Here is a 72,089-nt window from a genome sequence, read left to right on the forward strand (position 1 = left end):
CGGGTGTCACTCAAGCCATGTACCCCGTACCCTCGTAAGGCCCAGGCCAGGCCTAGAGTCAAGCTGCCTCTGACCAACTGAAGGTCTACCTGGAAATAGGAATCATTGTTCCTCGCAAATCGCCTTGCAATACCCCGCTTTTCCCCGTCAAGAAAAAGACTGTAAAAGGAGCGCCAGCCAAGTTCAGAATGGTATATAACCTGAGAGCTGTGAATGACGCCACAGTGTTTGAAACTGCAATTATGCCGAATCCGCACACTCTGCTCTCAAATGTGCCTGCCACAGCAAAAGTGTTCACAGTGAACAACCTGGCTAATGTTTTCTTCAGTGTTCCCCCTCATCCGGAAGACCAGTTCCTGTTTGCCTTAATGCACCAGGGGGGACACCACACATGGACAGTGATGCCACAGTGGGCCCAGAACAGCCCTTCACAGTTCACCAAAGCAATGTCCACAGTTCTCACCAACTGAGTCACAGAACAAGCAGAAGTAACCCTGCTACAATACATGGACAATCTACTCCTTTGTGCAGTTGACTTTGACACGTGTAAAGCCCATTCCTTGTATCTCCTACTCTACCTGGCGAAGCAGCACTGCAAGATCTCAAAGAACAAAGTCCAGTGGTGTCTGAAGCAAGTTACGTTCCAGAGACACTGTATTGCTCACCAGGCGAAACACCTGACAGATGACCGGAGGACCACAGTGGAGAAGATGGTCCCTCCGACAACTCCAAAGGTGCTACAGGCCTTCCTTGGTCAAGTTTCATATTGCAGAGCCTGGACCCCTGATGCTTCCGTCCTAATGCAGCCTCTGTGTGAATACGTCAGTGTGACCCCGTTCCTCCAGACAGATGTGGTCTTCAGTTCGTTCAAGAAGTTAAAAGGCTCTGTAGTCCCAGCGCCAGCACTAGGCCTATCCGACTACAAGAAGCCATTCCATCTCTACTTGATGAGAAAAGAAGGCCTTGCTACTGGAGTCCTGACACAGCTTCAGGGGGGAAAGCAGAGACTTTCGGACTACTTTTCAGCTTGCCTGGATCCAGTTGCAAGGGAAGCCTCTTCCTCCCGCATGAAGGCAGCAGTTGCAGCACACGCCCTCCTGGACAGGACTACTGACATCAGTGGAAAAACCATTGGAAATCCTGGCTCTGCATGACATCTCAGCAATCCTCAACCAAACCCAGCCAAAACATCTCTCCACCGCCAGGCATCTTCGCCTCCAGTGCTCTCTACTCCTGCCCAACAATGTCACCATCTCCAGATGCACAGTCCTCAATCCGCCCACTCTACTCCCACTCCCAAGGGGGGATACAGATACGGATCCTCAGATAAAAAGTCTGATCAAAATCTGCATGATACCTTCTGCAGGGATCTGAATTTGCTCCGGACGGATGACCATGATTGCTTCAGCATCATGCAACAGGAAACAGCAGGACTACCCAAGGTGGCAGAAGAGCCACTGACCAACCCAGAGTTGATCCTCTATGTGGATGGCTCCAGATTTGCAGATGATGAAGGAAGATTCCACACGGGAGGTGCAGCGACCAGCAATCAAGAGATCCTGTGGTCCAGAAGTCTGCCGCCCAGTCTGTCAGCCCAGGAAGCAGAACTGATAGCGCTGATGAAGGCCTACCAGATGGCAGAAGACAAGACTGAGAAAATGTTTACCGATTCAAGGTACTTGCATGGCATAGCACACGACTTCGGACCCATCTGGGCTGCAAGGGACTTCCTCACAGCAAGCGGAACAACCGTGAAGCATCAATGGAGCCATTAAGGACCTGCTGAACACACCTCAACTTCCAAAAGTGGTGACAATGCTAAAAGTCAAAGCGCATGGAAAACTGAACACAGTAGGGGCACGAGGCAACAGCATGGCGGATATGGCAGCCAAAGAAACAGTCAAGGGAAGACAATATGGACAAGTGGAAGAGGTCGTAGAGCCGGACGGCTACTACAGGACGGCTGAAGACAGGAAGCCTGACAAGATGACGTCCTGTGATCTGCTCAAAAGGTTGCAAGAGCAAGCCCCAAAGGACAAGAAGGAATGCTGGATGCAGAAGTGAGCAACACATGAAGAAGGAAGGGTATACTAAATGGACTACAAACCCTGTTTACCCCGAAGCATGTACCCTATGGTGGTCCAGTGGGCACATGGGCCCACACACAGATTAAAGACACAGATGAATGATCCGATTGGTGCTTACTGGTTCACTCCAGAAATCTCCACCCTAACAGCCAAGTTCATAAACAGCTGTCTGACCTGTGGCAAATGCAACCCTGGGAGAATGAAGAAAGTTCCCACACATCGTCTTGCCAGACCACTGTACCCCCTTCCAGAGGATCCAGATAGACCACATCCAGATGCCGCCAAGTGGAGAATTCGAATATGCCCTTGTGGCCGTGGACATGTTCTCAAGATGACAGCCAGAAGCTTTCCCAGTGAGGAACCAGTCAGCAAAGACTACTGCAAAGAAGCTACTCTCAGAGACGAGATATGCAGCTATGGGGTCCCAGAAGTGAGAGAGTGACCAGGGACCCGCATTCACAGCAAATCTCACACGAGAGATCTAGTCAGCAGTAGGATCAGACTTAGGCCTACACACTCCCAATCACACTACTCAGTGTTAGGCACACTCCCAGAGGCCCAGAAAAGCTGTCACCATATGAAATTTTGTTTGTGTCTAGTCCCAGGTTAGGGGTATCCTTTCCTTTAGCAGCTGATTATGCAATATGATACTTTGTCTGCTTATGTAATTGAAATCACCAAGAAACTTGCTAACATCCATTCTCGAGTTTTTTTCTTCATTGCCAGATCCAGATTCAGTGTCCGGTATGCACTCCTAGAAGCCAGGAGACTGGGTGTTGGTGAAAAAGCTTGTAAGGAGAACACCACTCGATCCCAGATTTGATGGTCCTGCTCAAGTGCTGCTGATGACACCAAACTCTGTGAAACTGGATGGAAGACCCACTTGGATCCACTCATCGCATGGCAAGAAAGCTCCCCTACCAGAAGATGACACCCAAGCCAGAATGATGTCGTGGATGCCCTGCCTGACCGAACAGATGACCTACCTGATAAAGACTACACATCGCTCACTACACATGCTATTGACTAAGAGACTGATTGCAACGAACCCCCGTTAGGGACAGATCTCCTGACCGCCCATTTGCGAAAAGTCTGTATGGAGTGGGGCACAGGCGTTAGGCTTGTGTCAGTTCGCCAACAGCACAAAAGAGTTGCAGCGCTTTGGGACAGGAGGCTAGGATTAGGGCAAGTGATATCTAAGGGGGGCTTGTGATAGAAATATATATATCATGTAGATCTCACTTGCATGTATACTCCTCTATAATCAAATATATACATTATAATCAATGGTTTAAAATGGCTGACACAAACTAATATAACCTAGACAGATCATAAAATGGCTGACATGAACTAATATAAACCAGACAGATCGTATGGGGTTTTCCATCCTTAAAAGCAGAAGAATGTCAGATGTTTGACTGCTGATCGAATGTCTCAGCTTAATCAGCAGTCATATGAGCATTAATCACCATATTCCATATATGTTTAGATAACCAATGACAGACGAGCTAGACAATATGGTAATTAACTAACCACCCCTGACAACCCCTAACCACTCCTTTCTATGTGAAAATATAAAACTATGTATGTACAATAAAGTATCAGTATTGATGGAATGTTGTTCTGTCACAGTTGTGTACAGTCCATTCTTGATGAGCGCTCAAAATACTCAGTCTAATTGGGAGCGGCCACAGCACACACAGGGATATATTTATCCAACCCTAATATTTCCATAACAGAGCCTCATCCACATCAACCCCCCCAGATTCCTCTCATTTCATCAGAAGGAAACTCTTGGCAGAGGAGTGAATGGAGCACGATGAAACTTCAGTTCTAGCTAAGTGGGGACATGGAGCGGACGGAACCAGGAGACGTGGCCCCAACCGGGTGGCATGTCCGTATCCCAGGACCAGTCACTGCTCCAGAAGGTAGAGCAAAGGGAGAAGAGCAGCTGCCCACCATGTGGAAGAGCAGTAGACGGAGGGGCATCAAGGCTGTGAGTAGGTTCTCCATACTAGATACATTATATGTGCTCTCATCTTTACATACACTGTGTATAACAGACCTCATAATAAGTTACATCCATAATGTCTTCTCCTCAGATCTTCTAAATACTCATCAGTTTGGGACCCTTAGTCCTTTCTCCTGCACATTTCAGATGTCTATGATCATTTTTGTCTTTTCCAGGTTCCAAATGTCGACAAAACCAACAAATTGATCCAAGGAAAAGAGTCCCCAGAGAACAATGCTCGAGAGAGGAACCGTGTCCGGACCCTAAGACAAGCCTTCCTGTCCCTACAGGCAGCGCTGCCCTCCGTTCCCCCTGGCACCAAATTATCCAAGTTAGATGTCCTTGTCCTGGCCACCAGTTACATCGCCCACCTCACCCAAACCCTGCACCAAGAGAGACCCCCACCCGTGGGCCATCAGACTGGAAGAGGCCCGGGGTACCTGCACCCTATGAAGGTACTTGGTATCAGGGGGCTCAGCCTGGGGGCCTGTTTGAAATGGAATATTTTTGTATGTTCTTCGACTTTTTACTGTTATGACATTAGACTGGGAGACTAAAGAGAATATGTCAGCTGATACGTGGTGTATCACAGTGTATCTGGCGATACGTGGTGTATCACAGTGTATCTGCCGATACGTGGTGTATCACAGTGTATCTGCCGATACGTGGTGTATCACAGTGTATCTGCCGATACGTGGTGTATCACAGTGTATCTGCCGATACGTGGTGTATCACAGTGTATCTGCTGATACGTGGTGTATCACAGTGTATCTGCTGATACGTGGTGTATCACGGTGTATCGGCTGACATGTGGTGTATCATGTTGTATCGGCTGACATGTGGTGTATCACGGTATATCGGCTGACACATGGTGAATCATGGAGTATCGGCTGATAAGTGGTGTATCATGGTGTATCGGCTGAAACGTGGTGTATCATTGTGCATTGGCTGATATGTGGTGTATCATGGTGTATTGACTTACACATGGTGTATCGGCTGATACGTGGTGTATCATGGTGTATCGGCTGACACGTGGCGTATCATGGTGTATCGGCTGATACGTGGTGTATCATTATGCATTGGCTGATGTGGTGTATCATGGTGTATTGACTTAGACATGGTGTATCGGCTGATACGTTGTGTATCATGATGTATCGGCTGACACGTGGCGTATCATGGTGTATCGGCTGATACGTGGTGTATCGTGGTGTATCGGCTGATACGTGGTGTATCGTGGTGTATCGGCTGATACGTGGTGTATCGTGGTGTATCGGCTGATACGTGGTGTATCGTGGTGTATCGGCTGATACGTGGTGTATCATTGTGCATTGGCTGATGTGGTGTATCATGGTGTATTGACTTACACATGGTGTATCGGCTGATACGTTGTGTATCATGATGTATCGGCTGACACGTGGCGTATCATGGTGTATCGGCTGATACGTGGTGTATCGGCTGATACGTGGTGTATCGTGGTGTATCGGCTGATACGTGGTGTATCGGCTGATACGTGGTGTATCATGGTGTATCGGCTGATACGTGGTGTATCATGGTGGATCGGTTGATACATGGTACCCAAACCGCCGCATCATCTGTTTGATCACACCCACTTGCTGCGTTTCAGAAACAAACATACTGTTAATAGCCGCCAGGGACCGAGGTGCACGGGTGACTAGTCGTACAGGCGGGTCCCCGGGGGCTTCTCCCCTGCCGATGATAGGGACTGATAAGTCTCTACCTATACGCACACACAGGCAGGCACATGCCAGTCACTGTCAGCGGCCAGGGAGAAGCCACGGGGGACCCGCCTGTACTAGTCACCCGCTCATCTCAGTCCCCGGCAGCCATTAAAAGCATTTTCTTCTGTGAAACGCCAGTGTTTCAGACAAGCATATATCGCTGTTAGTACAGGCAGTGGCTGATACATGCTGTGCACGGTTTGGGCAGCACATCGTATCAGCTGACAGGTTCCCTTCAGCCGGGGAATCCATATTGACCCCAGAATAGAACACTGCACCCATGCCCATTCCCTGAGGTCCAACACACCCAAAAATTAAAATTACGCATGTACTAGTCATCTGCATTGTGATGAGAATGAAAAGTGCAAATCTCCCTAACCTGCCTGCAGTGAAGAGCCCACACTCACATGAATAGTCAGCAGAATCAGCTCATTATCAGTAGAGGGCAGGGTCAGCAGAGTCATCTCAGAGGGCGGAGTCAGCAGAGTAGCCTCACTATCAGTAGAGGGCTGAGTCAGCAGGGTCATCACATTATCAGAGGGCGGGATCAGCAGTCATCTCATTATTACAGGGCAGGGTCAGCAGAGTCATCTCGTTATCTTAAGAGGGTGGGGTCAGCAGAGGAATTTCATTATCATTAGAGGAGGGGTCAGCAGAGTCATCTCATCAGAGGGCGGGGTCAGCCAATTCATCTCGTTAGAGGGCAGGGTCAGTAGTAATCTCAATATCAGTGGACGGCGGGGTCAGCAGTCATCTCATTATCATTAGAGGGTGGAGTCATCAGTCATCTCATCATCATTAGAGGGCGGGGTCAGCAGAGTCATCTTATCCTCAGAGTGCTGTGTCAACAGAGTCATCTGATCATTAGTTGGCGGGGTTTGCAGTTCTCATCATTAGAGGGCGAGGTCAGCAGAGTTATCTCCATTAGAGGGTGGAGTCAGCAATCATCTCATTACCATTAGAGAGTGGGATCTGCAGAGTCATCTCATCAGAGGGTGTGGTCAGCAGAGTCATCTCATCATCAGAGGGTGGGGGTCAGCAGAGTAATTTCATTATCCTTAGAGGGCGAGATCATCAGAGTAATTTCATTATCATTAAAGGGTGGGGTGAGTAGTCATTTCATTATCCTTAGAAGGCGGGGTCAGCAGAGTCATCTCATTACCATTAGAGAACAGGGTCAGCAGAGTCATATCATCATTGAAGGTTGGAGTAAGCAGAGTCATCTCATCATTAGAGAACAGGGTCAGCAGTGTCATCTCATCAACACAGAGTGGGGTCAGCAGAGCCATCTCATCATCATTAGAGGGCAGGGTCAGCAGAGCCATCTCATTATCATTAGAGGGCAGGGTTAGCAGGGTCATCTCATCATCATTAGAGGGAGGGGTTAGTAGTCATTTCAATATCCTAGAGAGCGGGGGCAGCAGAGTCATCTCATCATTGGAGGACGGGGTCAAATGAGTCATCTCATTATCCTTAGAGGGAGGGGTCAGCAGAGTCATATCATCATTAGAGGGCCTGGTCAGCTGAGTCATCTCATTATCCTTAGAGGGTGGGGTCAGATGAGTCATCTCATTATCCATAGAGGGAGGGGTCAGCAGAGTCATCTCATTATCCTTAGAGGACGAGGTCAGTCAAGTCATCTCATCATCATTAGAGGGAGGGGTCAGTAGTCATTTCAATATCCTAGAGAGCGGGGGCAGCAGAGTCATCTCATCATTGGAGGGTGGGGTTAACAGAGTCATCTCATTATCCTTAGAGGACGGGGTCAGATGAGTCATCTCATTATCCTTAGAGGGAGGGGTTAGCAGAGTCATATCATCATTAGAGGGCCTGGTCAGTGAGTCATCTCATTATCCTTAGAGGGAGGGGTCAGCAGAGTCATCTCATTATCCTTAGAGGACGAGGTCAGTCGAGTCATCTCATCATCATTAGAGAGTGGGGTAAGTAGTGTCATATCATCATGATTAGATGGTGGGGTCTGCAAAGTCATCTCATTATCCTTAGAGGGCGGGGTGAGATGAGTCATCATTATCCATAGAGGGTGGGGTCAGTAGTCATCTCGTTATCCTTAGAGGGCGGGGCTCAGCAGAATCATCTCATTATCATTAGAGGGCATGGTCAGCAGAGTCACCTCATCCTTGCAGGGATTGGTCAGATGAGTCATCTTATTATCCTTAGAGGGCAGGGTCAGCAGTCATCTCATCATCATTAGAGGGTGGGGTTCAGCAGAGTCATTTCTTTATCCTTAGAGGGCAGGGATGACAGAATCATATTATTATTATTTATATAGCACCATTAATTCCATGGTGCTGTACATGAGAAAAGGGGTTACGTACAGGGTTATAGATATCATTAACAGTAAACAAATTTACAATGACCGACCGGTACAGAGGGGAGAGGACCCTGTCCCGGATTTACATTCTACATCTTATGATTGTTAGCGGGCAGGGACGACAGAGACATTTCATCATTAGAGGGAAGGGTCAGCAGTGTCATCTCACTGTCATTAGATTCCTCTCATTATTGCTGGAGAGATCTAGAAGGCAGAGTGACATTATACACAGAGATAAGAGTCTGTATGCATCTCACATCTATGCAATACAGCAGGTAAAGGTCTCTGTGCTTAATTCTTCTGATAGCCACTAGGTGGCTTATTATCCAACTAGATAGTAGCCCGATTCTAACGCATCGGGTATTCTAGAATATGTATGTAGTTTATTTATGAAGATTTTAGAATAATACATTGAATACACAGGATTCGGCCAACCGCGACCAATTAGCGAAGCATGGTTCAAATCCCGCACCAATTCGTGGCCGGACTGCGCCTGTCGCTCATTGTTTGCGGCCGGCCTCGTAGTATATAGCACAGCCACGTAGTACATAGCACAGCCCACGGAGTATATAACACAGACACATAGTTTATAACAGCCCACGTAGGATATAACACAGCCCACGCACGCAGTGCATAACACAGCCCACGCACGCAGTGCATAACACAGCCCATGCAGTGCCTAACACAGCCCACGTAGAATATAACAGCCCATGTAGTGTATAACAGCCACGTAGTATATTACACAGCCCATGTAGTATATTGCACAGCCCACGTAGTATATCGCACAGCCCACGTAGTATATCGCACAGCCCATGCAGTATATTGCACAGCCACATAGTATATTGCACAGCCCACATATTATATTGCACAGCCCAAGTAGTATATTGCGCTGCCCACGTAGTATATAACACAGCCCAAGCAGTATATAACACAGCCCAAGCAGTATATCACACAGCCCACGTAGTATATTGCACAGCCCACGTAGTATATAACACAGCCCAAGCAGTATATAACACAGCCCACGTAGTATATTGCACAGCCCACGTAGTATATAACACAGCCCAAGCAGTATATAACACAGCCCACGTAGTATATTGCACAGCCCACGTAGTATATAACACAGCCCAAGCAGTATATAACACAGCCCACGTAGTATATAGCAATGTGGGCATCATATCCCTGTTAAATAAAAAGAATTAAAATAAAAAATAGTTATATCCTCACCTTCCGTTGGCCCCCGGATCCAGGCGAAGCGGTTACCGACGCTCCTTGCGCGCTCCGGTCCCAAGAGTGCATTGCGGTCTCGCAATATGATGACGTAGCGGTCCCGCGAGACCACTACGTCATCATCTCGCGAGATCGCAATGCATGGAGGCGTCACCGGAGCGTCGCGAGGAGCAGGAAAGGCCTGTTCTGGATCCGAGGGGCCGACGGACGGTGAGTATATAGCTATTTTTTTTTTATTATTTTTAACATTAGATGTTTTTACTATTGACGCTGCATAGGCAGCATCAATAGTAAAAAGTTGGTCACACAGGGTTAATAGCAGCGTTAACGGACTGCGTTACCAGCGGCATAACGCGGTCCGTTACCGCTGCCATTAACCCTGTGTGAGGGCTGACTGGAGGGGAGTACGGAGCGGGCACTGACTGCGGGGAGTAAGGAGCGGCCATTTTGCCACTGGACTGTGCCCGTCGCTGATTGGTCGTGGCTCTTTTGCCGCGACCAATCAGGGACTTGGGATTTCCTTGACAAGACAGACAGAAAGACGGAAGTGACCCTTAGACAATTATATAGTAGAAGATCTTCATACTTGTCCCTCTCTCCTATAGAAGTGGCCGATGAGGTCTCGGCTGTACGCTGAAGCCCTGGAGTATGAGGCGTCCGGCAGATCCACGGCCATTGAGGACTAAAGAGACAGCGGATCTCCCTACAGACTGAACTCAATGAGAGCGACGTCAGACTCCGTGCTCTCCACCTACAAGTCTTCCCTGTTACAGTGATTATGGTTCTAGAATCTAGATAACAGTAACTCCAGCTGTGGACAGAAAGGTTATATTAATTATCTTGTTAAGGGGGTATTCATAACTCAAAAACTGAAGCCAGAGCACTTTATGATTGAGGGGATGCCAGGTGAGTACACTGCATGGTGGCCAGAGCTAAGTACAATCAGATTTTTTGCATACAGATTTATACAGCCGCCACTAGAGGGAGCTCACTACATACAGATTTATACAGCCACCACTAGAGGGATCTCACTGCATACAGATTTATACAGCCACCACTAGAGAGATCTTACTACATACAGATTTATACAGCCGCCACTAGAGGGAGCTCACTGCATACAGATTTATACAGCCACCACTAGAGAGATCTTACTACATACAGATTTATACAGCCATTAGAGGGATCTCCCTGCATACAGATTTATACAGCCACCACTAGAGAGATCTTACTACATACAGATTTATACAGCCGCCACTAGAGAGATCTTACTACATACAGATTTATACAGCCGCCACTAGAGGGAGCTCACTGCATACAGATTTATACAGCCACCACTAGAGAGATCTTACTACATACAGATTTATACAGCCGCCACTAGAGGGAGCTCACTGCATACAGATTTATACAGCCACCACTAGAGGGAGCTCACTGCATACAGATTTATACAGTCACCACTAGAGGGAGCTCACTGCATACAGATTTATACAGACACCACTAAGGGGAGCTCACTACACACAGAGATAAAGGAAAGGTCAGTCTATCAATAAATTTACTTTAAGAATAATTTCAACATATAAAAGTAGTTATACACAAAAACAAGGTCACACTATCCAGCCCCAGTGTCCTGCTGTGGGATTGTTTGATGCCCCTCAACTCAATGGACACACCATCAGCAGGCACCACGCCACAATCTGATTCCTTCTGCGTGGAAGTGACGTCTTCGACAACCCTAGAAATCCCTTTAACGTGGAGAATCACCTAGCAATGAATGGAGCTGGATCACATCACATGGTTTGTCTTCAACTTTGAGGAATGAAATCAAAAGAAATGAAGAAACAAAACAACTCCCCTACATGGATGGAGGAGGTCAGGACGAGCATCTGCTCTTCATCATGGCAGCTCCAGGATTGCCCGAACACAAGACGCCTCGTGAGGAGGAGGAGCACAAGCGATAACCTCGGCCTCCAGCCATGAAACCCCCGACCTGAGTTACATCATGCTCCGACCAGGGGTATTTTATTTTTTCCGCTTTCGTTTTTTGCTCCCCTCCTTCCCAGAGCCAGAACTTTTTTTATTTTTCCATCAATATGGCCATGGGAGGGCTTGCTTTTTGCGTTGTACTTTTGAACACCATTGGTTTTAACATATCATGTACTGGAAAACAGGGGAAAAAAATGGTGAAATTGCAAAAAAAAAAAAAAAAGTGAAATCCCAGTTTTTTTGTTTTTACCCTGTTCACTAAATGCTAAAACTGAGCTGCCATTATGATTCTCCAGGTCATTACGAGTTCATAGACACCAGACATGTCTAGGTTCTTTTTTTATCTAAGTGGTGAAAAAAAAAAATCCAAATGTTAAAAATAAAAAAAAAATTGCTCCATTTTCCGATACCCGTAGCGTCTCCATTTTTTGTGATCTCGGGTTGAGTGAGGGCTTATGTTTTGCTCGCCGAGCTGATGTTTTTAATGATACCATTTTGGTGCAGATACGTTCTTTTGTTCGCCCGTTATTGCATTTTAATACAATGTTACGGTGACCAAAAAACACAATTCTGGCATTTTTACTTTTTATTCTTTTTTTATTGATAGATCGGGCGATTCTGAATGCGGTCATACCAAATATGTGTGTCTGATTTTTTTTATTGTTTTATTTTGAATGGGGCGAAAGGGGGGTGATATGAACTTTTATTTTTGTTTTTTAAAAAAGGAAGTTTTCCAAGAATAATAGTAAAATGGAAGAAAAGAATGAAAAATTGTTTTTTTCCCCTCAAAAATACTGTTTTAGCCTCACATTTTTCTTTTTTGCAATTCTAACGGGGGAAATTAGACCTCATAAGTAGTTGTGTAACTTCTCCCGAGTACACCGATACCAGTTATGTGGTAGAAAACTATTGTTCTGGCTCACAGCCGGGCTCCAACACAAAGGAAGGAGTGCCGTTGTGGAAGGCAGACTGTGCTACCACCATGCCACATTTGTGGAGTCCGTGTAGTGCCGGAAAAGCAGTAACCCCACCGTAAGTGACCACATTGAGGAGCTGATCTAGGGGCACATTCAGACAGGGGTTTACTGGTATTTGTAATCTGGGGGCACATGGAGTTGTGCAGAGTACATCAGGGTGTAATAAAGGGGTTAATCGTGTAATATTCATTTATGCACAGGGTGTCACACTGAATAATGGGATTCTGGCACGCTGGTGTAGAAGTTCTCCACAGAGATCGTAACCCTGATCTTCCCACCTACTCTCAGGACAGGAGGAGAGAGGGGCATTCAAGGGAGTGACACCCGGATTATGTCAGTGTACCAAGGGTTTATTTCACACATATATTGTCTTCGTACTGGGCAGATATTGCCAGAATTTAAGCATACTCCACTTTGGGAAACATAGACTGGCAGAAGTTTTTAAAGTCAAAGTTGGGCTCACCTCGTGGTGGACACTGCACGTTACCGTTACGACATACGGACTACACTCTGATGACGTCCGATAAAACATCACATATAGTGCTCGGCGGGCGTCACAGCAGTGTGAACTAATGCAAACACTGAAGAACAGCCTTAAAGCCTGGCATCACAAGTCAAAGCAGGTCAGCATAAGGACCACCTGCCTAAACCGGAATAAAGTGGTGCAGAGCAGTCATCAAGAGGTTAAATTGATCTCTTGGACAGTGATTGGTTGGGAGGCAGTCACAGTTTTGGGAAATTGTATTTGCAAATGTATTGAAATTGCTGTGATTGGCAGATAGCGACGGGGTCCTGTAAAGCCCTCTGCTCATCTCTACTTCATCGGGGATCCATAAAGCCTTCTGCTCCTCTCTACTGGACCGGTGCCCTGTAAAAGCCTTCTATTCATTTCTACTGCATCGGGGTCCCGTAAAGCTCTCTGCTCATCTCTATTTCACTGGGGTCCCATAAAGCCCTCTATTCATTTCTACTGGACCGTGGTCCCGTAAAGCCCTCTGCTCAGCTCTACTTCACCAAGGTCACGCAAAGCCCTCTGCACACTTCTACTGGACTGGGGTCCTGTAAAGCCCTTTTGCTCAGCTCTACTGGACCGGTGTCCCATAAAGCCCTCTGCTCTGCTGGACAAGGGTCCCGTAAAGCCCACTGCTCACTTCTACTGCACCAGGGTCCCGTAAAGCCCTCTGCTCATTTCTACTGGACCGGTGCCCCGTAAAAGCACTTTGCTCATCCCTACTGCACCAGGGTCCTGTAAAGCCCTCTGCTCTACTGGACTAGGGTCCCATAAAGCCCTCTGCTCACCTCAACTGGACCTGTATCCCGTAAAGCCCTCTGCTCATCTTTACTGGACCAGCGTCCCATAAAGCCCTCTGCTCATCTTTACTGGACCAGCGTCCCATAAAGCCCTCTGCTCACCTCTACTGGTCCAGTGTCCCATAAAGCCCTCTGCTCATCTCTACTACACCAGGATCCCGTAAAGCCCTCTGCTCATCTCTACTGGACCAGGGTCCTGTAAAGCGCTCAGCTCATCTCTACTACACCAGGGTTCCATAATGCCCTCTGCTCATCTCTACTACACCGGTGTCCCGTAAAGCACTCTGCTCATCTCTACTACACCAGGGTCCCGTAAAGCCCTCAGCTCATCTCTACTGGACCAGGGTCCCGTAAAGCCCTCAGCTCATCTCTACTGGACCAGCGTCCCATAAAGCCCTGTGCTCATCTCTACTGGTCCAGTGTCCCATAAAGCGCTCAGCTCTACTACACCAGTGTCCCGTAAAGCCCTCTGCTCATCTCTACTGGACCAGCGTCCCATAAAGCCCTGTACTCATCTCTACTGGTCCAGTGTCCCATAAAGCGCTCAGCTCAGCTCTACTACACCAGTGTCCCGTAAAGCCCTGTGCTCATCTCTACTGGTCCAGTGTCCCATAAAGCGCTCAGCTCTACTACACCAGGGTCCCGTAAAGCCCTCAGCTCATCTCTACTACACCAGGGTCCTGTAAAGCCCTCTGCTCATCTCTACTACACCGGTGTCCCGTAAAGCACTCTGCTCATCTCTACTACACCAGGGTCCTGTAAAGCCCTCTGCTCATCTCTACTACACCAGGGTCCCGTAAAGCACTCTGCTCATCTCTACTACACCAGGGTCCTGTAAAGCCTTCTGCTCATCTTTACTGGACCAGGGTCCCGTAAAGCCCTCTGCTCTGCTGGACCGGTACAGATTCTCCGGACACATAAGGCGCTACACAGCACGGACTGTAAATACTTTTATTACATCATCAGATCCTGGAATGACATCACAGACTGAGAATTTACATAATTTACAAAAAAAATAATCATAAAGTTACAAAAATACGATGACGGCATCTGTAGAATTCAGTGCAACAATCGCCCCGAAGACCCAGCAGGCGTCACTTTGGCACAGTCAGGGGGTCGAGGTTGAGACGCCGGGGTGGACAGGTGGGTTCCAGTCAGAACAATCAGCATATAGCACACAGTAATTATAGAAGCAAGATGAAACGCACTGGTGTACGGGAATATACTGTATTCACGGGATCAATGGGGTCGGCACGCACATGTTGGTCTCGGGGTCATGAGGTCTCTGGACTTTGGCCTTACAATCCATCGAGAAGAGCTGCGGCTGTGACATGACGACCCGCCCGTTACTGATCATATCTTTATCATTTCCCATAATATAATTTATTGGTAGAGGAAACATTTGTAAATCCTTCGTCGTCCTTCACTACCACCAGCTCAGCACTGGATTAATGTCCCTTTACCCTCACATGATCTCCTACTTACTGTGGGTGGAACCTGAAACAAGTCTGTGCTGGATAAACAGGCAGTCCCATATAAAACTTCCCGTCACCAAGACACAAGATTAGAGCTGGCTTGAAAATTCCAGCAGCCTCGCGTCGAGCAAACTTTTTGCGACTTTTCAAAACTTCATACGGAGGACTCTGGAGTGAAAAAGAGTAATCGTCCAATGATCCAACGACCGCTGAGCGGAGGAAGGCATCGGTGTAGGTGGACGCCGCGGCCTCAGACACCAAATTTGACTCCCAAATTTTGGTGGTCCAAGTTTGTTTCCCCGACTTTACGGAAAGGAGTTTCGTAAATTTAAAGTCATTTCACTTTTATTATAGAACAATTCCACGTAATTTACAGACAGGAAAGTGATCTGTCGGCGTATTATCCAGTCACATCCAAAACTGCATATAAAAAACAGCCATGTAGAAGCTCTACATAGACAGTCATCTTAGCTGTGATCCCAACACCTCGACGCGCACCATTGTGGTAGATGCACACTACGAGCCGGCATCGTACCAGTCACAGGAAAGCCAGAGCAAATGGGTAAGCGCTCCTGCGTCCTAACGGGAAGACAGCAGAACTTTCTCTGCAGCTTTGAGTGTGACTGGAGCAGAAGATAAAAAGCAACAAAAAAATAATTGGTTTAGCATGAATTTTTCACTTTTCCTGGACCATAATTTCAACATCCCTCCCTGAGACGACATCTGTTATATTATAGAACGAGCACACAATTGTTCCTCAAACTTCCACTGGAAGAGAAAAACTTTCCAAATATACACTAGAAAAAAAAATAATCCAAATTCTGACATTAAACCTCAAATAAATTACATTTTCATTGGTCGAGGTTTTACAGAAATCACACAGGATGCGGAACAAAACCTCCAGACGACTTTGCGTCACTTTAGGTCTTCTCCAGCCACAGCCAGAGCTGCATTCATAGCTATGCAGGAACCTGCTGAAGAGGGTCAGCTCTTGGGTCACTGCCATCCGGGCAGTGGATACGCTACGGTCAGATGCCCAGAAGCGGCCAGCAGACATGTCGCTCTCAGTTTGGACGTGACTGGAGAAGACTTGATTACAAGTCGAGGAAAGATCACCAACCGAGATCAGTAGATGAAATGTAAAGACGCTGCACTATTATCAGGAGGGAAACTTTTTGGCTGATAATGGATTTTTCAGCTCTCGGCCAAGTTCTTTTGGTTAGAAGATTCAGACAAAGGAGTCTTCAGAGATTTGTGCTGGATGTCTACTGACTTGTATTCAGCTGGAAAGGAGTTCTCGTAGCCGAGCATCCGACTGAAACGGACTCATCAGCCCTTTACCGAAACTCAAGACCAAGAGCTACGCTCTTGAAATCTTGCAGCTGGTCCAAAGATGGCGATTCCTCGGGGAACCATTGCCATTTTCAGAACTTGACCAAAGTCCTTGGAAAGAGAAAAATTGGGCCACAACTCGACCTTGTAGACCACACGAGGTGGAGAATTTTAAAGGGGCACCTGTAAGGGAGCTAAGAAGTGGCAGAAGTCTTGCCCCCTCCCCCCACTGAAGCTTATTGCATAAGGCAAAGGGCAGAGCTGGAAATCCTCACAGGTTCGGGTTCTGATCCGCTCATATTTGGCACCGAAGATCTGACCCAAAAAAATAAGACAAATCAGGAGATCCTGCCACGTCGCAGCTCGACCGTAACGGAAGGCCACGAGGAGATACGCGATTCCAGGGATCTCACGTGCTGCTCCAGGCACTTCCACAGCTGAACTCCTAGTTCTGTTCATCTCTGGGGTCCAGAACGTTCACCCTCTGCTGCCTGCATTTAGAGGTAGTGACGACAACAGAATAGGGAAGACGCTTTAGTTATATCCAAAGCTGCAAGACGTGGTCGTATACAAACCTGAAATACTTCCCTGCAAGAAAGTGAGAAGACCGGGAAACCATTTTGGAACGTTGACCAGAGAGTCCCGAGATACGGGAAGATGGGGTCGCAAATCCCTCCTCGGCTTCCACCTTACAAGGAGGTTTTTCAAGTCTTCATTCTATAAAGAGGTTTTTTTACGGCTCCAATCCTCAGCACTGCCAAGAGCTCTGCTTGCAGTCAATTAATGGAAACGTATCAGTCCTGATCGGTCCCCGCTCGTTGCGGTGGAGGAGTTCCCCCCCTCAATTTTGAACCGTTACAACAAACCCTCAGCTGAGAACAGATTTTGCCCAGCACTACAACGTCGAACAATGAGTGTTCATCCACTGACGGCGAGCAGAGATCTTGGGAATGGGGAGAAGCCTGAACACAAAGATTATTAGAAAGTTAATCAACTACACAAAAGTTGAGCAGAACAGTCCAACTTCTTAAGAGGACTGTCTCCGAATCTTAAGATCTCTGCTTGCTGTCAGTCTATGGGAATGTGTTTTACACAGGATCTGGATGCTGTGCCGACTTCTCGCAGCTGAGGGTTTGGTTCCATGGATTGGCAACGAAGCAAAGCCTGAATTTGGGACATTTCACTAATAAAAACGGGTGGAGTTAAGGGCGGGCCTTAAAAGCAGTTATGTAACCATTGCTTTGTATTTCGCCCAATCAGTGACGACTTCCCCCAGATCACAGGCCGTACCACATGCAACTGTGCAGGAAAGATCTGATCCAGACAGAGGGTGACAGATCGAGAAACCAGATCTTCCAAGCCTTCTGCTCCTCATGGGAGGGTCTTATAAAACGAGTCACTAAGTGGGCGGGACCAAAACTAATCAACATAGAAGTGGGAGTTGCCTGGACAGTCAGAGCAAGGCATGAGGGTCCCACAAAGGCAAATGTGGGGAAGTATGGGGAAAAACCAGCAGGCACATGAGCCAGTAATGCCAACCCATTGCAGACTGGAGAGCCCCTTTAAGGAGGAATCATGGCACCGTCCAGAAAAACAGTAGAAAGTCAGAAGACAAAATCCCGAGTCCAGCCCGAGACCACGATCACAACATGATCGATCGAGGGGATCAGACATTATTCCTTTAAAAGGGAACATGACACCAGGATGACCCATTAACCTCAGAACATGGGAGTGGAGGACACAACTATACCGACCCCCTACTGCTGCAAGAAAAGGGGCATATCCAAAGTGGAGAAGCCCTTTAATAGGTCAGATCTGGTGACATGTCCCCTTTAAGGCGATGCCGCAATCTGTACGACCATCTCTAAACACCTGATCACTAGCAGCAAGGCCAAGGTCGGACCGACTCAAGAAGTCTCTCCATCACGGCCCAAAGTCTTAAAGATTCAGGATGAGGACCACAAGAAGGACACGGGTCATTGTAACACCCAACAATGTCCACAGCGAGGTCCTGGAAGGCCGCACATCAGGGTAGGACAAGGAGCTCCTCGGGGGACGGGCCGGCCGCTCCCAGACGTCTCATGTTCTGTCACAGGGAGGTCTCCTGGACCACGTATGAATGGCCGCCGTCCAGACGGGAGAAGCCGGACAAGCTCTCTGCCATGTCGTCTTTATCCACACCATTGGACTTTCCGTTCAGGAAACCGTTGCAGGGTTTTTCCTCTGCGATGGGGTTCAGCGTATCCTGGTGAGGAAAGACACAGTGTGAGGAGCAGAAGAACATCGGGCGGAGACCTCACAGGCATGAAGGGTGTGCAGCTCTGGGTGCGACTAGAGGACAGGACAGAATACAGGCTCCAGCATTATAACTAATGCTTTAAAAGGGTTTGTCCACTTCTGGACATTGGTGCAATACTAGAGAAATTATCTCCCCGTGAGGCATCGCCTGTCCTACAGCCAGCCCCACCTCCTCACCGTGAGGCATTGCCAGTCCTACAGCCAGCCCCACCTCCTCCTCCTCACCGTGAGGCATTGCCAGTCCTACAGCCAGCCCCGCCTCCTCCTCCTCACCGTGAGGCATTGCCAGTCCTACAGCCAGCCCCGCCTCCTCCTCCTCACCGTGAGGCATTGCCAGTCCTACAGCCAGCCCCGCCTCCTCCTCCTCACCGTGAGTCATTGCCAGCCCGACAGCCAGCCCCGCCTCCTCCTCCTCACCGTGAGGCATTGCCAGTCCTACAGCCGGCCCCACCTCCTCCTCCTCACCGTGAGGCATTGCCAGTCCTACAGCCGGCCCCGCCTCCTCCTCCTCTTCACCGTGAGGCATTGCCAGTCCTACAGCCGGCCCCGCCTCCTCCTCCTCACCGTGAGGCATCGCTGGTCCTACAGCTGGCCCCGCCTCCTAACTGTGTGACATCACCAGTACTATACAGCATCCCATCCCCTACTGGGGGAGGACTAATGATGTCACAGTGTGGAGGAAAAGACTCTTGGGGAAGACTGGTTATGACACAAAGTGAGTTGGCATAACTAACTGTATGACTGGTGAAATCATAGTAAGGCAGTGGAACTGTTACACCACCAGTCGTCCCCCATATTCCCATCCCCTCATTGTGACATCACCAGTCCTTTCTCATAGCCCCACCCCTGCACTATGACACCACCAGTCCTCCATATAGCCCCACCCCTGCACTGACACCACCAGTCCTCCATATATTCCCACCCCTTCACTGACACCACCAGTCCTCCATATAGCCACACCCCTGCACTGTGACACCACCAGTCCTCCATATAGCCACACCCCTGCACTATGTGACACCAGTCCTCCGTATAGCCGCACCCCTGCACTATGACACCACCAGTCCTCCATATAGCCGCACCCCTGCACTGTGACACCAGTCCTCCATATAGCCCCACCCCTGCACTATGACACCACCAGTCCTCCGTATAGCCGCACCCCTGCACTGTGTGACACGAGTCCTCCATATAGCCCCACCCCTGCACTGTGTGACACCACCAGTCCTCCATATAGCCCCACCCCTGCACTATGACACCACCAGTCCTCCATATAGCCCCACCCCTGCAGTGTGACACCACCAGTCCTCCATATAGCCCCACCCCTGCACTGTGTGACACCACCAGTCCTCCACATAGCCCCACCCCTGCACTGGGTGGCACCACCAGTCCTCCATATAGCCACACCCAATTTGGAGGTCAGGCCTCAAACAGGGCGGCCTGTATGACTCTAGATGGCAGCACTATTCTTACAATTAAGCTTGTTTTACACAAATATTTTTTAGTAAATAAGAGAAATGACGGTATACAGAGGGCATGGGGCAGGGTCAGGAGTAGACGACCCCTCCGCTCCCCAGGACCTGGAAAAGGGAAAAAGAAGAAACCAAAGAATGCAGTGTACCTTTAGGAGCTTGGTGGAGTGACGCTCCCCTACCTCAGCAATGTGCGGCACCCCGAACCTCAGCCGCTCCTTGTATCTGTCTGGCAGGAAGAACAGCAGCCGGGGCAGGACGAGGTACACGGTGCGGGGGTCCACGTCACTCCCCTTCATCGGGCCTGAAACATGGATATGTGGGGGTCAGCGCGGCAGATGGTGTACAGATACGGACCGAGAACAGGGCTGAGGGAGGGATCCATTGTGCGGTACATAGATGGATCGTCAGCTCCTGGGAACATGGCCTATATACAGTTGTGCTCAAAAGTTTATACACCCCGGCAGAATTTTTGCTTTCTTGGCCTTTTTTCAGAGAATATGAATGATAACACGAAACTTTTCCTCCTCTCATGGTCAGTGGTTGGGTGAAGCCATTTATTGTCAAACTACTGTGTTTTCGCTTTTTAAATCATAATGGACAACCCAAAACATCCAAATGACCCTGATCAGAAGTTCACATACCCCATTTCTTAATTCCGTGTATTTCCCCCTCTAATATCAATGACAGCTTGAAGTCTTTTGTGGTAGTTGTGGATGAGGTTCTTTATTTCCTCAGATGATAAAGCTGCCCACTCTTCTTGGCAAAAAGCCTCCAGTTCCTGTAAATTCCTGGGCTGTGTATCATGAACTGCGCACATGAGATCTCCCCAGAGTGGCTCAATGATACTGAGGTCAGGAGACTGAGATGGCCACTCCAGAACCTTCACTTTGTTCTGCTGTAGCCAATGACAGGTCGACTTGGCCTTGTGTTTTGTATCATTGTCATATTGGAACGTCCAAGTACGTCCCATGTGCAGCTTCCGGGCTGATTATTGTAATTTTGCCTCCAGGATTTGCTGATAACGTGCTGTATTCATCTTTCTTTTAACTCTGACCAAGTTTCCTGTGCCTTTGTAGCTCACACATCCCCAAAACATCAGCGATCCACCTCCGTGCTTTACAGTAGGAATGGTGTTATTTTCATCATAGGCCTTGTTGACCTCTCTCCAAATGTAACATTTATGGTTGTGGCCAAAAAGTTCAGTTTTGGTCTCATCACTCCAAATTACCTTGTTCCAGAAGTTTTGAGGCTTGTCTCTGTGCTGTTTTGTGTATTGTAGGCGAGATACTTTGTGCCATTTGCGCAGTAATGGGTTTCTTCTGGCGACTCAACCATGCATCCCATTTTTCTTCAAGTGCCTCCTTATTGTGCATCTTGAAACAGCCACACCGCTAGTTTTCAGAGAGCCCTGTATTTCAGCTGATCTTATTTGTGGGTTTTTCTTTGCATCCAGAACAATTTTCCTGGCAGTTGTGGACGACATTTTTGTTGCTCTACCTGACCGTGGTTTTTGTTTTTACAGAGCCCCTGATTTTCCATTTTTCAATCACAGTGTGAACGCTGCTGACTGGCATTATCAATTCCTTGGATATCTTTTTGTATCCCTTTCCTGTTTTATACAGTTCAACTACCTTTTCCCGTAGATCCGTTGACAATTCTTTTGCTTTCCCCATGACTCAGAATCCTGAAACGTCAGTGGCTGGATGAAAGATGCAAGAGTCTGTCTGGATCCCAGAAACTCACTCAGCTTTTATGCACACAATGATTACAAGCAAACAGGTCACAGGTGAGGATGTTACCTTTAGTAGCCATTCACACCCATTTATGTCAACTTCTGTGCATGTTATCAGGCCAAAATCACCAGGGGATGTGAACTTTTGATCAGGGACATTTGGATGTTTTGGGTTGTCATTATGATTTAAGAAGAGAAAACACAGTAGTCTGACAATAAATGGCTTCACCCAACCACTAATCATGAGTGGAGGAAAAGTTTTGGTGTTATAATTTATATTCTCTGAAAAAGGCCAAGAAAGCAAAAATTCTGCTGGGGTATGAAAACTTTAGAGCACAACTGTAGATTTATTCACTGACAGCAAGCGGTCGAATTAGTCTGCTCGGTCCAACGGCAGGCAAACACATATGCAGCATAAAGCCCCATCTCCTGCCCCATTTGTTACAATGTATCAGATGGTTGTGTGGACTGGCTACATTGTGACAAACCCCCAGCTGTGGTGACACCTATCCGGTTACAACAGTGTTGTCAGGGAATTGACTGGCGTATTCTAGCACAGGACTGGAGCGTGACACTGACCGGTGAGCAGGCTGACGATGATGCCCACGATGACCACGGTGGTGGAGTTGTGGGCACTGTACCACATGTAGGACAGGGCGTGGAACTTCTTCAGACCGGTCAGGCTGGAAGGAGAGAGAAGCAGAGTTACATCACCAGGCTCTGCTGCCCCACATCTGCCTGCTGTAGAACTACAACTCCCAGCAGGCCACGGCTGACAAAAGCTGTCATTCTGCCACAGCAGAGTCTCATACTCTAGAGACCACTTATAAAGAATGGAGGTTCTCCTCCATCAATGTAAGCCACCACAATAAGCCGTACACTCCACAGATGTGGCCTTTATGGAAGAGTGGGCAGCAAAATAAGCCTTTACTTATACACAAAAATTGTAAGGCTCATTTTGAGTTTGCCAGAAGACACCAGGGAGACTTCCCAAATGTATGGAGGAAGGTGCGGTCATCAGTGGAGACCAAAATTTCACTTTTTGGTCACCAAACCTACATAGCTCATCACCCCAAGAACAACATACCCACAGTGAAGCATGGTGGTGGCAGGATCATGCTGTGGAGTAGACAGGGAAAATGGTCTGAGTCGAGGAGAAGATGGATGTTGCAAAATACAAATTCTTGAGCAAAACCTGTTTCAGTCCGTCAGTGACCCAGAGCATACTGCTAAAGTAACACTCGAGTGGTGTAAGGGGAAACGTGTGACTGTCCTGGAGCGGCCGAGTCACAGCCCAGACCTTAATCTAATGGAGAATCTGTGGTCAGACGTGAAGATGGCTGTTCACCAAAGGAAACATCTGACGTGAAGGAGAGGGAGCAGTTTTGCCTTGAGTAATGGGCAAAAATCCCAGCGACCAGAAGTGTAAATCTCAGAGACTTATCCAAAGCGACTGTAGCTGTAATTGCTGGAAAAGGAGGCTCCACAAAGTACTGACTTTAGGGGGGTGAATAGTTAGGACAAAACAACTGAAAGCTTCATTGTGCATATTTGTTGCTTGCTAAAAGAAAACCAAGTGTTCACAGTGGTCACCATGTTCTTAACTTGAACTGATGGAAATCCAAAAATAAAAACAGTGAAATTCCAGGTTGTGAGGTGTGAAAACAGAAAATGCCAAGGGGGTGAATACTTTCACAAGCCACTGTAGTCACATGGTATATAAAGAAATATAGCCGGTCACGGGCAGGATGGTCACGTTTACTCCTGGTTCTCTCACCTCTTGGCGGCAGTAGCTGACGTCAGCAGTGTGGTCACGACAGCCGTGGTGACGTTCCCCACATCCGGGGAACTGGTGACGTTCATTATTGGGGAGGAGGTGACCGCCATTCTGTCCACAAAACTGCCGATGCCGATCCAGAAAGCCATGACCAGCCCAGCCAACAGCCCAGTGACGGCGCCCTGCGGAGGCAGGAATGTGGTGAAACGATGGGAAGTGGCGCACAGGCAGCAGACAGTGTGTGCTCACATGTGTGTGCTGCGCCCCTGTGCCTCCTGCCCAACGAGCGCCTGCCGGGCCCCCTTCTGTGTGCCTGCCTGCCGGACCCCCCACGTGTGCCTGCCAGGCCCCCCACCCCCCCGTGACATGCCTGGCCCGGCCCATAATCCCCTCCCCCGTGTGCCTGCCGGGCCCCACCCACATGTGCCGCCCCCCCACGTGTCTGCCTGCACAACTCACAATGGAATTGGTGAAGGGAAAGAAGAATCCCAGACTGAAGATGCCGAGCAGCGGTCCTCCGACAATGCCGAAAATACTCAGGGCAGCCTGCGGGGGAGAAAGGAGCGAAAAGGGAGTAGTCCCATCATCTGCGCCTCTGTCACCACAATGCACCATCATGGAGGGAAGATACAACTGTTACAAAGCCTCAGATGCGAGAAGTCAGATTAACAAGGGTCTTCAGCACTATAACCCACCCTCACTTACTGAAATACTCTGTACTGCTGGTGACTCAAAATAATCTATGTAACCCCCACAAGATTACACTAATGTCACAGCCTACAAGCTCCTCCTGCTCTCCTGAAGTACTCTGTGCTGCTGGGTCCTGCTCCTTACTAATATCACACCTTACAAGCTCCTCCTGCTCTCCTGAAGTACTCTGTGCTGCTGGCCCTGCTCCTTACTAATGTCACACCCCTACAAGCTCCTCCTGCTCTCCTGAAGTACTCTGTGCTGCTGGCCCTGCTCCTTACTAATGTCACACCCCTACAAGCTCCTCCTGCTCTCCTGAAGTACTCTGTGCTGCTGGCCCTGCTCCTTACTAACGTCACACCCTACAAGATCCTCCTGCTCTCCTGAAGTACTCTGCGCTGCTGCCATCACCGGGGGAGGAGTGGGCACTCACCTGCAGGACGGAGCCCATCAGGGAGGAGAGGTAGGCCATGCCCAGACAGACGAGGCCGTACAGGAGGGCTGTAATGAGAGAGGCTGTCAGTCCCGGCAGAGGTGACGCCGTCAGCAGAACACAGGGGGGATGGATAACGGGATGGACACGGCTGAGGATGGAGAGGCCGGGGGATGGACAGGAGCACTACAACAGCCATCATCCCACCAGCAGGATGGCCCGATGACATATGTAGGGGAGACACTGGTCTGAGGGTGCAGTGATGGAGACTATGAAGAGTGGAAACGTAACAGTGACATCAGGCCCCACGTGGAGCTCTCATACCCAGAATCCAGTGGGGCGTCAGTCAGGATACCTCAAACTGTGCGTGGAGGCCATGTTCCCGGTAGGCGGGCACCTGCGCAGGACATGAGCGTTTACCGCACAGTTGTAAAGTATGCGCTGTACGTTACATCACGCGGGATGGGCAGAGCGACACACAGGGGATGATCACATGACGCACGGGGGCCTCAGCAACTACTCCTGGCACGACCGCCGCCGCCAAAATACAAGAAGAGCGCCACCGAGTGGTGAGATAACACCCCCTACTACAGGCCCCTCAGTGACGGACCACCTCACACTGCTATGTGGGGACCGGCGTCTTCTCTCCCTAGTTTCCCTTTTCAGTAAAAATAATTTTACAACCTGGAAACCACCAACAAGCAGGAGAGACGCCGGTCACCGATCTGGATAACTCGCCGTAATGCAGGAGCCAGTGATGAGCACTGACCACGTAATGATGAGCACGGACCACGTAATGATGAGCACTGACCACGTAATGATGAGCACTGACAACGTACAGCTGACTGACCGCACTCCGCCTGCTTGCTGATGGTTTCCAGGAATCTGTATTTGCTTTTAGCTCTTCACAGTAAGTAACCAATAGCTAAGGTTTGTTATCTCTGACACGATGGTCCGGCCGCCGTCACACGCCGTACTCACCCAGACCCTTGGAGAGCAGCGTTGCCCGTGACTCGGTGATATTGGGCATGTGCGGCTTTATCAGGTCCTCCATCGTCACCGTCGCCAGAGAGTTAAAGGCGGAGGAGATGGTGCTGAGGAGGAGAGCAGAGCGGGCCCCAAGTCACAGGGAGGGTGGGAGCACGGAAAACACACAGCACGAAAATATAATAAATATACCATCACACCCAGCACCCGCAATATACCGCCATACCCAGCGCAAAAATATACCTCCACGTCATCCAGCACCCGCAATATACCGCCACACCCAGCGGAGCAATACATCGCCACACCCAGCGAGGCAATATACCGCCACACTGATCACCTGCAATATACCGCCACACCCAGCGAGGCAATATACCGCCACACCCAGTGCAAAAATATAACGCCACACTGAGCGCCCGCAATATACTGCCACACCAAGCGCGGCAATATACATCCACACCCAGCAATATACCGCCACACCCAGCGCCAGCAATATACCGCCACACCCAGCGCCAGCAATATACCGCCACACCCAGCGAGGCAATATACCGCCACACCCAGCCGTACTCACCTGAGGGCTCCGCTGAACAGACAGGCCACAAACAGTCCTGGAAGACCGGGGAAGTCGTGCAGGATGTCCATGACGAAGTACAGCACCATCTACAGCGGGGGAGCACAGGACCAGTCACCACCCGACAATAACTCTGCCCCTCCCTCACAATAGGGATCACTACCCCAACATTCACTGCACAGCTTCCTCACCACGCAGAGAACTAGGGATTAGAGATGGGTGAACTCGAACAGTAAAGTTCGGCATCTGTACTGAACACCTACTGTTTGGGCACGGACACAGGACATGGACTCCACCAGGAAGTCCGTGTTACTGTTCGGGTGTTAGTCATGTGCATGGCAGCGCGGCAGTGAAATCATCCCCGACGGTCACAGAGCCACAGTTCCCACACTGTCAAAGGACAGCATAAGCCAGCAGCTGTGATCAGAGGTATAAAGTTCATCTCCGGTCACTGGTGTCAGCTGATGGGACTACTGCTCCCATCAGCCTACACCTGCCAATAAGTGGGAGCAGGAGCGGCAGATGGGTGTATTCATCAAACAGGCACCTGCGCTGTAAATAATTTTTTAAAATAGCGTGGGTTCCCCCCATTTTTGATAACCAGCCAGGCAAAACTCACAGCTGGGGGTTGCAACCCTCAGCTGTCAGCAAGGCTAGTTATCAAGAATAGAGGAGTCCCCACGCCGAATTTAAATATTTCAATAAATAATTTAAATAAAAAAAATGGTGTGGGGTCCCAATCCCTCCCCATTTTTGACAACCAGCCTTGCTAAAGCAGACAGCTGGGGGGCTGGTATTCTCACGCTGGTAAAGGCCATAGATATTGCCCCCCCCCCAAGCCTAAAAATAGCAACCCGCAGCTGCCCAGAAAAGGTACATCAATTAGCTGCACCATTTCTGTAGCTTTGCCCGGCTCTTCCAACTTGCCCTGTAGCGGTGGCAAGTGGGGTTCATATTTGTGGGGTTGATGTCACCTTTGTATTGTCCGGTGACATCAAGCCCAGTGGTCAGTAATGGAGAGGCATCTATAAGACGCCCCCATTGTTAACCCTATAGTTACATTGTATGAAAACAGACACCAAGAATAAAGTCCTTTAACTGAAAAAATGACACAGACTCCTTTAATAATCTCAATTAAACCATACTTACGACCTTGCCTAATTCCACTAATGCCCTCGATCTCCTGTAATAAACCAAAAACAATAAAACAACAATATACAATACCTGTCCATCATTCTGTCCCATGCCGTAATCCGGGATGGTGCCAAGATGCGACCGTCCAGGCTGAGAACCACTGGTGAATGAACTGCTACGAGCGCAGCCTCAGTGACGTCATCGAGGTTACCCAGTCACTGAGGCTCCGTCCAGCCGGGCTGAACTGCCGTGACCTCGATAAGATTCCCGCTATCACAGTGACCGGACGGAACCTCGATGGCATCACCGCCAGTCACTGAGGCTGCGCTCACAGCATCTCATTCACTTGTGGTTCTGAGCCTGGACGGTCGCATCTTGGCACCGTCCAGGTTGAAAACGGTTTTTCCCCCCAGACATGGATTACGGCGTGGGACAGAACGACTGACCGGTGAGGAATATTGTTGTTTTTTTATTTTATTTTTATTACTGGAGATCGAGGGCTTCGGGGGAATTAGGTGAGGTTGTAAGTATGGTTTAATTTAGAAGATTAATGGTGTCTGTCTCATTTTTTCAATAAAAGCATTTTATTCTTGGTGTCTGTGTTTTCTTACAATGTGACTGTGAAGTTAGTAATGGATAGGTGTCTTATAGACGATTCTGCATTACTAACCTCGGGGCTTGATGTCACCAGCAATACAAAGGTGACATCAACCCCACTTGCCTCTGCCACAGGGCAAGAGGGAAGAGCGAGGCTAAGTGCCAGAATTGGTGCATCTAATAGATGAGCCTTTGCTGGGCAGCTGCGAGCTGCTGTTTTATAGGCTGGGGGGGAGGGGGTCAATATCCATGGCCCCTTACCAGCCGGAGAATAGCAGCCCCCAGCTGTCTGCTTTAGCAAGGCTGGTTGTCAAAAATGGGGAGACCCTACATAATTTTAAAAAATATGGCATGGGGACCCCTCTATTCTTGATAACCAGCCTTGCTGAAGCTGACAGCTGAGGGTTTTGCCTGGATGGTTATAGAAAATAAAGGGGAACCCACGCAGAATTTTTTTATTTATTTATTGCGCAGCAGCGGCTGATGAATGCTCCCATCCGCCGCAGGATACATGCAGCATACAGAGACCACCATAGTGGAGAGGCAGGGGGGGGCTCACCTGGTCAGAGACGGCGATCATCTCTGGGTTCTGGATCTCGTGCTTCTGGTAATAGGCAAACATCACCAGTCCGGTGAGACACCCCAGAGCCAGGACCAACTGCTGGCAGGGGAACACCGCGTAACAGGACCTGCAGGGAGGAGGCCAGAGATCAGGGGGCCGGGACCCTACATGACCAGCAGAATAGCGAGTGCAGCTCTGGGGTATAATACAGGATGTAACTCAGGATCAGTAATGTAATGTATGTACCCAGTGACTGCACCAGCAGAATAGTGAGTGCAGCTCTGGGGTATAATACAGGATGTAACTCAGGATCAGTAATGTAATGTATGTACACAGTGACTGCACCAGCAGAATAGTGAGTGCAGCTCTGGGGTATAATACAGGATGTAACTCAGGATCAGTAATGTAATGTATGTACACAGTGACTGCACCAGCAGAATAGTGAGTGCAGCTCTGGGGTATAATACAGGAGGTAACTCAGGATCAGTAATGTAATGTATGTACACAGTGACTGCACCAGCAGAATAGTGAGTGCAGCTCTGGGGTATAATACAGGAGGTAACTCAGGATCAGTAATGTAATGTATGTACACAGTGACTGCACCAGCAGAATAGTGAGTGCAGCTCTGGGGTATAATACAGGAGGTAACTCAGGATCAGTAATGTAATGTATGTACACAGTGACTGCACCAGCAGAATAGTGAGTGCAGCTCTGGAGTTTGTGCAGAGCCATTTCTACTTACAGTATGGCCTCCTTCTCTGTTCTGGAGCTGAGGTATCGTTGCACTTGCGCCTGGTTCACCCCGTACAAGGATAACATTAGGAAAACACCTCCGATGCCCAGAGACCAGATAGAATGGCGCTCAAATGGGTCCGGGTTAAAGCTACAATAACAACGGTACAAATCAGTGAGCGTCGGCTCGGATGAACGTCTCCATTCTAAACCCAGTGGATCTGCTGACTACTCAGGTCCATGTGGGTTGTCAGAGCCCCCGATGGGATGGACCTTCCTCACCAGATTGGGGTGTGACGTCACACAGCGCCCCCATTAGTCAGTACTCCGCAGTCCTGACCGCAGCCTGAAGGGGGCGCTATGCCACCATCCCCATACACACCTCTATGTGACGGTCGGCAGTCTCGTCCATCTACCTCGTCCCTCCTGACAGCAGCACGCACACCCTCCCATCAGTGACCGCCGGGCGTGTCGTTACAGTGTGTCAGTGCAGATGACAGAACTCACTTGATGCCGGAGATCTTGTTATGCTGCAGGGCGATGTCCCACACCTCCTGGATGCTGCCCACCTTGACCGTGCCGATGATGATGACCGCCAGCTGCCCCGCGAACATCACCAGGGTCTGGATGACGTCTGTCCATATGACCGCCTTCAGCCCACCCTGTATGGAGAGGAGGTGATGGTCACTGGCTGACGGGGGCGCTGCCAGAGGAGAGGCGCAGGGACAGAGCGGGGTCCTCTAGGACCCTGTCGCTGTTACGCCGTGCAGACACCATGGGATCGGCGGCTCCAGTAGATGCAGTGTCTCATCTGACAGCCGAGGACCCCACCAGCTCAGCAGGACTAATACCAAACTATCCCGGCACAGGCGAGCCGTGACAGCGCACCGGTGCATGCCAGAAACCGCAGCGGAGGCGCAGGGAGCTTACCAGGGTGGTGTACAGGGTGCAGACCAGGCCCATGGTCAGTACCACCCCCCAGAGGTTGAAGCCGGTCACTGCAACCACAAGAAGAGAACACAAAGTGTTATAATGGAGGACACACGGGGCAGGGATGAGAACCATAGCCAAACTGCAGCCTGACCATGAGGGGCCGCGCACCATCCCCCACCGCATCCTGTCCCCCCATCTCCCCTGTGGCCACCCCATCCCCCGGTGTCTGGGCCTCACATGGTGGATAGGAAGCTGTTTCGGCTGATGGGACTGTAGATTGGAGAACGGTTACCTGCACTGAAGGCCAGAGCCGGCGCGTACAGGGCCACCCCCATGTAGATCACCTGCGGAGAGCGGAGGAGCACAGGTCAGTCATGTCTGGGTTAGTGGTAACGCAGAGCTCAGCGTGCATCATCAGCACAAAGTCTACAGCACGTAACAGGTTAATGTTTTCTAGGAGACAGCAATGACTCCTCCGTTTAGTGTACTGAAGGTCACGTGCAACGGAGCATTAAGCAGACTACAATGCAACATTGGAAGCAGAAACCATGTGACGCTAGAGCCCCAGTGTGCGCCACCTACACCCCCGCAGCCGTCCCGGCTATAAACGGAATACATCACTGGACCCTGGTTAACCGCTCAGGAGCCGTCAGTGTTGTCATAGGGACATGTGCCCCCACGTCTCAGAGTAGCCGAAATAGTGTCATAATTCACTCAGATGACGTGGCCACGGGGCGGAGTCAGCGCGGCCATGGGGCGGAGTCAGCGCGGCCATGGGGCGGAGTCACCACGGCGGACAGCTTCTTTCTTGGACCTCTTACTACACATTAGACAATCGTTGACCTCGGCATAAAAACCTGCAGACAATCTGCTCCATAATTCCTCCCCATGGTCTCAATGAAAACTGAGCAGGAAGTGTTGTCATGATGTCACCACAACCTGGACCTTACACAATAGCCCTCAGTGATGATGTTACCGAGGTTGTCCAGGATGTTTAATTATGTGTCATACGGACTTATAACAGAGATTACAAATTCTGCCACCATCTAAAATCCCGTGAGCTTCTCCTGGAGCCACGACATCACTCTGGATATACAGCTCACGTGGTGTCCAGACCCGAGTGCACGGCCCAAAATATGCAACGACGTTACTGCTGAAGATTCTTGATCGCACATGTGCATTCCCCAATACGTCCCCCGCTCCAGCACTCAGCAGTGCAGAAGATGCTCGATAAGTGGTGGTGTACTGCAGGATGGGGCTGTGTATATAGAGGGGCTGAGAGGAGCGGTGTACTGCAGGATGGGGCTGTGTATATAGAGGGGCTGAGAGGAGCGGTGTACTGCAGGTAGGGCTGTGTATATAGAGGGGCTGAGAGGAGCAGTGTACAGCAGGATGGGGCTGTGTATATAGAGGAGCTGAGAGGAGCGGTGTACTGCAGGATGGGGCTGTGTATATAGAGGGGCTGAGAGGAGTGCTGTACTGCAGGTAGGGCTGTGTATATAGAGGGGCTGAGAGGAGCAGTGTACAGCAGGATGGGGCTGTGTATATAGAGGGGCTGAGAGGAGCAGTGTACTGCAGGATGGGGCTGTGTATATAGAGGGGCTGAGAGGAGCGGTGTACTGCAGGATGGGGCTGTGTATATAGAGGGGCTGAGAGGAGCGGTGTACTGCAGGATGGGGCTGTGTATATAGAGGGGCTGAGAGGAGCGGTGTACTGCAGGTAGGGCTGTGTATATAGAGGGGCTGAGAGGAGCACTACTGCAGAATGGGGCTGTGTATATAGAGGGGCTGAGAGGAGCAGTGTACTGCAGGTAGGGCTGTGTATATAGAGGGGCTGAGAGGAGCAGTGTACAGCAGGATGGGGCTGTGTACATAGAGGGGCTGAGAGGAGCGGTGTACTGCAGGATGGGGCTGTGTATATAGAGGGGCTGAGAGGAGCGGTGTACTGCAGGATGGGGCTGTGTATATAGAGGGGCTGAGAGGAGCGGTGTACTGCAGGATGGGGCTGTGTATATAGAGGGGCTGAGAGGAGCGGTGTACTGCAGGATGGGGCTCTATATAGAGGGGCTGAGAGGAGCGGTGTACTGCAGGTAGGGCTGTGTATATAGAGGGGCTGAGAGGAGCGGTGTACTGCAGGTAGGGCTGTGTAGATAGAGGGGCTGAGAGGAGCGGTGTACTGCAGGTAGGGCTGTGTATATAGAGGGGCTGAGAGGAGCGGTGTACTGCAGGATGGGGCTGAGAGGAGCAGTGTACTGCAGGATGGGGCTCTATATATAGAGGGGCTGAGAGGAGCGGTGTACTGCAGGTAGGGCTGTGTATATAGAGGGGCTGAGAGGAGCGGTGTACTGCAGGTAGGGCTGTGTATATAGAGGGGCTGAGAGGAGCGGTGTACTGCAGGTAGGGCTGTGTATATAGAGGGGCTGAGAGGAGCGGTGTACTGCAGGTAGGGCTGTGTATACAGAGGGGCTGAGAGGAGCGGTGTACTGCAGGTAGGGCTGTGTATATAGAGGGGCTGAGAGGAGCGGTGTACTGCAGGTAGGGCTGTGTATATAGAGGGGCTGAGAGGAGCGGTGTACTGCAGGTAGGGCTGTGTATACAGAGGGGCTGAGAGGAGCGGTGTACTGCAGGTAGGGCTGTGTATACAGAGGGGCTGAGAGGAGCGGTGTACTGCAGGTAGGGCTGTGTATACAGAGGGGCTGAGAGGAGCGGTGTACTGCAGGTAGGGCTGTGTATACAGAGGGGCTGAGAGGAGCGGTGTACTGCAGGTAGGGCTGTGTATACAGAGGGGCTGAGAGGAGCGGTGTACTGCAGGTAGGGCTGTGTATACAGAGGGGCTGAGAGGAGCGGTGTACTGCAGGTAGGGCTGTGTATACAGAGGGGCTGAGAGGAGGGGTGTACTGCAGGTAGGGCTGTGTATACAGAGGGGCTGAGAGGAGGGGTGTACTGCAGGTAGGGCTGTGTATACAGAGGGGCTGAGAGGAGCGGTGTACTGCAGGTAGGGCTGTGTATATAGAGGGGCTGAGAGGAGCGGTGTACTGCAGGTAGGGCTGTGTATATAGAGGGGCTGAGAGGAGCGGTGTACTGCAGGTAGGGCTGTGTATATAGAGGGGCTGAGAGGAGCGGTGTACTGCAGGTAGGGCTGTGTATATAGAGGGGCTGAGAGGAGCGGTGTACTGCAGGTAGGGCTGTGTATATAGAGGGGCTGAGAGGAGCGGTGTACTGCAGGTAGGGCTGTGTATATAGAGGGGCTGAGAGGAGCGGTGTACTGCAGGTAGGGCTGTGTATATAGAGGGGCTGAGAGGAGCGGTGTACTGCAGGTAGGGCTGTGTATATAGAGGGGCTGAGAGGAGCGGTGTACTGCAGGTAGGGCTGTGTATATACAGGGGCTGAGAGGAGCACTACTGCAGGATAGGGCTGTGTATATAGAGGGGCTGAGAGGAGTGGTGTACTGCAGGTAGGGCTGTGTATATAGAGGGGCTGAGAGGAGCGGTGTACTGCAGGTAGGGCTGTGTATATAGAGGGGCTGAGAGGAGCAGTGTACTGCAGGTAGGGCTGTGTATATAGAGGGGCTGAGAGGAGCGGTGTACTGCAGGTAGGGCTGTGTATATAGAGGGGCTGAGAGGAGCAGTGTACTGCAGGTAGGGCTGTGTATATACAGGGGCTGAGAGGAGCACTACTGCAGGATAGGGCTGTGTATATAGAGGGGCTGAGAGGAGTGGTGTACTGCAGGTAGGGCTGTGTATATAGAGGGGCTGAGAGGAGCGGTGTACTGCAGGTAGGGCTGTGTATATACAGGGGCTGAGAGGAGCGGTGTACTGCAGGTAGGGCTGTGTATATAGAGGGGCTGAGAGGAGCGGTGTACTGCAGGTAGGGCTGTGTATATAGAGGGGCTGAGAGGAGCACTACTGCAGGTAGGGCTGTGTATATAGAGGGGCTGAGAGGAGCGGTGTACTGCAGGTAGGGCTGTGTATATAGAGGGGCTGAGAGGAGCGGTGTACTGCAGGTAGGGCTGTGTATATAGAGGGGCTGAGAGGAGCGGTGTACTGCAGGTAGGGCTGTGTATATAGAGGGGCTGAGAGGAGCGGTGTACTGCAGGTAGGGCTGTGTATATAGAGGGGCTGAGAGGAGCGGTGTACTGCAGGTAGGGCTGTGTATATAGAGGGGCGGTGTACTGCAGGTAGGGCTGTGTATATAGAGGGGCTGAGAGGAGCGGTGTACTGCAGGTAGGGCTGTGTATATAGAGGGGCTGAGAGGAGCGGTGTACTGCAGGTAGGGCTGTGTATATAGAGGGGCGGTGTACTGCAGGTAGGGCTGTGTATATAGAGGGGCTGAGAGGAGCGGTGTACTGCAGGTAGGGCTGTGTATATAGAGGGGCTGAGAGGAGCGGTGTACTGCAGGTAGGGCTGTGTATATAGAGGGGCTGAGAGGAGCGGTGTACTGCAGGATGGGGCTGTGTATATAGAGGGGCTGAGAGGAGCGGTGTACTGCAGGTAGGGCTGTGTATATACAGGGGCTGAGAGGAGCGGTGTACTACAGGTAGGGCTGTGTATATAGAGGGGCTGAGAGGAGCGGTGTACTGCAGGTAGGGCTGTGTATATAGAGGGGCTGAGAGGAGCGGTGTACTGCAGGTAGGGCTGTGTATATAGAGGGGCTGAGAGGAGCGGTGTACTGCAGGTAGGGCTGTGTATATAGAGGGGCTGAGAGGAGCGGTGTACTGCAGGTAGGGCTGTGTATATAGAGGGGCTGAGAGGAGCGGTGTACTGCAGGTAGGGCTGTGTATATACAGGGGCTGAGAGGAGCACTACTGCAGGATGGGGCTGTGTATATAGAGGGACACTGAACTGAAAGATCACATCTTTGAACCAAACCGTGGATGAAATCCAAAGTCAAGAAGTGTGTATGAAAATGGGTAATAAACAATTATTTATTAATCACAGAATAACGATTAAAGCAAGAGGCCTCGTGTCACAAAAAGGGGACGCAGTAAAATACATAATGTAATATGAAAAAAAAACAACAAATAAATGATATCAATGAGTCATTGAAACCAACTGTATCATGATCCTGTGGTAACAGATGTTAAACCTCAAAGAAAAATGTGAGATAGATTGGCCGAGTGCTATCCATCAAGTAACGGGGTATGAGATCTATCTCCGCAGGTCACAGTCACTGCCAGAAAGTGCCGCAGTCTACAGGAAGCAAAGGCTGATATCTATCCCCACGCAGGCAAAAGAAATGATATGTAGATGTTAGTGAACCATCGCCAGGAAACAATAGTGTCACCATTTTAGGGACTCTATAGCGACGGGGTCTGTTCCGCAGGACTGGCGCATAGCAAATGTGGTGCCAATATTCAAAAAGGGCTCTAAAAGTGAACCTGGAAATTATAGGCCAGTAAGTCTAACCTCTACTGTGGTAAAATATTTGAAGGGTTTCTGAAGGATGTTATTCTGGATTATCTCAATGAGAATAACTGTGTAACTCCATATCAGCATGGGTTTATGAGAAATCGCTCATGTCAAACCAATCTAATCAGTTTTTATGAAGAGGTAAGCTATAGGCTGGACCACGGTGAGTCATTGGACGTGGTATATCTCGATTTTTCCAAAGTGTTTGATACCGTGCCGCACAAGAGGTTGGTACACAAAATGAGAATGCTTGGTCTGGGGGAAAATGTGTGTAAATGGGTTAGTAACTGGCTTAGTGATAGAAAGCAGAGGGTGGTTATAAATGGTATAGTCTCTAACTGGGTCGCTGTGACCAGCGGGGTACCGCAGGGGTCGGTATTGGGACCTGTTCTCTTCAACATATTCATTAATGATCTGGTAGAAGGTTTACACAGTAAAATATTGATATTTGCAGATGATACAAAACTATGTAAAGCAGTTAATACAAGAGAAGATAGTATTCTGCTACAGATGGATCTGGATAAGTTGGAAACTTGGGCTGAAAGGTGGCAGATGAGGTTTAACAATGATAAATGTAAGGTTATACACATGGGAAGAAGGAATCAATATCACCATTACACACTGAACGGGAAACCACTGGGTAAATCTGACAGGGAGAAGGACTTGGGGATCCTAGTTAATGATAAACTTACCTGGAGCAGCCAGTGCCAGGCAGCAGCTGCCAAGGCAAACAGGATCATGGGGTGCATTAAAAGAGGTCTGGATACACATGATGAGAGCATTATACTGCCTCTGTACAAATCCCTAGTTAGACCGCACATGGAGTACTGTGTCCAGTTTTGGGCACCGGTGCTCAGGAAGGATATAATGGAACTAGAGAGAGTACAAAGGAGGGCAACAAAATTAATAAAGGGGATGGGAGAACTACAATACCCAGAGAGATTAGCGAAATTAGGATTATTTAGTCTAGAAAAAAGATGACTGAGGGGCGATCTAATAACCATGTATAAGTATATAAGGGGACAATACAAATATCTCGCTGAGGATCTGTTTATACCAAGGAAGGTGACGGTCACAAGGGGCATTCTCTGCGTCTGGAGGAGAGAAGGTTTTTCCACCAACATAGAAGAGGATTCTTTACTGTTAGGGCAGTGAGAATCTGGAATTGCTTGCCTGAGGAGGTGGTGATGGCGAACTCAGTCGAGGGGTTCAAGAGAGGCCTGGATGTCTTCCTGGAGCAGAACAATATTGTATCTTACAGTTATTAGGTTCTGTAGAAGGACGTAGATCTGGGGATTTATTATGATGGAATATAGGCTGAACTGGACGGACAAATGTCTTTTTTCGGCCTTACTATGTTACTATGAATAAACGACACATTCTAGCGATAAGCTGCAGCACATAGCGTTAATACCATATTACGATTTCTGCCGCTGCATATATTCATGTAGATAGAAAGAAAAAGAGGCTAAATGCTTAACATCATTTACATAATGTATGGGAGAAGATCCACTCATAGAAACCAGCATATGCGAGTAGTAAACCACCGAGAAAATGGTCAGGATTTACCATAGGAGCCGGAATATCCGCTGCGTGTCTCTCCCCCGACGCGCGTTTCTTCTATGTTCTTCCGGGGAAGTGAATATATGCAGCGGCATAAAGACACTTAGTTACTTACCAATAACTGTATTTCTCAGAGCCCATGACAGCACTACGGAGAGGGGATCCGCCCTTCAGGGACAGGAAACCTACAGATAAAAGGGCGGTACCTCTCCTTCGCATCAGTTGGTTGGTTTACAGAGCATCAGAGGGCCTCCAGATTAACGACAAAAAAAAAAAAAAAAAAAAAAATATCTTCAATCGTACAGCTCATCAGAAAAAAAAACGTGAGTATACATGAACGCACTACTAACTGAAAAAACGTGCTCACAACACACGTGATGGGAGGGAATAAACAGGTGCTGTCATGGGCTCTGAGAAATCCCGTTACCGGTAAGTAACTACTTCTTTCTCTATCCCTCATGACAGCACCACAGAGAGAATTACAGAGATTGGTAACTTAGGGAGGGACCACAGCCTGAAGAACCCCACTTCCGAAGGTTAAGTCAGACGAAGAGGCTAGGTCCAGTAGATAGTGTTTGAAAAAGATGGAAGGTGATGACCAAGTGGCCGCCTTATAGATCTGTTCTATTGATACCTCCAACCTTTCCGCCCAGGAGGTTGCCATTGCTCTCGTAGAATGAGCTTTCAGTCCCTCTGGGATGACAATGAAGAGAGGCCAAGGCTACAGCATCTTTTTTCCATCTCACCAGGGTACTCTTTGAAGCCTTGAGTCCCTTCCTACGACCCTGAAAACACACAAAAAGAGGGCCTTCCTTCCTACACTTCTGGGTGGACTCTAGGTACGGATCCAGACATCTCCTAACATCTAAGGTGTGGAATCTTTCTTCTCCCCTATTCTTGAGGGTTAGAACAAAAGGAAGGAAGGACTACCTTTTGGGATCTATGGAGGTGAGATGCTACCTTTGGTAAATAGGCCGGGTCAGGTTTTAGAATAATCCTATCATCTAGAATCTTGGTGAAGGGAGGACCTGCAGATAAGGCAAGGAGAACAGTTTTAAATGATTGGACCTTGAGAGGGACTGAGTCTACAGGCTCAAAGGAGGACCTGTGAGTGCTGATAGGACAAGATTTAAGTCCCAAGGTGGTAGCTTCTGGCTGATTATTGGTCTATATCTTGCAGAGGCTTTGATAAGACGTGCCACCCATGGATTACCCGCTATATCCTGGTTATATAATGCTCCTAAGGCTGCTACCTGAACCTTTAAAAGGTGCTGTGACTGCCAGGCCTCGTACTAGTCCCTTCAGGAGAAACTCCAAGATGGCAGAGATTGGAACCCCACCCTGGACCCTTACCCCTGAAGTGGACAGGAATTTTCCAGGTCTTACCGTAAGCTCTAAAATCCTTTTCCTCAACAGCACCCCATCAAACTCCACGATGTTAAATGAAGGTTCACAGCCTGAGGGTGTTACACCGGTCCCCTAGACAGAAGGTCCGGGAGTTTCGGTAAGACCCAAGGATCGGTTATCGACAACATCCTCAGCCAGGAGAATTAAGGCTTTTTTGACCAGAAGAGAGCTATTAGTATTAGTTTCGACTTGTCCTCCTTGACCATTCATAGAACAACTGGAACGAGGACAATTTGGGGGGGGGGGGGGGTGAAGGCATATGCTAGGCTCCTGGGATCCCCTGGGATCTAGATAACAAAAAGTTTCCAAGTTTCCACATGTCCACAATCTTCTCGAAAATGGGCTGCTTCAGAATCCATTCGCCCTGTCTCAGCTGACTGCAACTCAAAGAAAAAATCTGCCTTCTGGTTCTCTACCCCCCAAATGTTAAATGCAGAAAGGGACAGAAGATTGGTCTCTGCTAATCCAAAAATCTGGGATGCTGTGTCCATTAGGGTCTGGGACCTGGTTCCCCCCGATGGTTCAGATAGGCGACTACCACCCGGTTGTCTGAAAACACCCGAACATGATATCCCCGTAAAATATCCTGGAAATGTGTCAGCGAGTGACCTACTGCCAATAGCTCTTTGTGGTTTGATGACACCACTAGCTCTTGGCTTCTCCACACCCCGAGTAATCATGTCATCCAGGTGAGCCACCCTCCCCTTGGTCTTGTGTTGGTGGTAACCACCCGAGACACCTTTGTTACCCGGGGAACCCCCATGGATAGATTGCTCACATCTCTCCACCAATCTACGGAAAGAATAGCGGTTAAAGACAGAGTCATGTGGCCCTCTAAGTGACATTTTCACAAGGCCTGGTTTCTCAGTATGTCCTACTGGAGATCCCTGGTGTGCATCTGTACCCACTGAACTGCTGGTAAACAAGCAGAGAGGGAGCCCAGCAGGGACATGAACCTCCTTAAGGTCATGGAAGGGCGCCTTGAAGCTTTTGATACCAGGTCTATAATCTTCCTTTTTTCTGTACTGGGAGACAGCATTCTTGCTTTAAAGAGTCCAAAATCAATCCCAGGAATTCCTGTGCCATGCTTGGCTCTAGTCTTGACTTTTTCAGGTTCAGAAGCCAGCCCAGATCTACTAGAGTAGATATTACTCTGCCCAGCTGCTTTCTGCAGTCTTGAGAAGAGTCGGCCGCTATCAAAAAGTCGTCTAGATATGGGACTATCAAATTGTCCTGTTCCCTCAGATGTGCCATCATTTCTGCCACTAGTATGGTAAACACCCGAGGGGCTGTTGATAATCCGGAGGGGAGGGCTTTGTACTGAAAATCCCTTATTTCCCCTTTTATGGAGACTGCTAGCGTAAGAAATCTGTGGGACTCTGTGAATGGGGACATGATAGTAAGCATCGCTTAAATCCAGAACCGTCATGAAACAATTCGGAAACAGCATTTTGATGGTCGATTTTATTGATTCCATCTTGAATTTCCGATTTCTTATATAGCCGTTTAATTTCCACAAGTTTAGGATTGTCCGGTAAGACCCGTCTGGTTTGGACACCAGAAACAGTGGGGAGAAGAACCCTTTTCCCGAGAGACTTCCTGAAGAACGGCTTTGTTTCCGAGTTCCATAACCTCGTACTCCAGGGCTGCTTGTTCTTGTGGAGTTATTACAAAGTTCTGGGGAGGGAATGGAAGTCTATCTGAAGGCCTGCCCCGACCAGGTTCTGTATCCAGGGGCTGTTTGAGATATTCTCCCAGGCTGGAAGGAAACTGGATAATCTTCCCCCCAATCCAGGAAAAACTGTCACTTAGAGGATCTATTATCTATTAGAGGGATTTCCAAAAAGGAACCCCTTGTCTGTCTTTTTTTCCTTCCTCCGATCCCTTCTGCTCCCTCGGGGGCCTTCTACGGAAAAATTTCCTGCTCTGAAATGACCGCTTAAGTGAGGGAGGGCCAGATTAGGGAATCCTTTCCTTTTTGTCCCCTGCCTTCTGGAGGATATCATCTAGTGTCTACCCCCCAAAAAAAATTCTACCTCACATGGGATTGAGCACAATTTCAGTTTAGTCTGTAAATCTCCCAACCAGCACTTGGACTAGAGCGCTCTACCGGCTGCATTCAAGAGAGACGCAGATTTAGAAGTTAATCTAACTGAACCAGCTGATGGGTCAGCCAGAAAGGTCGCCGCACTCCGAATTAAAGGAATGGATTCCAGGACCTTACCTCTGGGTACCCCATCTCGCAGTTGCTTCTCTAAGGGTACTGTCACACTCTACAACTTTCTAACGATCACGACCAGCGATACGACCTGGCCGTGATCGTTGGAAAGTCGTTGTGTGGTCGCTGGGGAGCTGTCACACAGACCGCTCTCCAGCGACCAACGATGCCGAGGTCCCGGGTAACCAGGGTAAACATCGGGTTACTAAGCGCAGGGCCGCGCTTTCCGGCCGGCAGTCAGTCAGAGCGGGAAGCAGACTGCGAGGGACCTGGCGGACACCGGAATGTGAGTATGTATGTTTTTTTTTTTTTTTACTTTTACGCTGGTAACCAGGGTAAACATCGGGTTACTAAGCGTGGCCCTGCGCTTAGTAACCCGATGTTTACCCTGGTTACAAGCGAACGCATCGCTGGATCGCTGTCACACACAACGATCCAGCGACGACAGCGGGAGATCCAGCGACGAAATAAAGTTCCAAATGATCTGCTACGACGTACGATTCTCAGCAGGGTCCCTGATCGCTGCTGCGGGTCAGACACTGCGAGATCGTATAGATATCGCTGGAACGTCACGGATCGTACCGTCGTAGCGACCAAAGTGCCACTGTGTGACAGTACCCTAACTGATCCACCCATATCATAAGGGATCTTGAGGAACAGGTGGCTGCTATGGTGGGCCTAAGATTACCCCCTGCTGATTCCCATGCCCCTTTAAGTGTCGGCTATTTTATCTAAGGGATCTTTCAATGTACCATGTCCTCAAAGGGGAGGGCACATTTTTTAGAAGCTTTGGCCACTGCAACATCTAATTTCGGGGCCTTATCCCATGATGTGGATGCCTCATCCTCAAAGGGGTATTTTCTCTTAAGGGGGGGGAAGGTACCGGCGAGCATTTCCTATTGGGCCTCTCCCATTTCTTTTTAATTAGGACCCAGATGTCTTTTGTTCAGGGGAAAAACGTTACGCCTCTTCTGGCCTAACACCCCAAACATTATGTCCTGCACCGTTTTGTGAGGGTCAATCACCCCCCATGGTAGATCTCACCACTTTTACTAAGGTGTCCACTTTTCATCATCAGAGGATGAGGAGGAGTCTGAAACATCTGAGCCTAAGCCTCCGAAGCTAGAGGAATCTGGGAGTCCATTGTGATCTCGCTCCTCCTAACCTCACCCGTTTGAGGGACTTAAAGGCACTTTCAACCTCTGTTTTGATTACGGATCTCAGTTCGGAGGCGAAGTCTGGGGTATCCTCGCATGGCACCTGTTCTATCCAAGAATGACAAAGCTTCTTATCCCAGGCCACAGGTAACGCTTTGTCGCACATGGGGCAACATATGTGCTTCGTCTTTCCCAATCTCTTCCTTCCCTAATTAAAAAAAAAAAAAAAAAAAGAGAAGGGAACCCCAATTACAATGGTGAACCTTCACGAAGATCACTCACCCATCAGCGCAGGTACCGTTCCGGAGGAGGGCGAGGATCCAGCAAAAATGCTCTTTGGAGACGGTGCACAGTGGGTCCTTGATCGTCCACATCACTTGCTTGAAGGATGTCTCTTGGCTTGTGTCTTTGGTTGCTGGTGGTGCTGCTGCTAGTCGCTGTCCTCCATTATCCACAGGGACTGCATGCAGCAGGGAGTGTCTGCACACTTTCTCTTTTGAGTTTACCGCCCAGCGTTCAATTCAGGTCCATCCCCCCCTCTTGCGGCTGAGTCACTGGGGAGTGCCTCAGCTGCGCATGCGCCGGCCAGGAACCCGGAAGCCTCACGTTATTTCCAGAGCAGCGGCCATCTTTCTCCACCTTCAGGGTGCACACTGCCCGCATGTGCGCCCCCCGAAGCCACTGCCTCCTCTCCGGAGCGGCGACCGCGCTACCCCCACTCGCCCTGCAAAACCTTCGGTCCCAACGGTGGTGGCTTCAGGCACCGCACCAGCCGTGGCAGGGGCCTCCGCTGCCAGAACCCAGACTAGGCGGCCCTGGAATCTTTTCATCCCAACGTCCTTATTCAGGTACCGCAAAACTGCATGTTCCACATCAGGGACAAGGAAACCAACTGATGCGAGGGAGAGCTACTGCCATTTTATCTGTAGGTTTCCTGTCCCTGAAGGGCGGATCCCCTCTCCTCCGTGGTGCTGTCATGGGCTCTGAGAAATACCGTTACCGGTAAGTAACTACATCTTTATTCCGCTGCATATATTTACGTCCCCGGAAAAACATAGGAGAAACGCGCGTCGGGGGAGAGAGACGCGCGTCGGGGGAGAGAGACGCAGCAGATCTTCCGGATCCTATGGTTCTTACTAGCTTGCTCGGTGGTTTACTACACTCGCATACGCTGGCACGCTGGTTTCTATGGGTGGATCTCCTCCATACATTATGTACATGATGTTCAGCATTTAGCCCTTTTCCTTTCTATCTATGTGAATATATTATGCAGCGGCACAAATCGTAATATGGTATTAACCCTATGCGCTGCAACTTAGTGCTAGAATGTGGTGTTTATTCATGCCAATGTATTATTTCATGCCGATGGTTCACTGACATCTGTATAGAATGTATTTCGCCTCCATGGGGCTGTACACAGATCAGCCGGATTCCTGTAGACTGCGGCACTTTCTGGCAGTGACTGTGACCTGCGGAGACAGATCTCCTATGTTATTACTTACCGGACAGCACTTGGCCAATCTCTCTCACATTTTTCTCTGTGGTTTACCATCTGTTACCACAGGATCATTCTACTGTTGGTTTCATGACATATTGATATCATTTATTTGTTTTTCCCATATTACATTATATATTTTGCTGCGTCCCCTTTTTTCACCCGAGGCCTCTTGTTTTCATCGTGAAGGATGACATCTTTCCAGCGTATTTGGAGACAGGTGATGACGGCGCCTCCTGTGGCCGAGGTCTGTACTCACCATCTGGAATATGAAGGTGATGGTGCCGCAGATCCGCACGGTTTTACTAAAGCGCAACTCCAGGTACTGCGAAAGAGACAACACTGTTAGAAGGGTAAAAGGGACGTCCACGTGGGGCAGCAGAGAGCAGCACTCCGAGACCAGAGCCGATCAGGTGATTACCGTGGTGATTCGGCCGATAACTGCGGAAACCGCGCAGCTCCTCGTGTGCCGCACAGGACTGTGGGGCAGAGCGGAAGTACTGGGAAAGCTGGGTGACGGCCCCTGCAGGAGCTTTCCCGGTAACACCAGGACAGGCGCCGGTTAGTGACTGACCTCGTAGGTGCTGGTGAGCCGCAGCCGGTAGAAGACGGGGATGAAGATGTACGCCGGGATCAGCAGCCCGATGATGTAGGAGCAGCCGAGGAACCAGTACTCTGTGCCAAAGCGGTATATCTCCGAAGGGACCCCCAGAATGGCCACCGCCGACTGGAAGGTGGCCAGGAGGGACAGCGCCACCGGGAAGAAGCCCATGCTGCGGTTGGCCAGCAGGAACTCCTGCGTGGTGCGCTGCCGCCCTCCGCTCAGGGCATAGTACAGTCCGATGGCCGAGGACAGGACCAGCAGCAGCGCGAAGATGACGTAATCCACCGTAGAGAAGAGCATGGCGGCCGGACGGCGGGGCCCACACCTACAGCAGAGCAGTCCCTGGCCCCGGCATGGTGGGGTCCGCACCGCTCTCCATCAACGAGGGGGGTCCGAGCACTCACCGCATGACGGGAACCTGTGAAGACAAGGCAGGACGTGACAGCGGGCAGGACGTGACAGCGGGCCGGCCATAAAGAGGTTAATGCTTCACCCGGAGGAGACGAGCCGGGGCTGAAGTCCAAGACGTCGGAAGAAAGGAGTTACAGACAGCCTCCCATCCCCCCGATCACAGCCTCCCGTCTCCCCCCCCATATCACAGCCTCCCGTCTCCCCCCCCCATATCACAGCCTCCCGTCTCCCCCCCCCATATCACAGCCTCCCTCTCCCCCCCCCCCATATCACAGCCTCCCGTCTCCCCCCCCCCATATCACAGCCTCCCCGTCTCCCCCCCCCCCATATCACAGCCTCCCGTCTCCCCCCCCCCCCATATCACAGCCTCCCGTCTCCCCCCCCCCCATATCACAGCCTCCCGTCTCCCCCCCCCCATATCACAGCCTCCCGTCTCCCCCCCCCCATATCACAGCCTCCCGTCTCCCCCCCCCCCCCCCATATCACAGCCTCCCGTCTCCCCCCTTCCCAATCACCGCTTCCACCCATCACAACAACCCCCATCATCTCAGGTGGGAAACCTGCAGCTGCCGCCCCTGGTGCCGCTTATCAGCAGATATCCCTGAGAAGAGGACAATCACTCTGCAGCCTCTTATCTATTGCTCCCTGTTATCAGCCACGTCAGCAGTGCCCCTGTGTGATAAGAATACAGTGGCCAATAAAGACCGGGAACATGGGGGGCGGACGGCAGACGGAGGGGTCTGAGTGGTACGATGGGACCACAATGGACGGCGGTGTCCACCTCCTCGGATAGAACATTACCGTCCTCGCAGTTACCTGTTTAGCGATTTCCTACAGGAATGCACAGCCGATCTCTAACACCCCCACACACGGCCTGAGGGGGGCGCCACCTCCTGAGGAAGACTATGGAGCGTAAATAAGACGGGGGCGATAATCCCCTTATATCAGATAATCCAGGATTAGCGCAGGAATCCAATACTCTGCAAGGTAAGCGGAAACCTGGAGAGTGCGATAGTCTGCAGAGCCCAGGCAGCCATAACGGGGCCCCGAGCGAGCAGCGATGTATAGGGGCCCCAGGGTGCGATAGTCTGCAGAGCCCAGGCAGCCATAACGGGGCCCCGAGCGTGCAGCGATGTATAGGGCCCACAGGGTGCGATAGTCTGCAGAGCCCAGGCAGCCATAACGGGGCCCCGAGCGAGCAGCGATGTATAGGGGCCACAGGGTGCGATAGTCTGCAGAGCCCAGTCAGCCATAACGGGGCCCCGAGCGAGCAGCGATGTATAGGGGCCACAGGGTGCGATAGTCTGCAGAGCCCAGTCAGTCATAACGGGGCCCCGAGCGTGCAGCGATGTATAGGGGCCACAGGGTGCGATAGTCTGCAGAGCCCAGGCAGCCATAACGGGGCCCCGAGCGTGCAGCGATGTATAGGGGCCACAGGGTGCGATAGTCTGCAGAGCCCTATATCACAGTTTCTCAAAAGATGGACTATTAAATGTGATTTTATTTTTTTTTAAAGTCACCGTATGACTCTTATACTTAAATATAAAACATCAAATTTTATTTCAATATATTTAAAATGTCCAAAGTGATTATTACACCAAACAGAAACACAGCAGGGAGGAGCCTGACCCTGGACTCAGCCTGTGTCACCCTGCACCCACACTCCTCGCCCGCTCACCCTGCACACTGGCCCCCACACTCCTCGCCCGCTCACCCTGCACACTGGCCCCCACACTCCTCGCCCGCTCACCCTGCACACTGGCCCCCACACTCCTCGCCCGCTCACCCTGCACACTGGCCCCCACACTCCTCGCCCGCTCACCCTGCACACTGGCCCCCACACTCCTCGCCCGCTCACCCTGCACACTGGCCCCCGCACTCCTCGCCCGCTCACCCTGCACACTGGCGCACACACTCCTCGCCCGCTCACCCTGCGCACTGGCCCCCCACACTCCTCGCCCGCTCACCCTGCGCACACACTCCTCGCCCGCTCACCCTGCACACTGGCCCCCACACTCCTCGCCCGCTCACCCTGCACACTGGTGCACACACTCCTCGGCCGCTCACCCTGCACACTGGTGCACACACTCCTCGCCCGCTCACCCCGCACACTGGCCCCCACACTCCTCGCCCGCTCACCCCGCACACTGGCCCCCACACTCCTCGCCCGCTCACCCTGCGCACACACTCCTCGCCCGCTCACCCTGCACACTGGCCCCCACACTCCTCGCCCGCTCACCCTGCACACTGGTGCACACACTCCTCGGCCGCTCACCCTGCACACTGGTGCACACACTCCTCGCCCGCTCACCCCGCACACTGGCCCCCACACTCCTCGCCCGCTCACCCCGCACACTGGCCCCCACACTCCTCGCCCGCTCACCCTGCACACTGGCCCCCACACTCCTCGCCCGCTCACCCTGCACACTGGCCCCCACACTCCTCGCCCGCTCACCCTGCACACTGGCCCCCACACTCCTCGCCCGCTCACCCTGCACACTGGTGCACACACTCCTCGCCCGCTCACCCCGCACACTGGCCCCCACACTCCTCGCCCGCTCACCCTGCACACTGGCCCCCACACTCCTCGCCCGCTCACCCCGCACACTGGCCCCCACACTCCTCGCCCGCTCACCCTGCACACTGGCCCCCACACTCCTCGCCCGCTCACCCTGCGCACTGGTGCACACACTCCTCGCCCGCTCACCCTGCACACTGGTGCACACACTCCTCGCCCGCTCACCCTGCACACTGGCCCCCACACTCCTCGCCCGCTCACCCCGCACACTGGCCCCCACACTCCTCGCCCGCTCACCCCGCACACTGGCCCCCACACTCCTCGCCCGCTCACCCTGCACACTGGCGCCCACACTCCTCGCCCGCTCACCCTGCACACTGGCGCCCACACTCCTCGCCCGCTCACCCCTTCTGCCCTGTATGTCTCTATCAGTGACTGGGGAGTGAAAAGGATCAACAAAGGGTGAGAAGATGGAACTGGAGGATTTAGAGTGTGATGAACGCTGCCTGTCATCTACCAGATAGAATCTATGGATAAACTCTTCTCTGCTGACTCCCAGGAGACATTGCCGGGTCACCGCCTCCAGCTGATCACCCTGCGGGGGGCCGCACCCTGGGAACAAGATTCAGGGCTCCGTAAGTTGAATAATTATCTGCTCCTCTCTGTGTAAAAGATGCATATCGGAGCGCTATAATGAAGGAGAGGAGGGCGGCTGTTCATATAACAGGGCCAGAAGGACACATACAAGGGGGGTCAGGAAAGGAGCAAAACAAGACCCTATAGTCTATATAGTCAGCCAAACAGGACCCTATAGTCTACAGTCAGCCAAACAAGACCCTATTGTCTATAGTCAGCCAAACAGGACCCTATAGTCTATATAGTCAGCCAAACAAGACCCTATAGCCTATAGTCAGCCAAACAAGACCCTATAGTCAGCCAAACAAGACCCTATAGCCTATAGTCAGCCAAACAAGACCCTATAGCCTATAGTCAGCCAAACAAGACCCTATAGCCTATAGTCAGCCAAACAAGACCCTATAGTCTATAGTCAGCCAAACAAGACCCTATAGTCTATATAGTCAGCCAAACAAGACCCTATAGCCTATAGTCAGCCAAACAAGACCCTATAGTCTATAGTCAGCCAAACAAGACCCTATAGCCTATAGTCAGCCAAACAAGACCCTATAGCCTATAGTCAGCCAAACAAGACCCTATAGTCTATAGTCAGCCAAACAGGACCCTATAGTCAGCCAAACAAGACCCTATAGTCTATATAGTCAGCCAAACAAGACCCTATAGCCTATAGTCAGCCAAACAAGACCCTATAGCCTATAGTCAGCCAAACAAGACCCTATAGTCTACAGTCAGCCAAACAAGACCCTATAGTCTTACACCGGCTGCTTCGATCCTGAGGCTCCCGAAGGGGAGTATATAACTATTTTTTATTTTATTTCTTTTTTTTTTAAACAGGGATATGATGCATACTACGTGGCTGGGCAGTATACTACGTGGCTGGGCAGTATACTTTGTGGCTGGGCAGTATACTACGTGGCTGGGCAGTATACTACGTGGCTGGGCAGTATACTACGTGGCTGGGCAGTATACTACGTGGCTGGGCAGTATACTACGTGGCTGGGCAATACCATATTCTAGAATACCTGATGCGTTAGAATCGGGCCACCATCTAGTAGTCTATAGTCAGCCAAACAAGACACTATAGTCTACAGTCAGCATTTGTCTAAATAGATATCAATGCATCTGTAAAATGAGAGGGCGCAGATTGGTGATGTAGACCCCTCTATAGGGGAAAGATATCCGTCACCAAAGCCCATTTTGGCCGATGAAAGTGACAAGGTCCAAATTTTGCAGGTCAAAGGGATTAAATGGTGAAGGATTTCGGAGGAAACAGTTAAATCCGGAGATGTAGATTTTGACCTGTAAATCCATTTAGTATTTTCTTATTCCAATCCCTCTTCTAGTAGACGGGGCGATCACCTCAATAACATTAAAGGAATCCAGGTCCCCCTGATGTATTTCCCCAACGTGTCCCCAGCATGTCAAATGTCACCCAGGTGATCCCCTATACGTCTCCTCAGCTCCCTCTTTGTTTTGCCCACGTCATTTAGGGGCAAGAGCATTGGAATAAGGAAATCACCCCAACTGGTTTGCAATTTGCAAAGTGTCTACTCTGGTAAATGATCCCAGTGGAGGCACTAACTCCAAGGTATCTCCAGAATATTAGCTGAAGGTGCCGAACCCCTCCTGTCTTGTATTCTTCCTTCGTGGTGGGACATACAGTTAGGTCCATATATATTTGGACAGAGACAACATTTATTATAGACATTACCAAAAAGAATTTTATGCAAAACAATTCAGATGCAGTTGAAGTTCAGACTCTCAGCTTTCATTTGAGGGTATCCTCATTAAAATTGGATGAAGGGTTTAGGAGTTTCAGCTCCTTAACATGTGCCACCCTGTTTTTCAAGGGACCAAAAATAATTGGACAGATTAAATAATTGTAAATAAAATGTTCATTTCTAGTACTTGGTTGAAAACCCTTTGTTTAAAATTCATTGTGGTAATGTCTATAACCAAAATTAGAAAAATGTTGTCTCTGTCCAAATATATATGGACCTAAGTGTAGTTGCTGTGGACCAATTGGTCACTGATGGATCTGCCCCTTCTAGATGTGATAGCCGGGGTCTCGGGTACCCCAGTATTTACAAAGAAAGTGTCTCATCTCTGTGGACATTCGGCCACATGTCCTATGATCCGTACAGTATTGTCTTCAGTCCTATCCTCAGGATGTAAGAGACTGGATCTGGGAGGTATCTCGGCCTCCTGAGGTTTATAGTTACGGAAAAATATGTAGAATTGAGAGTCCTCCGTGGTTGATCCCTCATAATGGCTGAGAAGATGGTGACAAATTGCAGCTTTCAAGACTACACAGGTCTCTTCATTATTCTCTGCCTGATGAAGACCTGTGTAGTCTCGAAAGCTGCAATTTGTCACCATCTTTTCAGTCAGCCATTAGGAGGGATCAACCACTGAGGACTCTCAATTCTACATATTTTTCTATCCACTGGTGAACAAGGTACCAAGATATATATTTCATGTTTCAACTTACGGAGCCCCGATTCTTGTTCCCAGGGTGCGGCCCCCGCAGGCTGATCACCTGGAGGTAGAGGTGGTGACCCGGCAATGTCTCCTGGGAGTCAGCAGAGAAGAGTTTATCCATAGATTCAATCTGGCAGATGACAGACAGTAGTCATCACACTCTAAATCCTCCAGTTCCATCTTCTCACCCTTTGTTGATCCTTTTCACTCCCCAGTCACTGATAGAGACATACAGGGCAGACGGGGTGAGCGGGCGAGGAGTGTGGGCGCCAGTGTGCAGGGTGAGCGGGCGAGGAGTGTGTGCGCCAGTGTGCAGGGTGTAGGGTGAGCGGCCAAGGAGTGTGTGTACCAGTGCGCAGGGTGTAGGGTGAGCGGCCGAGGAGTGTGGGGGCCAGTGCGCAGGGTGAGCAGCCGAGGAGTGTGGGCGCCAGTGCGCAGGGTGCAGGGTGAGCGGCCAATGAGTGTGTGCGCCAGTGTGCAGGGTGAGCGGCCGAGGGGTGTGGGGGCCAGTGCGCAGGGTGTAGAGTGAGCGGCCGAGGAGTGTGTGCGCCAGTGCGCAGGGTGTAGAGTGAGCGGCCGAGGAGTGTGTGCGCCAGTGCGCAGGGTGTAGGGTGAGCGGCCGCGGAGTGTGTGCGCCAGTGCGCAGGGTGAGCGGCCGAGGAGTGTGTGCGCCAGTGTGCAGGGTGTAGGGTGAGCGGCCAAGGAGTGTGTGTACCAGTGCGCAGGGTGTAGGGTGAGCGGCCGAGGAGTGTGGGGGCCAGTGCGCAGGGTGAGCAGCCGAGGAGTGTGGGCGCCAGTGCGCAGGGTGCAGGGTGAGCGGCCAATGAGTGTGTGCGCCAGTGTGCAGGGTGAGCGGCCGAGGGGTGTGGGGGCCAGTGCGCAGGGTGTAGAGTGAGCGGCCGAGGAGTGTGTGCGCCAGTGCGCAGGGTGTAGAGTGAGCGGCCGAGGAGTGTGTGCGCCAGTGCGCAGGGTGTAGGGTGAGCGGCCGCGGAGTGTGTGCGCCAGTGCGCAGGGTGAGCGGCCGAGGAGTGTGTGCGCCAGTGCGCAGGGTGAGCGGCCGAGGAGTGTGGGCGCCAGTGCGCAGGGTGAGCGGCCGAGGAGTGTGGGCGCCAGTGCGCAGGGTGCAGGGTGAGCGGCCAATGAGTGTGTGCGCCAGTGTGCAGGGTGAGCGGCCGAGGGGTGTGGGGGCCAGTGCGCAGGGTGTAGAGTGAGCGGCCGAGGAGTGTGTGCGCCAGTGCGCAGGGTGTAGAGTGAGCGGCCGAGGAGTGTGTGCGCCAGTGCGCAGGGTGTAGGGTGAGCGGCCGCGGAGTGTGTGCGCCAGTGCGCAGGGTGAGCGGCCGAGGAGTGTGTGCGCCAGTGCGCAGGGTGAGCGGCCGAGGAGTGTGTGCGCCAGTGCGCAGGGTGTAGGGTGAGCGGCCGAGGAGTGTGTGCACCAGTGCGCAGGGTGAGCGGCCGAGGAGTGTGTGCGCCAGTGCGCAGGGTGAGCGGCCGAGGAGTGTGTGCGCCAGTGCGCAGAGTGAGCGGCCGAGGAGTGTGTGCGCCAGTGTGCAGGGTGTAGGGTGAGCGGCCAAGGAGTGTGTGTACCAGTGCGCAGGGTGTAGGGTGAGCGGCCGAGGAGTGTGGGGGCCAGTGCGCAGGGTGAGCAGCCGAGGAGTGTGGGCGCCAGTGCGCAGGGTGCAGGGTGAGTGGCCAATGAGTGTGTGCGCCAGTGTGCAGGGTGAGCGGCCGAGGGGTGTGGGGGCCAGTGCGCAGGGTGTAGAGTGAGCGGCCGAGGAGTGTGTGCGCCAGTGCGCAGGGTGTAGAGTGAGCGGCCGAGGAGTGTGTGCGCCAGTGCGCAGGGTGTAGGGTGAGCGGCCGCGGAGTGTGTGCGCCAGTGCGCAGGGTGAGCGGCCGAGGAGTGTGTGCGCCAGTGCGCAGGGTGAGCGGCCGAGGAGTGTGTGCGCCAGTGCGCAGGGTGTAGGGTGAGCGGCCGAGGAGTGTGTGCACCAGTGCGCAGGGTGAGCGGCCGAGGAGTGTGTGCGCCAGTGCGCAGGGTGAGCGGCCGAGGAGTGTGTGCGCCAGTGCGCAGGGTGAGCGGCCGAGGAGTGTGTGCGCCAGTGTGCAGGGTGTAGGGTGAGCGGCCAAGGAGTGTGTGTACCAGTGCGCAGGGTGTAGGGTGAGCGGCCGAGGAGTGTGGGGGCCAGTGCGCAGGGTGAGCAGCCGAGGAGTGTGGGCGCCAGTGCGCAGGGTGCAGGGTGAGCGGCCAATGAGTGTGTGCGCCAGTGTGCAGGGTGAGCGGCCGAGGGGTGTGGGGGCCAGTGCGCAGGGTGTAGAGTGAGCGGCCGAGGAGTGTGTGCGCCAGTGCGCAGGGTGTAGGGTGAGCGGCCGCGGAGTGTGTGCGCCAGTGCGCAGGGTGAGCGGCCGAGGAGTGTGTGCGCCAGTGCGCAGGGTGAGCGGCCGAGGAGTGTGTGCGCCAGTGCGCAGGGTGTAGGGTGAGCGGCCGAGGAGTGTGTGCGCCAGTGCGCAGGGTGAGCGGCCGAGGAGTGTGTGCGCCAGTGCGCAGGGTGAGCGGCCGAGGAGTGTGTGCGCCAGTGCGCAGGGTGAGCGGCCGAGGAGTGTGTGCGCCAGTGCGCAGGGTGAGCGGCCGAGGAGTGTGTGCACCAGTGCGCAGGGTGAGCGGCCGAGGAGTGTGTGCACCAGTGCGCAGGGTGAGCGGCCGAGGAGTGTGGGGGCCAGTGCGCAGGGTGAGCAGCCGAGGAGTGTGTGCAGGGTGTAGGGTGAGCAGCCGAGGAGTGTGGGGGCCAGTGCGCAGGGTGAGCGGCCGAGGAGTGTGTGCACCAGTGTGCAGGGTGAGCGGGCGAGGAGTGTGGGGGGCCAGTGCGCAGGGTGCAGGGTGAGCGGCCGAGGACTGTGGGCGCCAGTGCGCAGGGTGCCAACCTCCGCTATCAGGTAGGTGCCACAGGCTGAGTCCAGGGTCAGGCTCCTCCCTGCTGTGTTTCTGTTTGGTGTAATAATCACTTTGGACATTTTAAATATATTGAAATAAACTTGATGTTTTATATTGAAGGATAAGAGTCATCCGGTGACTTTCATCTGCAGAGGAGCCCTAGCAGCCATAACGGGGCCCCGAGCGAGCAGCGATGTATAGGGCCCACATAGCATGTGCCAGGATAATACCAGGACCCCGCATCATCTCCTCGGCAGCGCCGCCCGCGGTCACTCATTAATGGCGGGGGGCATACGGCAGTCAAAGTACAGCCAGGACACCGCACTCATTAACGCGCCGGATGGGGCATTTAAAGGGACAGGACGCAGGGTAATCGAGACAGCGGCTGTCTCCCAGACAATACCAGCCGTGTACCCCCACAGAGCCCCGTGTGCACCGATACGGGGGGACGTCATACAGTAGAGCAGAGCGCGCCCCCCCCCGCTGCGTCATAGGCCGTAATTACCGCTCCGGCTGCTATTAAAGTGACAGCGCGCTGCAATCATGTGCGGCAGAGGAAGCACAGCACCCCCAGACTGCCGAGACCCCCCCCCCCCCCACTGCTCTGTAACCAGGGAAACCCACAAGGGGTAATCAGTGTCGTGCAGCGGTGGAGACGGCCGGCAGCGTCACAGCACAACGCGGGGCCGACAGCCACACTGAGAATGTCAGCGATAGCAGTCACTGCTGAGGGTTTGTTACACTGTGTCAGGCTGCAGCTCACAGACTGGACACAATTGTATCTCAGGACTGGACAGTGCAGGATCCCCGACACCAGAGGCCTCATTTACTGACAGCAAGCGGAGGCCGAGAGACACAGAAACATGCGCCAGATCCTACCTGTCACCAGCCTGTCATCCCCACAGAGACCCCCGACCACAGCAGGAGGACGACGGACCCCCGGAGAAGAGGAGCACACAGGTCCTGGGGGAGAGAGAAACAACAATAGTACCTGGCACCGGCAGTCCTATGTAACACCACAGGTCATGTAGATGGCACCGGCAGTCCTATGTAACACCACAGGTCATGTAGATGGCACCGGCAGTCCTATGTAACACTACAGGTCATGTAGATGGCACCGGCAGTCCTATGTAACACCACAGGTCATGTAGATGGCACCGGCAGTCCTATGTAACACCACAGGTCATGTAGATGGCACCGGCAGTCCTATGTAACACCACAGGTCATGTAGATGGCACCGGCAGTCCTATGTAACACCACAGGTCATGTAGATGGCACCGGCAGTCCTATGTAACACCACAGGTCATGTAGATGGCACCGGCAGTCCTATGTAACACCACAGGTCATGTAGATGGCACCGGCAGTCCTATGTAACACTACAGGTCATGTAGATGGCACCGGCAGTCCTATGTAACACCACAGGTCATGTAGATGGCACCGGCAGTCCTATGTAACACTACAGGTCACGTAGATGCCACCTGCAGAATGCCAGAGATAAACTATTGATGTGTTATCGGTGGTGTTACATAGGACTGCAGGACTTGGCGCTGCGGCAGGATTACAGATTGTCGCAGTTGATGTTTGGCGGGGGGTAAAGTTCAGTCCGGGGGGTGTGGACTTCTGCACTCTGCCCCACATCGGATCACACCTTACATCACAAGCAGTGCAGCCGCCAGTGAGAACCTGCAGCCGGTGCTTTCCTTAATTATGGCCGAACAAGAACAGAACATAAAGGGTTAACCCCGTGAGATATTCCGGCGCGGCCACATGATGCCGTGAGCTGCTCCTCCAGGATTAATCACGAGTTCGTTAGATTTTATAAAAAAGAAAAAACAGGAATGATGGAAATGAGAAGATTTAAAAACTAAAGAAAGAGGCGCTGAGAGTAGAGCGGAGCCGCGGGCACAGAGCACACAGGCGCTATCCGCAGCACCGCGACTCCAGGAGGGCGGCAATACATGGCAAATGCCCACCAGTCCCGCCCCCCCCGGATCTGGCCAGTCCCTGCCCCTCTGCCCCCCAGATCTGCCCGGTCCCTGCCCCTCTGCCCCCCCGGATCTGCCCGGTCCCTGCCCCTCTGCCCCCCAGATCTGCCCGGTCCCTGCCCCTCTGGCCCCCAGATCTGCCCGGTCCCTGCCCCTCTGGCCCCCAGATCTGCCCGGTCCCTGCCCCTCTGGCCCCCAGATCTGCCCGGTCCCTGCCCCTCTGGCCCCCAGATCTGCCCGGTCCCTGCCCCCATTATCTGGCCGGTCCCTGCCCCTCTGCCCCGTCCCTGCCCCCCAGATCTCTCTCTGCCCACCAGATCTGCCCGCTGTCTGCTCTCTGCCCCCTGGATCTGCCCGATCCCTGCTCCTCTGCCTCTTTCCCTCGTCCCGGGGTCTGACAGCTGAATCCACTGCATCACTGAGACACATTATTACACACAAATGACCTCTACAGAGCCGGGAACTACAAGTCCCAGCATGCCCGGAGCTCTGCGCCGCTCGTCCCCTAAACATTCACGACTACAGCACATGTATAGCCGCGCAGAGCATGCTGGGACATGTAGTCGCGGAGTCACGCACCTGTTACCTGCCTCGGTCCCCGCACGTGTGTCCTCCTGACCGCCGCCGCTGACGATCCTCCTCACACAAGGACGAGCGGCTTCTCTCTTGCGTCAACGTCCATGAGCCTGAAGCCGAGAAAAGGGGCGGAAACATGTCACCCAGCCAGCCAATCACCGAGCTCCGGCTGCTACACGCGCCCTGCGAGGACAATATAGCGTAGAGGATCAATGCGCATGTGCAAGTCCATTCATGGTGCCAGGTACGACAGCCAATCAGCGAGCTTAGGTTTAAACAGCCTATGTAACGAGGGAGAATAGTGTTGCGCAGGCGCAATGAGCACATGACGCCGCATCCTTATTATGGGATAGCTAGGGTATGTACACGCGTTCAGGAATTTTCGCGTTTTTTTGCGATAATAAACGCCCAAAAAACGCATGCGGATTTCTGGCAGAAATGTCCGGTTTTTGTCAGGAAATTTCTGCAAGAAGTCGTGAGGTGTGCACATCTACTATATAATTGTCTAGGGTATGTGCACACGTCAGGATTTCTTGCAGAAATTTCCTGAAGAAAACCGGAAATTTTCTGCAAGAAATGAGCATTATTTTTTTTGCGTTTCTTTCCCGTTTTTTTCACGTTTTTTTAGCATTTTGCAAGCGTAATTAGCGAAAAAACGTGAAAAAAACACGAAAAATACTGAACGTGTGCACATGGCCTCAGGGGTACTTCCGTCTGTCCTTCTGTCTGTAACGGTTATTCGTTTGCTGATTGGTCTCGCCAGCTGCCTGTCATGGCTGCCGCAACCAATCAGCGACGCACACAGTCCGGAAGAAAATGGCCGCTCCTTCCTCCCCGCACTCCCTGCCCGGCGCCCGCATACTCCCCTCCGGTCAGCGCTCACACAGGGTTAATAACAGTGGCAATGGACCGCGGTGTAATGCAGTCAGTTACCGCTGCTATTAACTCTGTGTGACCAACCTTTTACTATTCATGCTGCCTATGCGGCATCCATAGTAAAATGATGTAATGTAAAAAATAATAAAAAAAATAAAAAATCGTTATATACTCACCGTCCGTCGGCCCCTTGATCGACAACAGGCATTTTCCGGTCGCGACGCTCCGGTGACCGCTCCATGCTGCAATCTCGCAAGATGATGACGTTGCGGTCTCGCGAGACTGCTACATCATCATCTCGCGAGACCGCAATGCACTCTTGGGACCGGAGCACGCGAGGAGCGTCGGTAACCGCTTCGCCGGAAGGTGAGTATATAACTCTTTTTTCTTTTATTTCTTTCTTTTAACAGGGATATGATGCCCTTTTTAAGCTGTGTCATACGTGGATGGGCAATATACTATGTGGCTCTGCTGTATACTACGTGGCTGGGCTATATACTACGTCACTGGGCAATATGCTACGTGACTGGGCAATATACTACGTGACTGGGCAATATACTACGTGACTGGGCAATATACTACGTGGCTGGGCAATATACTACGTGACTGGGCAATATACTACGTGACTGGGCAATATACTACGTCACTGGGCAATATACTACATCACTGGGCAATATACTACGTAGCTGGGCAATATACTACGTGGCTGGGCAATATACTACGTGGCTCTGCTGTATACTACTTCCCTGGGCTATATACTACGTCACTGGGCAATATGCTACGTGACTGGGCAATATACTACGTGACTGGGCAATATACTACGTGGCTGGGCAATATACTACGTCACTGGGCAATATACTACGTGACTGGGCAATATACTACGTGACTGGGCAATATACTACGTGGCTGGGCAATATACTATGTGGCTGGGCAATATACTACGTGACTGGGCAATATGCTACATGACTGGGCAATATACTACGTGACTGGGCAATATACTACGTGACTGGGCAATATACTACGTGACTGGGCAATATACTACGTGACTGGGCAATATACTACGTGACTGGGCAATATACTACGTGACTGGGCAATATACTACGTGGCTGGGCAATATACTATGTGGCTGGGCAATATACTACGTCACTGGGCAATATACTACGTGACTGGGCAATATACTACGTGACTGGGCAATATACTACGTGACTGGGCAATATACTACGTCACTGGGCAATATACTACGTAGCTGGGCAATATACTACGTGACTGGGCAATATACTACGTGGCTGGGCAATATACTACGTCCCTGGGCTATATACTACGTGGCTGGGCAATATACTACGTGGCTGGGCAATATACTACGTGGCTGGGCAATATACTACGTGGCTGGGCAATATACTATGTGGCTGGGCAATATACTACGTGGCTGGGCAATATACTACGTCACTGGGCAATATACTATGTGGCTCTGCTGTATACTACGTCCCTGGGCTATATACTACGTCACTGGGCAATATACTACGTCACTGGGCAATATACTATGTGGCTCTGCTGTATACTACGTCCCTGGGCTATATACTACGTCACTGGGCAATATACTATGTCACTGGGCAATATACTACGTGGCTGGGCTATATACTACGTCACTGGGCAATATACTACGTGACTGGGCAATATACTACGTGGCTGGGCAATATACTATGTGGCTGGGCAATATACTACGTCACTGGGCAATATACTACGTGGCTGGGCAATATACTACGTGGCTGGGCAATATACTACGTGGCTGGGCAATATACTACGTGGCTGGGCAATATACTACGTGGCTGGGCAATATACTACGTGGCTGGGCAATATACTATGTGGCTGGGCAATATACTACGTCACTGGGCAATATACTACGTGGCTGGGTAATATACTACGTGGCTGGGCAATATACTATGTGGCTGGGGAATATACTATGTGGCTGGGCAATATACTACGTGGCTGGGGAATATATTCCGTGGCTGGGCAATATACTACGTGGCTGGGCAATATACTACGTGACTGGGCAATATACTACGTGGCTGGGCAATATACTACGTGGCTGGGGAATATACTCCGTGGCTGGGCAATATACTACGTGGCTGGGCAATATACTACGTGACTGGGCAATATACTACGTGACTGGGCAATATACTACGTGGCTGGGCAATATACTACGTGGCTGGGGAATATACTACGTCGCTGGGCAATATACTACGTGGCTGGGCAATATACTACGTGGCTGGGCAATATACTACGTGGCTGGGCAATATACTACGTGGCTGGGCAATATACTATGTGGCTGGGCAATATACTACGTCACTGGGCAATATACTACGTGGCTGGGTAATATACTACGTGGCTGGGCAATATACTATGTGGCTGGGGAATATACTATGTGGCTGGGCAATATACTACGTGGCTGGGGAATATATTCCGTGGCTGGGCAATATACTACGTGGCTGGGCAATATACTACGTGACTGGGCAATATACTACGTGGCTGGGCAATATACTACGTGGCTGGGGAATATACTCCGTGGCTGGGCAATATACTACGTGGCTGGGCAATATACTACGTGACTGGGCAATATACTACGTGACTGGGCAATATACTACGTGGCTGGGCAATATACTACGTGGCTGGGGAATATACTACGTCGCTGGGCAATATACTACGTGGCTGGGCAATATACTACGTGGCTGGGCAATATACTACGTGGCTGGGCAATATACTACGTGGTTGGGCAATATGCTACGTGGCTGGGCAATATGCTACGTGACTGGGCAATATACTACGTGACTGGGCAATATACTACGTGACTGGGCAATATACTACGTAGCTGGGCAATATACTACGTGACTGGGCAATATACTACGTGGCTGGGCAATATACTACGTCCCTGGGCTATATACTACGTGGCTGGGCAATATACTACGTGGCTGGGCAATATACTACGTGGCTGGGCAATATACTACGTGGCTGGGCAACATACTATGTGGCTGGGCAATATACTACGTCACTGGGCAATATACTACGTGGCTGGGCAATATACTACGTGGCTGGGCAATATACTATGTGGCTGGGCAATATACTACGTCACTGGGCAATATACTATGTGGCTCTGCTGTATACTACGTCCCTGGGCTATATACTACGTCACTGGGCAATATACTAGGTCACTGGGCAATATACTATGTGGCTCTGCTGTATACTACGTCCCTGGGCAATATACTACGTGACTGGGCAATATACTACGTCACTGGGCAATATACTACGTGGCTGGGCAATATACTACGTCACTGGGCAATATACTACGTCACTGGGCAATATACTACGTGGCTGGGCAATATACTACGTGACTGGGCAATATACTACGTGGCTGGGCAATATACTACGTGACTGGGCAATATACTACGTCACTGGGCAATATACTATGTGGCTGGGCAATATACTACGTGGCTGGGCAATATACTATGTGGCTGGGCAATATACTACGTGGCTGGGCAATATACTATGTGGCTGGGCAATATACTACGTCACTGGGCAATATACTATGTGGCTCTGCTGTATACTACGTCCCTGGGCTATATACTACGTCACTGGGCAATATACTACGTCACTGGGCAATATACTATGTGGCTCTGCTGTATACTACGTCCCTGGGCTATATACTACGTCACTGGGCAATATACTATGTCACTGGGCAATATACTACGTGGCTGGGCAATATACTATGTCACTGGGCAATATACTATGTGGCTCTGCTGTATACTACGTCCCTGGGCTATATACTACGTCACTGGGCAATATACTACTTCACTGGGCAATATACTATGTGGCTCTGCTGTATACTACGTCCCTGGGCTATATACTACGTCACTGGGCAATAAACTATGTCACTGGGCAATATACTACGTGGCTGGGCTATATACTACGTCACTGGGCAATATACTACGTGGCTGGGCAATATACTACGTGGCTGGGCAATATACTACGTCACTGGGCAATATACTATGTGGCTCTGCTGTATACTACGTCCCTGGGCTATATACTACGTCACTGGGCAATATACTACGTCACTGGGCAATATACTAGGTCACTGGGCAATATACTATGTGGCTCTGCTGTATACTACGTCCCTGGGCAATATACTACGTGACTGGGCAATATACTACGTCACTGGGCAATATACTACGTGGCTGGGCAATATACTACGTCACTGGGCAATATACTACGTCACTGGGCAATATACTACGTGGCTGGGCAATATACTACGTGACTGGGCAATATACTACGTGGCTGGGCAATATACTACGTGACTGGGCAATATACTACGTCACTGGGCAATATACTATGTGGCTGGGCAATATACTACGTGGCTGGGCAATATACTATGTGGCTGGGCAATATACTACGTGGCTGGGCAATATACTATGTGGCTGGGCAATATACTACGTCACTGGGCAATATACTATGTGGCTCTGCTGTATACTACGTCCCTGGGCTATATACTACGTCACTGGGCAATATACTACGTCACTGGGCAATATACTATGTGGCTCTGCTGTATACTACGTCCCTGGGCTATATACTACGTCACTGGGCAATATACTATGTCACTGGGCAATATACTACGTGGCTGGGCAATATACTACGTCACTGGGCAATATACTATGTGGCTCTGCTGTATACTACGTCCCTGGGCTATATACTACGTCACTGGGCAATATACTACTTCACTGGGCAATATACTATGTGGCTCTGCTGTATACTACGTCCCTGGGCTATATACTACGTCACTGGGCAATAAACTATGTCACTGGGCAATATACTACGTGGCTGGGCTATATACTACGTCACTGGGCAATATACTACGTGGCTGGGCAATATACTACGTGGCTGGGCAATATACTACGTCACTGGGCAATATACTATGTGGCTCTGCTGTATACTACGTCCCTGGGCTATATACTACGTCACTGGGCAATATACTACGTCACTGGGCAATATACTATGTGGCTCTGCTGTATACTACGTCCCTGGGCTATATACTACGTCACTGGGCAATATACTATGTCACTGGGCAATATACTACGTGGCTGGGCTATATACTACGTCACTGGGCAATATACTACGTGACTGGGCAATATACTACGTGGCTGGGCAATATACTATGTGGCTGGGCAATATACTACGTCACTGGGCAATATACTACGTGGCTGGGCAATATACTACGTGGCTGGGCAATATACTACGTGGCTGGGCAATATGCTACGTGGCTGGGCAATATACTACGTGACTGGGCAATATACTACATCACTGGGCAATATACTACGTGGCTGGGCAATATACTACGTGGCTGGGCAATATACTACGTGGCTGGGCAATATACTACGTGGCTGGGCAATATACTATGTGGCTGGGCAATATACTACGTCACTGGGCAATATACTACGTGGCTGGGTAATATACTACGTGGCTGGGCAATATACTATGTGGCTGGGGAATATACTATGTGGCTGGGCAATATACTACGTGGCTGGGGAATATATTCCGTGGCTGGGCAATATACTACGTGGCTGGGCAATATACTACGTGACTGGGCAATATACTACGTGGCTGGGCAATATACTACGTGGCTGGGGAATATACTCCGTGGCTGGGCAATATACTACGTGGCTGGGCAATATACTACGTGACTGGGCAATATACTACGTGACTGGGCAATATACTACGTGGCTGGGCAATATACTACGTGGCTGGGGAATATACTACGTCGCTGGGCAATATACTACGTGGCTGGGCAATATACTACGTGGCTGGGCAATATACTACGTGGCTGGGCAATATACTACGTGGTTGGGCAATATGCTACGTGGCTGGGCAATATGCTACGTGACTGGGCAATATACTACGTCACTGGGCAATATACTATGTGGCTGGGCAATATACTACGTGGCTGGGCAATATACTACGTGGCTGGGCAATATACTATGTGGCTGGGCAATATACTATGTGGCTGGGCAATATACTACGTGGCTGGGCAATATACTACGTGGCTGGGCAATATACTACGTGGCTGGGGAATATACTCCGTGGCTGGGCAATATACTACGTGGCTGGGCAATATACTACGTGACTGGGCAATATACTACGTGACTGGGCAATATACTACGTGGCTGGGCAATATACTACGTGGCTGGGGAATATACTACGTCGCTGGGCAATATACTACGTGGCTGGGCAATATACTACGTGGCTGGGCAATATACTACGTGGCTGGGCAATATACTACGTGGTTGGGCAATATGCTACGTGGCTGGGCAATATGCTACGTGACTGGGCAATATACTACGTCACTGGGCAATATACTACGTGGCTGGGCAATATACTACGTGGCTGGGCAATATACTACGTGGCTGGGCAATATACTATGTGGCTGGGCAATATACTACGTGGCTGGGCAATATACTATGTGGCTGGGCAATATACTACGTCACTGGGCAATATACTACTTGGCTGGGTAATATACTACGTGGCTGGGCAATATACTATGTGGCTGGGGAATATACTATGTGGCTGGGCAATATACTACGTGGCTGGGGAATATACTCCGTGGCTGGGCAATATACTACGTGACTGGGCAATATACTACATGGCTGGGCAATATACTACGTGGCTGGGGAATATACTCCGTGGCTGGGCAATATACTACGTGGCTGGGCAATATACTACGTGACTGGGCAATATACTACGTCACTGGGCAATATACTACGTGGCTGGGCAATATACTACGTGGCTGGGCAATATACTACGTGGCTGGGGAATATACTACGTCACTGGGCAATATACTACGTGGCTGGGCAATATACTACGTGGCTGGGCAATATACTACTTGACTGGGCAATATACTACGTCACTGGGCAATATACTACGTGGCTGGGCAATATACTACGTGGCTGGGGAATATACTCCGTGGCTGGGCAATATACTACGTGGCTGGGCAATATACTACGTGACTGGGCAATATACTACGTCACTGGGCAATTGTTATGACCCCAATGGCGAGGGTCTCAGAGGAACGTGGAAGTCTGCAGAATACAAAAATCCAGCTCATAGGGCAGTGGTAACTGGGTTGACCATATATCTACTCCTAACGCCAACACTAGAAGTAGCCGGGGATCATTCCTACGTTGATTCTAGATGACACGCGCCAGCCGGAGAATCTAGCTACCCCTAGTAGAGGAAAACAAAGACCTTTCTTGCCTCCAGAGAAGGGGACCCCAAAGCTGGATAGAAGCCCCCCACAAATAATGACGGTGAGGTAAGAGGAAATGACAAACACAGAAATGAACCAGGTTTAGCACAGAGAGGCCCGCTTACTGATAGCAGAATAAAGAAAGGTAACTTATATGGTCAACAAAAACCCTATCAAAATCCACACTGGAAATTCAAGAACCCCCGAACCGTCTAACGGTCCGGGGGGAGAACACCAGCCCCCTAGAGCTTCCAGCAAAGGTCAGGATATAGATTTGGAACAAGCTGGACAAAAATACAAAACCAAAACAAATAGCAAAAAGCAAAAGGCAGACTTAGCTGATATAACTGGAACCAGGATCAGTAGACAAGAGCACAGCAGACTAGCTCTGATAACTACGTTGCCAGGCATTGAACTGAAGGTCCAGGGAGCTTATATAGCAACACCCCTAACTAACGACCCAGGTGCGGATAAAAGGAAAGACAGAAAAACCAGAGTCAAAAAACTAGTAACCACTAGAGGGAGCAAAAAGCAAATTCACAACAGTACCCCCCCCTTAGTGAGGGGTCACCGAACCCTCACCACGACCACCAGGGCGATCAGGATGAGCGGCATGAAAGGCACGAACTAAATCGGCCGCATGAACATCAGAGGCGACCACCCAGGAATTATCCTCCTGACCATAGCCCTTCCACTTGACCAGGTACTGAAGCCTCCGCCTGGAGAGGCGAGAATCCAAGATCTTCTCCACCACGTACTCCAACTCGCCCTCAACCAACACCGGAGCAGGAGGCTCAGCAGAAGGAACTACAGGCACAATGTACCGCCGCAACAAGGACCTATGAAATACATTGTGAATAGCAAACGACACAGGAAGATCCAGACGAAAAGATACAGGATTAAGGATTTCCAATATCTTGTAAGGCCCAATAAAACGAGGTTTAAATTTGGGAGAGGAGACCTTCATAGGAACAAAGCGGGAAGAAAGCCACACCAAATCCCCAACGCGTAGTCGGGGACCCACACCGCGGCGGCGGTTGGCAAAGCGCTGAGCCTTCTCCTGTGACAACTTCAAGTTGTCCACCACATGATTCCAGATCTGCTGCAACCTATCCACCACAGAATCCACCCCAGGACAGTCAGAAGGCTCCACATGACCCGAAGAAAAGCGAGGATGGAAACCAGAGTTGCAGAAAAAAGGCGAAACCAAGGTGGCGGAACTAGCCCGATTATTAAGGGCAAACTCAGCCAACGGCAAGAATGTCACCCAATCGTCCTGATCAGCAGAGACAAAACACCTCAAATAAGCCTCCAAAGTCTGATTGGTTCGCTCCGTCTGTCCATTAGTCTGAGGATGGAAAGCAGACGAAAACGACAAATCAATGCCCATCCTACTACAAAAGGATCGCCAGAACCTGGAAACGAACTGGGATCCTCTGTCTGACACAATATTCTCAGGGATGCCGTGCAAACGAACCACGTTCTGGAAAAACACAGGAACCAGATCGGAAGAGGAAGGCAGCTTAGGCAAAGGAACCAAATGGACCATCTTGGAGAAGCGATCACATATCACCCAGATAACGGACATGCCCTGAGATAGCGGAAGATCAGAAATGAAATCCATGCAGATATGTGTCCAAGGTCTCTTCGGGACAGGCAAGGGCAAGAGCAAACCGCTGGCACGAGAACAGCAAGGCTTAGCTCGAGCACAAGTCCCACAGGACTGCACAAATGACCGCACATCTCTTGACAAGGAAGGCCACCAAAAGGACCTGGCCACCAGATCTCTGGTGCCAAAAATTCCCGGGTGACCTGCCAACACCGAGGAATGAACCTCGGAAATGACTCTGCTGGTCCATTTATCCGGAACAAACAGTCTGTCAGGTGGACAAGACTCAGGCCTATCAGCCTGAAATCTCTGCAACACACGTCGCAGATCCGGAGAAATAGCTGACAAGATAACTCCATCTTTAAGAATACCAACAGGATCAGCGACTCCAGGAGCATCAGGCACAAAGCTCCTAGAAAGAGCATCGGCCTTCACATTCTTTGAACCTGGTAAATACGAGACAACAAAATCAAAGCGGGAGAAAAACAATGACCAGCGGGCCTGTCTCGGATTAAGGCGTTTAGCAGACTCGAGATACATCAGATTTTTGTGATCAGTCAAGACCACCACACGATGCTTAGCACCCTCGAGCCAATGACGCCACTCCTCAAATGCCCATTTCATGGCCAACAACTCCCGATTGCCCACATCATAATTTCGCTCGGCAGGCGAAAACTTCCTAGAGAAAAAGGCACAAGGTTTCATAACAGAGCAACCAGGGCCTCTCTGCGACAAAACGGCCCCTGCCCCAATCTCCGAAGCATCCACCTCAACCTGAAAGGGAAGTGAGACGTCAGGCTGGCACAAAACAGGCGCCGAAGTAAACCGGCGTTTCAACTCCTGGAAAGCCTCCACGGCAGCAGGAGCCCAGTTAGCTACATCGGAGCCCTTCTTGGTCATATCCGTCAAAGGTTTCACAATGCTAGAAAAATTAGCGATAAAACGACGGTAGAAGTTAGCGAAGCCCAAGAACTTCTGAAGACTCTTAACTGACGAGGGCTGAGTCCAATCAAGAATAGCTCGGACCTTGACTGGGTCCATCTCCACAGCAGAAGGGGAAAAAATGAACCCCAAAAAGGGAACCTTCTGTACACCAAAGAGACACTTTGAGCCCTTGACAAACAAAGAATTTTCACGCAAAATTTTAAAGACCAACCTGACCTGCTCCACATGCGAATCCCAATTATCAGAAAAAACCAAAATATCATCCAGATAAACAATCAAAAATTTATCCAGATACTTCCGGAAAATGTCATGCATAAAGGACTGAAAAACTGAAGGCGCATTGGAGAGCCCAAAAGGCATCACCAAGTACTCAAAATGACCTTCGGGCGTATTGAATGCGGTTTTCCATTCATCACCTTGCTTAATGCGCACAAGGTTGTACGCACCACGAAGGTCTATCTTGGTGAACCACTTGGCACCCTTAATCCGGGCACCTGGCCACCATAACATTCTTAATGGCTTCAGAAAGGCCATTTCTAAAATTAGCGGCCAGTGCACACTCGTTCCAATGTGTCAGCACGGACCATTTCCGAAATTTTTGGCAATACACTTCAGCCTCGTCCTGCCCCTGAGACATAGACAGCAAGGCCTTTTCTGCCTGAATCTCAAGATTGGGTTCCTCATAAAGTAAACCGAGCGCCAGAAAAAACGCATCAAGATCAGCCAATGCCGGATCTCCTGGCGCCAGCGAAAAAGCCCAATCCTGAGGGTCGCCCCGTAAGAACGAAATAACAATCTTTACTTGCTGAGCAGAATCTCCTGATGAACAGGGTCTCAGGGACAAAAACAATTTACAATTATTCACGAAATTCCTAAACTTAAACCTGTCTCCGGAAAACAGTTCAGGAATCGGTATTTTAGGTTCTGACCTAGGATTTCTGATAACATAGTCTTGTATGCCCTGCACACGAGTAGCCAGCTGGTCCACACTTGTAATCAAGGTCTGGACATTCATGTCTGCAGCAAGCATAGCCACTCTGAGGTAAAGGGGAAGGAGAAAAAAAAAAACTCAGAATCTTCTTTCTTATAATCCCTCTTCTGCAATGCATTAAACATTTAATACTGGCCTGGCAAACTGTTATGACCCCAATGGCGAGGGTCTCAGAGGAACGTGGAAGTCTGCAGAATACAAAAATCCAGCTCATAGGGCAGTGGTAGCTGGGTTGACCATATATCTACTCCTAACGCCAACACTAGAAGTAGCCGGGGATAATTCCTACGTTGATTCTAGATGACACGCGCCAGCCGGAGAATCTAGCTACCCCTAGTAGAGGAAAACAAAGACCTTTCTTGCCTCCAGAGAAGGGGACCCCAAAGCTGGATAGAAGCCCCCCACAAATAATGACGGTGAGGTAAGAGGAAATGACAAACACAGAAATGAACCAGGTTTAGCACAGAGAGGCCCGCTTACTGATAGCAGAATAAAGAAAGGTAACTTATATGGTCAACAAAAACCCTATCAAAATCCACACTGGAAATTCAAGAACCCCCGAACCGTCTAACGGTCCGGGGGGAGAACACCAGCCCCCTAGAGCTTCCAGCAAAGGTCAGGATATAGATTTGGAACAAGCTGGACAAAAATACAAAACCAAAACAAATAGCAAAAAGCAAAAGGCAGACTTAGCTGATATAACTGGAACCAGGATTAGTAGACAAGAGCACAGCAGACTAGCTCTGATAACTACGTTGCCAGGCATTGAACTGAAGGTCCAGGGAGCTTATATAGCAACACCCCTAACTAACGACCCAGGTGCGGATAAAAGGAAAGACAGAAAAACCAGAGTCAAAAAACTAGTAACCACTAGAGGGAGCAAAAAGCAAATTCACAACAGGCAATATACTACGTGGCTGGGCAATATACTACGTGGCTGGGGAATATACTACGTCACTGGGCAATATACTACGTGGCTGGGCAATATACTACGTGGCTGGGCAATATACTACGTGGCTGGGCAATATACTATGTGGACATGCATATTCTAGTATACCCGATGCGTTAGAATCGGGCCACCATCTAGTGAGGTTATAACTCTGGCGCTTCCATGGATCCCGGTGATTCTGACATTGTTTTCTCCTGACATATTGTCCTTCATGATGGTGGTAACATTTCTTCTATACAATTTACGTTTATTTGTGGAAAAAATGGAAATTTGGCGAAAATGTTGAAAATGTTTGCAATTTTTTAACTTTTAAGTTTAAAGCACTTAAATCACAGAGATATGTCACACAAAATACTTAATAAGTAACATTTCCCACATGTCTACTTTACAGCAGCAAAATTTTGGACACAACATTTTCTTTGTTAGGGGGTTATAAGGGTATGTTCACACGATCCTGATTTCAATCCTTTTTTTTCAGGACAAAAACCGCAGCTCTTGGCAGAAAACGCAGGTGCGTTTTTGGTGCGTTTTTGGTGCGGTTTTTGATGCGGTTTTTTATGCAGTTTTCTCTGCAGATTGTCTGTGTTTGACACAAATAAAGCTTTAACTGCAGTGGGGGAAAAAAAAAAGAAATGATGTCATTTCCTTGTCCAACCCTTTTCTTCTTTCATCCTCCATTTTGGGACTAAACACCAAAATGAGTGGACGTGTTTTGAATGACAGCGCTCCGCAGAGTGCTGAGCGTAGGCCAGATCACAGCCCGCGGATCCAGCTCTATCCAGCTATTTAAGTCTACGTTCACATTTGCGGTCTGCGCCGCAGCGTCGGGCGCCGCATGCGTCATGCGCCCCTATATTTAACATGGGGGCGCATGGACATGCGTCGCACTTGCGTTTTGCGCCGCATGCGTCACTGCAGCGCACGCATCCGGGCGCAGAGGACGCAGCAAGTTGCATTTTTGCTGCGTCCAAAATCAATCAAAAAAAGGACGCATGCGGCGCACAACGCAAATGTGAACATAGCCTAAGTGCCACGTATTTAAGTGCCACGTATCACGTATTTAAGTGCCACATATTTCAGTGCCACGTATCAAAGTGCCACGTATCACGTATTTCAGTGCCACGTATCACGTATTTCAGTGCCACGTGCCACGTATTTAAGTGCCACGTGCCACGTATTTAAGTGCCACGTGCCACGTATCAAAGTGCCACGTATCACGTATTTCAGTGCCACGTATTTCAGTGCCACATATTTCAGTGCCACGTATTTCAGTGCCACGTGCCACGTATCAAAGTGCCACGTATCACGTATTTCAGTGCCACATGCCACGTATTTAAGTGCCACGTGCCACGTATCAAAGTGCCACGTATCACGTATTTCAGTGCCACGTATTTAAGTGACACGTGCCACGTATCAAAGTGCCACGTATCACGTATTTCAGTGCCATGTATTTAAGTGACACGTGCCACGTATCAAAGTGCCACGTATCACGTATTTCAGTGCCACGTGCCACGTATTTAAGTGACACGTGCCACGTATCAAAGTGCCACGTATCACGTATTTCAGTGCCACGTATTTAAGTGACACGTATCACGTATAAGTGCCACGTGTCACGTATTTAATTGCCACGTATTTAAGTGCCACGTATCCCACGAAGATTTTCCATGGAGAACAGACACATCCAGAGATATGTCTGCTCTCCACGGCTGCAGCAACACACTGACAGGAGCCATAGTTCCTGTCGGTGTGTCACTGCGCATGCGCGAGCGAGTTTACCGGCGGTCATTGACCCCGGCACTCTCGCTTAACGGCAGTGCTGCGTGGGAAAGTTCAACGCAGCTGTACTGCTGTTAACCGAGACCCCGGAGTCATTGAACTCCGGAACAGTACGCGATACACTGCTAGGAGCTTCGCTCCTGGCATTGTATCGCCGGAGAGCAGCCAATCGGCGTGGGACACTCGGTTTATGGATTCTGCGGACAGGGAGTATGAATTTGATTTTTTATTTTGTGATTTTTTCCTGGAGGATCGAGGGCTTCGCCTACCAGTGTGCTGTTGGTGAGTATATACTCTATGTTATGTGTTGTATGTACTGTACTGTGTGTCATGTATGTGTATTGTGTGTAGGTGTTTTGTGTAACTTTACAACTGTGCTAAGTCGCCGGACACAGGGACAACTCTCCCATCCTAATACCGGATGGGAGTAGTAGTCCCATACGGCGACTTAGCACAATGGTGGCACTAGCGTCGCATGGGGACACACATACACACACACACACACACACACACATACATACACACACACACATACATACACACAAACACACACATACACACACACACATACCAAATCAATCACGATCCCCATGCGACGGTATGCCTCCATGTCTCTCCGCCCAAGCACTTCCGCCCACGCACTTCCGGCCGCTTCCCCGCACTTCCGGCTGCAGCGGTTCTGCACCACAAACCGCAATAAAACCCGCAGATATATTTTTGATCTGCGGGTTTTACTGCGGGTTTGACCTCACAATGGAGGTCTATGGGTGCAGAACCGCTGCTGTTTCGGGCAAAGAAGTGACATGCTCCTTCTTTTTTCCCGCAGCTATTCAGCGCGGCTTTTTTTTTAAAATTCAGGATCATGTGCACAGTGGTTCCTGTTTTCCATAGGGTACAATGTACTGTACCCTGCATGGAAAACAGCTGCGGAACCGCAGCGGCAAAACCGCTGCGGTTCTGCAGTAAAAAACGCACTGTGTGAACATGGCCTAAAGGTTAAAAGTTGACCAGCAATTTCTCATTTTTACAACACCATTTTTTTTAGGGACCACATCTCATTTGAAGTCATTTTGAGGGGTCTATATGATAGAAAATACCCAAGTGTGACACCATTCTAAAAACTGCACCCCTCAAGGTGCTCAAAACCACAGTCAAGAAGTCTATTAACCCTTCAGGTGCTTCACAGGAATTAATGGAATGTGGAAGGGAAAAATAAACATTTTTTTCACAAAACTTTTTACTTTAGAGCCACATTTTGCATTTTCCCAAGAGTAACGGGAGAAATTGTACCAAGTCATTTAGGCTATGTGCACACGGTACAGATCTGCCTGTGGAATTTTCTGTGCAGATTCTTCCCTCTCTTGCCAGAAAACGCAGGGGCGGATTTGCTGCGTTTTTTATGCGTTTTTGAAAGCTAAATAAAGATGTATTATTGAACAAAAAAAAAAAAGAATTGTGATGTCATTTCTGGTCCAACCTCCTCTTTAGTCCAACCCACACTCCATTACACAGAGATAGACAGACAGATAGATAATAGATAGATAGAGAGATAATAGATAGATAATAGATAGATAGATAATAGATAGATAGATAGATAGATAGATAGATAGATAGATAGATAGATAGATAGATAGATAGATAGAAGTAATGAGATAGATAAATAGAAAAAAATCTGCGTTACGCCGGGGTCACAATTTACAAGAAACTCACACGAGTTCACAGTGCTGAGTATTGAGGGTGAGACTAATACAAGTTTCTCACAAGTGTGACCCCAGCCTTAAACGCAATATCTGTTTAATTTAAAAAAAAAAATTGAAAAAAAAATTTGCGTGGGCTCCCGCACAATTTTCAAGTCCAGAGTGGGAAAGCCAGCGCCTGAGGGCCTGTGTTT

At 50.5% G+C, this 72,089-nt stretch overlaps 2 protein-coding genes across 9 annotated transcripts; one reads left to right on the top strand and one right to left on the bottom strand.

Moving 5' to 3' along the window:
• Window positions 1–3,829: 3,829 nt before the first annotated feature.
• LOC143810240 (transcription factor 23-like) lies at window positions 3,830–11,779 on the top strand. Its single transcript, XM_077293107.1, has 3 exons — window positions 3,830–4,083; window positions 4,275–4,553; window positions 10,002–11,779. Exons 1-3 carry the CDS (start codon window positions 3,937–3,939, stop codon window positions 10,080–10,082), a joined length of 507 nt encoding a protein of 168 aa, XP_077149222.1. The 5' UTR covers window positions 3,830–3,936; the 3' UTR covers window positions 10,083–11,779.
• A 2,822-nt stretch (window positions 11,780–14,601) lies between these two features.
• SLC5A6 (solute carrier family 5 member 6) lies at window positions 14,602–55,910 on the bottom strand. 8 transcript variants are annotated; one of them, XM_077291869.1, is made up of 17 exons: window positions 55,771–55,903; window positions 54,086–54,169; window positions 44,205–44,652; window positions 43,890–43,955; window positions 30,676–30,727; window positions 30,381–30,448; window positions 29,958–30,112; window positions 29,461–29,601; window positions 28,716–28,845; window positions 26,426–26,514; window positions 25,852–25,964; window positions 24,871–24,938; window positions 24,207–24,293; window positions 23,748–23,929; window positions 22,550–22,653; window positions 20,418–20,539; window positions 14,602–18,716 (listed from the first exon to the last, which is right to left on the bottom strand). In XM_077291869.1, the coding sequence occupies exons 3-17, from the start codon at window positions 44,532–44,534 to the stop codon at window positions 18,561–18,563; spliced, it is 1,863 nt and encodes a 620-aa protein (XP_077147984.1). In that variant the 5' UTR covers window positions 44,535–44,652; window positions 54,086–54,169; window positions 55,771–55,903; the 3' UTR covers window positions 14,602–18,560. The 8 variants fall into 8 exon arrangements, with proteins under 8 accessions (XP_077147984.1, XP_077147979.1, XP_077147985.1 ...); XM_077291864.1 differs by having other exon boundaries at window positions 20,385–20,539; XM_077291870.1 differs by having other exon boundaries at window positions 55,782–55,896.
• Between the last annotated feature and the right edge of the window lie 16,179 nt (window positions 55,911–72,089).

This window comes from Ranitomeya variabilis, chromosome 2 (genome assembly GCF_051348905.1).
Source record: "Ranitomeya variabilis isolate aRanVar5 chromosome 2, aRanVar5.hap1, whole genome shotgun sequence".
Lineage (NCBI taxonomy): Eukaryota > Metazoa > Chordata > Amphibia > Anura > Dendrobatidae > Ranitomeya > Ranitomeya variabilis.

Bases quoted from the DNA above. Each gene is read 5' to 3' on its own strand.
- LOC143810240 (XM_077293107.1), top strand. From the start codon at position 3,937: ATGGAGCGGACGGAACCAGGAGACGTGGCCCCAACCGGGTGGCATGTC. The intron at 4,084-4,274 runs GTGAGTAGGTTC...TGTCTTTTCCAG, and splicing joins GACGGAGGGGCATCAAGGCT to GTTCCAAATGTCGACAAAAC. The intron at 4,554-10,001 runs GTACTTGGTATC...TCTCTCCTATAG, and splicing joins GGTACCTGCACCCTATGAAG to AAGTGGCCGATGAGGTCTCG.
- SLC5A6 (XM_077291864.1), bottom strand. From the start codon at position 44,534: ATGCTCTTCTCTACGGTGGATTACGTCATCTTCGCGCTGCTGCTGGTC. The intron at 43,956-44,204 runs GTCAGTCACTAA...TCTCTTTCGCAG, and splicing joins GGCTCACCAGCACCTACGAG to TACCTGGAGTTGCGCTTTAG. The intron at 20,540-22,549 runs GTCAGTGTCACG...TCCATGTTTCAG, and splicing joins CATCGTCAGCCTGCTCACCG to GCCCGATGAAGGGGAGTGAC.